The sequence below is a fragment of the Melitaea cinxia genome, chromosome 22, assembly GCF_905220565.1.
Source record: "Melitaea cinxia chromosome 22, ilMelCinx1.1, whole genome shotgun sequence".
Lineage (NCBI taxonomy): Eukaryota > Metazoa > Arthropoda > Insecta > Lepidoptera > Nymphalidae > Melitaea > Melitaea cinxia.
In genome coordinates, this window is record NC_059415.1 from 10,031,561 (window position 1) to 10,103,649 (window position 72,089).

The following is a 72,089-nucleotide window of genomic DNA, read 5'->3' on the forward strand; positions in this document are numbered from 1 at the left end:
TAAAAAAACGTTATCAAACGTTTCCGTAGCGCAATTTCCACGCGGTTTAGTTTTGTAGTGCAGCGAACTAACTCCACTCCAAAACTTGCACGGCCCACAAAGTTACTCTGAACCTAGGGTTGTCAATAGTTACATAGTCTTAATTTTTGGAGTTAACTCACTAAGAGACGATATGACGCCCGTGGTATGAAAAAATATGAGTTATGTCAAACGTAAAAAAAACGTAATGCCACTACATTACGTTTAACAGTAACGCTGACCTGCTCTGCGAGTGAAGTTTTACAGCGTGATGTTTCTTGCGAGAAAGAGAAAAAGTATATTTTTAAATATCAGTCTGTAATAGTTTTCATATTTCTAACTTTATCCCCGCTCAATAAATTCCTTAAGGAGCTAATTCAAATCACGTGTCGCAGCTGAAACAGACACTTTTTGGGACACGTAGGTAATAAGAGATACACCAAAAGCTACCATATCGCCTAGTAATAAAGATGGAACTATGATTATTGATGCTTAAAGTATGTAGGGTTGCCATCAATCACACAATCTAAACTTTCATCAATCATCATCGTTTATCAGAAATCACGATAGAGATATAACACGATACATAATGCAAAATGATGAAGTTGGTGATGATTTCATTAAAAAAAAAACATATCACAATAAATATTTTGTCATGGATTGCCACAATGACTGTCTGAGCTTATAGCGTTTATTGTAAATCACCATAATTATAGTTAATACCATCAGCCGTACTGCCCAATGATGTGATGTTATAATGATAGAATATTATCATGATAGAATGTTATAAGTATCTAGGATTCTAGTTGAACTTCAAAAAGAGTTTATTAGAATTTCCTATAGGTATTAAAACCTACCACCATATTGCCCAATGCTGGTGAAGATGATAAAGTGGTACTAAATGTATCATACAAATACTCATGACTATATGGTAAATGATTTAAAGTACTGTAATGTTTCCAAAAGAAATGGTTTCCAAAAGAAATTTATGTGCAAAAGCCTTTTCATTAGCTTCCAAGGATTTAGCTTCAATTCATTGTATCAGTGCTTCTATGAAATAAAGATAAAAACAAAATGAATAACTTAAAAAAATTAAATCTAACCATTGTAACCGACGTATAAACCAACAATTTTCATTAGAGTTTCGCGTGTTTAAACACATATTACATACTGTATATTCGATATTAATACATTCGACAAACTCATCTCAACTGACTCCACAAACTTTTTAAAGAAAAAAAAAAGAAAAGCCAACCAAAAAATATATTAAAATTTGAAATTCATGTAGGCTTTAAAACTCTTCTGAATCATCATCGTGTACTTAATGATTGCTTTAAAGTAACTAATGCTCAAGAATTCATTCATATTTAATTTTGAGAAACGAACAAATTTATTGATTACTTGTGTGTTTGATTTAAAATAAATGTACCTATTTCATTCAAGTGTATCTTGTTATCACTTTTCTCTTTGAATCGGCAACCCTATTACCTAACTTAGTAATCCATATAAAGTTAATTTCAACTTTATCCCCTCTCAATAAAGTTTAATTTTATTTGCGGATGGAGCTTTCCAGTGCACTTTTATTTTTCAATCTGAAAGACCGTCGTGTTTCGTTCTCAAGATAAAGTTCCGAAGCAGAGCCGCAGTGTTCGGAATTTATTAACATGAGGGTCGCTTGTAATTATTATTTTTTTCTGAATTTTTCTTTTTTCCTTTAACTACAGTTTGCATAAAATTATCCGATACGAGAATAAACTTTTTCTATTCTTTTCTTGATAAATGCTTTATTTTTCTTTTGCTTTCGGAATACTGATGAGTAATTTAGTATTCTGATGATAACGGATCGCAATTTTGAATATTTTTTAGACACGGATATTTTCTGATTTTGTTTGGCCAAAACTAGAACTACCGAACTTAGCCCAATTTTCGTATCCACGATTGTTATGTTAGTTTAGTGACGGTGAAACTTTAAAAATATAATATGTATATATAAATACGCTAAGGTAGATATTTGCCTCCCTTTTTAGAAAAAAATCTCAAAATTACTCCACATAAATTATGCATTATTTTTTAGGTAATTGCTTGCTCTACCGGCATCCAAAACTAAAAAAATTTTATTTGTTTTTGTTAATTAATTTATTATTAAAATTATATATATATATATATATATATATATATATATATATATATATATATATATATATATATATATATATAGGCTTTGATTTTGAAACATCGTCAAAATGATTTACAATCGGTACTTTTTTATACATATTTAGTGCAAATTATTCGAAAGGGTATTGCTAGTTATTATGTTATATTTTTACTTCAATACAACTACAATATATAATAATATAAACACCATGTTTCAAGTTAATTAGAAATATTTACGATGTAAAGATTCCCTTTTACTTCAAAAGCTATTTGTACTGTGGGTACACGTCCGACTTTCTTGTTGCTTGGAACTTACTTGTAGGGATTGAAAAATAATTATGATTGATTAGATTTATTTCCAGTCGAAATAATACGAAGAAATATAATAAATGAAGCCTTGAAATACCTAGTAGCAAAGAGGTTTTTACAGACAGTTTATGTACATGTTATGTAGTTAATTATGTCACATTATAGGTTCGATCCTAGCTCATGGTAATTTTGTATCTGAGTAGCTGGTACAGTTTTCTCTAAAATTTTGCAGCATGTTAAGTGTAGTGTATTTATTTATTAGGTTTTTGAAAAATTACACTACTAGAAAGACTAAATTATTACATAAAGTTAGCAAAAAATATTCTATTTATTGTATTCTTATGAAAATTGCAAAATATATGTAATTAAAATTAAAAAAAATTCAATTTTAGGATTATGGGGAGAATTGTAAATAACACATAATACAATAGAAAGTGAACAATCAAACACAGTCAAGTATTAGCTCAGTTTCTACAGCTAAACGCAAATAAATTGATTTGCATGAATAATCGTATAATGTTACCTATCACAAGCTGTTTAATAATTCAATTAACATAAGCTAAATATATGAAATTAAAATATTTTTTAATTTATTGTTACAGGTAGTAAAACCTTTCATCAAATTATGCACAAGCCCAAGATCACAAGGTAAGTTTTTTAATTAGAAATATATTATGTAAAGAACGATAAATAATTTGATGTTCAATTTAGTCATATTATTACACAAAATTAATTCCTAAATTCCAAAAATAAAAATTCTACAAGTAATATAAATATGTAGATGTCTGGAATTAATATGTGTAGTTCACTTTATGTGATTTTATTTACTTTTTTATTTAAACCGTTAGTAAAAGTTATTAACCAACCAATAAGAAAATTTCACTTAGAATTTGATATAAAAGTCAGAATTTCTTTGTAAAATCTTTTAATTCAAAAGAGATTTATAGTAAATTGATAAATGAAAGAATGTTAATGTGCTAAAAATAAGTAAAATACGAAATACGTTTTTAATTATTTATTAAAACAAACATCGCATATATTATGTTCTTGACCAAGTGAGCGGTTTTCTTTTTCTAGTACATTCTAGTATTCCCTTTCGATACATAGATAAACAGTTATGACATTTTTTGTTTTGAATATAGACCAGCCCGACTCGAAAACTATCACACAAAATAACCGATACCGAGTAATATTGTGTTCCTGAGCTAACAGCTCGGGTATTGTCTGAAATCTACTTGTGATGCTACGGTAATTGGCAACACTTGATAACCGTTGACCGAATGTTAGACCGTTCACTTGTTTGTCATTATAGAGGCATAAAAACAACGAAACCATTCAGCTTATATTTAACAGTAACGCGTTTCCTTTAGTCCTCTTTGTTTATTTTTTGAACCCTAAAAAAATATATATAAATTTCATACTGGTAGACTTTAATAAAGTTATTATTATTCTACAATGTTGTGCATTGAATCGTTGTTGTATGTAAATTCGTGAGACTTGAGTTAGACCGAATTTTGAAATTAAATTTGGACAACAGCCAAAATGGAAACTATATTTCAAGCTGTTGCTAGAACGGAATAATGTACTACATCGGTTAAGTCATATCGTCCATCCGTTCCAAAAACGTTACATGTGTACATAATAAAACTGAACTTGTATAAAAAAATAAGGTAGTAAAAAGAATCAATAATAATAGGGTGAAGAAAAAATTTTGTTTTCCAACTTGATTTCCGATTGAAGACATTCAGACAATAATTGTGAATATTGCTTCAAGAGACGAAATTTCGGATAAACAAGGAGAAAAGTTTTTCATCTGTCATATGCAGTATAACAACCAACACAAAATTAGTGAGTTTATGTGATCCTCAAAAAACAGTGGGCAGACCCACAAAGCCATAAACTCAGACCAGAAACGACGAGACCATGTGTTTACAATAATTACGCCAAGAATAGTGATGGAAATCAAATCCACGAACATGGAGTGTAAAGCCTGGAATGTAAAGGTTTACAACGGCGTCAACCTGCATTGCTTTAGCCCCTGAACCTTCCTTATCAACGAAACTCTCAAGAATCTTTGAAGAAACCCTTCATCATTATAATAAAAAAGGAGTATTAATTAATAACGTTGTATAATATACTACAATAAAGGTAGTAGCGTATAATAAAATCAAGCCTAGTTAGTTGAAAAAGTGACATGTTTGAGTTTTGTGTACATTTTCAGCGCTTCTAGCAAAATGTATGAAAATTAAAATTTAGAAGTTTGTTTAATATTTGACGTTAACATTGAACGCTGCTACATCTTACATATAACGAGTACTGTTTCATGTTTGCGTTGTTCCTTTTTCTCTATTTTGTCAAAAGATTCTGTGCTACGAACCTCTTTTTGGAGTTCTGAAACATGTGTGAATTGTGTTCATTAGGAATACTAGTCTCATATTGTGTCTCATGGTTACCGCAGTAAGAACATAGCCACCCCCTCTCTTCCCGTGGGTATCGTAAGAGGCGATTAAGGGATAATACAGTTCCACTACCACCTTGGAACCTAAAAAGCCGACCGATGGCGGGATAACAATCCAACTTCTGGCTTTGAAATACACAGGCCGAAGACGAGCAGCAGCATCTTCGGTGCGACAAAGCCAGCCCTGCGGTCACCAATCTGCCTGCCCAGCGTGGTGATTATGGGCAAAACACATGCGTTCATGCCATTTATGGCGCGAACTTTTGGATGCCTGTGTCCAGCAGTAATACAGTCCTATTAGGCTGAAGTGATGATGATGATGATAATTCTCATATTAGTAAAAATCTTTATCATTTCTAGAATCAGAACCAAATTCTTTTGTTTTATGACGTTTAGAAAACTTTTGTTCCTCATATTATCGGTTCAAAATCTGTTTTCAATGGTTTTGGGTATAAATAGATAAGTTTAGTCAAATACTTATTAACAAATTAGTACTTAATATATTGCGTCAATTGTTAATTTTTTGGTATCTTCTACAAAAACTTGATTAGTTAAAATAAATGGCAACAAAGAAATTAAAAATAATTAAGTAAATGTAGTTAAGCATTTTTAAACGTTAAATAATGTTAAAACTTTTGTAAATCACTCTTCAATTATTTCAAAATTTCCAAGAAAAGGTAGGAAGGCTGTTAGTAATTACGCTATTCATAAAAGGTAAGACTACACAAAATCATCCAGGATTCTGCGAGAAAATGACAAGTTGTGACGTAATTATATCCCTTTTTTAACTTGCCTGTGTTGATTACTAATTTTTTACTTGCTTAGTACTTATGCTAATTCAAAATGGGAGACAAAAGAATTAGAAGCTTAAATTAAGTTCACATTTATAGAGAAAATTAAGAAAATAGTGTTTGTGTGTGTGTTGGTTTTCTTGTGTGTGCTCGTATGTGCGTGTGTGTGTATGTGTGTGTGTGTGTGTGCACTTTATACACGGCAGAAGTGAAACTTCTGAAAAGTCGTAGGAAGGTAGAAAGTTGGGATTTATCTATCGACGATGATCACGGTCACGTGAAAATGGTCGTAAGCGCCATGCAAAATGCGTCGCTTACGCGTTATAAGCAGTGATGTGTTCTATCTCATTCTCATAATGGCTCTTGCGATAAAACCTTTAAATTTGATTTAAAAAAAAACATGACATGTTTTTAAACCTAAAACAGGTTCAAACGAACCTGAACCTGAACCTTAATTTAATATGAACAAAAGTGTAAGCACTTCAAATAATACTATAATCTTTCCTTACTAGGTAGTAAGTATAGTTTTGGTTAGCAATGGAAAGTATTTTAACATATTCATAAACGGAATATTTACCATGTTTTGCAGACGACACTCATCGAACGGTGAGTGTCATCTGTAAAACACGGGATCGAATGTCGAGCGTAAAACAAATGACAATAGTAGTTGTGAAAGTAACAATGGTAGTTAGTGGTGACCAGGGTTTACGAAGCAAACGTGTGAGAAAGGAGGTAGTCCGGTATGGACACTGCTAAAGCCGTCAAAATCTACCCTCAAATTTCAGTCTCGTGAACAAGACATTCGCTGTTAATTTCGAAATATCGAGCTACGTAAAATGAAAATAAAAAACATGGTAAATGAGTTTTAGTAATAGAAGTAACCGTGTTAATCTAAAATTTTGTATTTGAATATACATATCATCATCACGGAGGACATCCACTGGTTTTTAATTACTGTGGCTTTTTCATTTTTAAATGAATTGAACCAAAGCTTTGTTATACGAGTATACTGACGATAAATATCCATAGTTTTATAGTACAAGCCATAAAACTCAGATTACATCTCCAATCTAATTACACTCGAGTAAACAGAGCCGTAGTTACCGGTTAACTGTGCATAAATTAAACTGAGATTAATGAAATTACCAGGCAGTGGTTGTACGTGGTTATGCATTAATGTATGTTCAATTTGAATTTACGGCATATGCGGGAGCTACGCCATTGTGGCTTTGATATATGTATAGTTATTTGTAATCTATAATTATATTGATGGATACGATATTAGTTGTGTTTAGTTCGTTGTCATATTGAAAATTTTGTTAGACATTTAATTATGAGCGTTAATTTTACCTAGATACATATATCACTCATCACCATCGTCGTCACTTCAGCCTATGGCAGTCCACTGCTGGACATAGGCTTCCCCAAGTTCGCGCCAGACACCCCGGTTTCCCGCAATCCTCATCCAGCCTACACCGGCGATCTTACGTAGATCGTCGGTCCAACGGGCCGGAAGACGTCCCACACTACGTTTGCCAAGACGCGGTCTCCACTCCAGGACCCGTCTACTTCAACGGCCATCGGTCCTGCGACACAGATGACCAGTCCACTGCCACTTCAACTTGCTAATTCTGTGGGCTATGTCGGTTACTTTCGTTCTCTCGCGGATAGTTTTATTTCTAATCCTATCTTTGAGAGAAACCCCAAGCATAGCCCGTTCCATTGTACGTTGCGCGACTTTAAATTTGTTGAGATAAATATAAATATCATAATATATTTTTTTATTTTTTAAAAGATATAAAACATAGATAGATAAATATAATATAAGATAAAAGATAGAGATTATAGATAAAGATTATATTACAAGAATACAAGATAATAGATAAAGACTTAAAAGATATTTATAAAAAATTGTAACCTACTTTGATTCTGTATCGTCAGCGACTTCCATACCAAGTTTTAATCGCTATTGATTCAATTCCTAGTTAGTTATCCGTCTATCCATTCATACCTACTAACTAACTAAATTATTTTGTTAAAATTTTTAGCGTGTCCTATTTCATCTGATGAAATGATGCCTGTACTTGCCTAAAACACCGATGGATTGCAGGTTCAGCTGGCATTGGAAGGATATTTATAAATGTACAGATGTGTGACTAGGCCGTTAGCGCAGTTTGTAGTGGCCCTGCTTTCTGTTCCGCAGGTTAAGGGTTCGATTTTCGCCTGAGTCTGAGCGTAATATTTGTTTTTATATATTTATATATGGAACTATTTCTATGTATATTTTTGAAAAAAATATATTTATTTGTATCAGTCGGCTGTTACCTATAACACAAGCATTAAGTCGTTTACTTTAGGAACAGGCGATCGAGTGTGTATAAGATATTTATTTATTATTAATTTATTATTATATTTCTTTCCAGTTTTGATGTCGGTCCCGGTTGTTATAATAAATACCTGATAGCGTACCATGTTAGGGAACATAGCCACCAACTCGCAGTGGAGGAGCATAGTGGATTAGGCTTTAATCCGTCTTCTACATGGAGAAAGAGGCCCATGACCAGCAGCGGGATGTTACAGGCTGAATCGCCATATTATCGCAATAGCTAATGATCCTGTAATATCAATGTTTATGGCAATGAATAAATAAGGAAACAAAAAAAAAATCGCATTTGAACGTCGTAGGATTTTGATAAATTATTAGTAACAAGAAATATTTTGACTCAATGTGTCACCTAATAAAACGAAAGCCTGTGTCGGGATCTGCAGTACACACAAAAAAAAACCTTCAGATGACAACAAATGGTAATATGGCCTATAGAAATATTTTTTTGAGTGGAGTTCGACTCATTACGCCTACACTTCTTAAAAATCGTTATTTTAAGTATTATTCAAAATAACATTTGTAGTTCATACACCAAATTTTCCTTAATAATCTTTTATGCTACAATCTATACTAATATTATAAAGGTCCTAGTTTGTCTAAACGCGCTAATCTATATTAAAAAATTATTTTTGTGTTGGATAGCCTAGTTACCGGGAAAGGCTATTTTTTAATCAAATTAACGCGTGCGAAATCGCAGGGCATAGCTAGTTAATATATATGTATCTTGTTTAAATTTCGTTCTAACAGAATGCTAGCAAGCTAAAGTAGCGTTCCTGTTGTTGAGTAAGGTGACCCAGAGCTCTTGGGGGAGTTAGAGATAGGGTCGACAACGGTTCTGGTGTTGCAGACGTCTATAGGCTACGGTAATCGCTTACTACCAGGGTAAGCCGTAAGTTTGTTTGCCGACCTAGTTATATGAGAAAAAAGTCAGTCGTAGCACATGCATCACTGCTACGAAAATAACTATGTGGCTACGATAAACGTGACATGTTTCGTGCTACGAACGTTTATGTTTGGAAATAATTAATGATTATAATAATTTGAAATGTTCATTTATAATGTACTTCATTATTACAAGCCACGAAAATAATTATGTAGCAATAATAGTTACTGTAAATAAATGCGGCTTAGAGTATTATAATTATTCTGACGTTATTAATATTTTAGGTATCTAGATACCCATCCAGTTTCATACGGCATATTTAATGCAATACAGTGATGAGTAAAATCAGACGTGATAATAACATAACGAAATATTGATCGTTTAAATTTTTTATTAATACGGCTTTCATTGATAAATTCATATCACGCGTGAAAATGTCCGACGTAATAGATTTTTACTATCTCACATATACGCTTCAGCCTGTAATATCCCACTACTGGGCATAGGCCCCTTTCCCCATGTAGGAGAAGGATCAGAGCTTAATCCACCACGCTGCTTCAAATGCGGGTTGGCGGATATATTCCCTACTATGATAACGTTCGCTATCAGGTGTACATGATAACAACCGGGACCGACGGCTTAACGTGCTCTCCGAGGCACGGTGGAGAGACCCACAAGGACTGCAAAACACCCAGACCACGGCAAACACCTGTATGCCCAATACAAATGTTTGTCATGTGCAGGGATTGAACCCGCAACCGCCAGTGCACTAGGTACAATCCATGGCTGTGACCGTTGCGCTAACGCGGCGTCACAGCCATCTACATATATTAAATCTATCTTACATATAGTGAATCTTTCATACGAGTGGAAATATGCAAACCTTATCTTAACATTAATTAACACAAAAAAGGATGGAATCCGTTTCAATGGTTAATTTTTATTAATATAGATGAGCAGAAAACGAATCTTCGATCTTTTTTTTTTTTTTTTTTTTTATATAACAATATATATCCACGGGCTCATAATGCCCGTGCTTTTATTATTCCAATATTAGTTTGTTAGTTTCTATAACTTGGTACTTACACATGCAACTTAGAGGACTAATTAAACTAGACTTAGTATCTCTAATCCTACGTGAGTCCACCGACCAAAAATTTAAAGTTATACTAAATTTACTTCTATATATATTAATTACTATATATTATATATTTTTTGTATTCCTACTGTCAGTTTTATTATCTAAGTTTATATTTACACTTATATACTAGTTACCGTATATGTACACTTATGTCCTAGTTACCTTATATATACACTTATGGCCTGCTGGCCTACTTACAATATACACTTAGCCTAGGTTACTGTTAGTAAGATTTTTTTTTTTTTTTTTTTTGTAGTCAATATTATATAATTTATCCTAATTAATTTGGTACACATGTAAAATTATTTTGCACACGTTTTGTAATATGTAATTAATACTATTTAATTTAACACTAACTTTATATGTTTATGTACACCCTATTTCTTTACTGAAACTAATTTCTTCACACGCCAAAAGTTTTCAACATATCGAGCACACTCTCAGTGACGGCTGCGTCTCTGTGATGAATCGCCATCTTGAGACTGTGCTCGAGTATTTCCTTGTCCGTGGTCTCCACTGCCCTCGCCACAAAGCGACCAATTGCGTCGTCCCTGTCGTCGGTGTAATAGACACAGGTGTTGGTGTGTCTAGTCACCGCGACTACAGCGTGCGAAACGCTGTCGTGGATCCTGAGCCTCCTCGTCTTCGTCTGGAGGACTATGACGTCCTCGTAGGTCTGGCCCTGCGCCTCGTGGATGGTTAAGACGCGCGATCCCTCCCCGGATCCGTATCCCTGGTCAGTCAGCAACCTCTTCTCCTCTTGCGTAAAGACCAGGTATAAGGTCCGGTCTCTTCCTGCAGGAATACGCGCGCCCGTGAGGCTCTCCACTCGCAAAGATCGGATCTTTGAGCTTGAGCTGTACACGTCCTTATAAACTTCGCTGATGGCAAGGGCGACGTCTTTGGGATTACGATGCGTGCATGACAACTCGCACGAGATGGTTGTTATCTGGGTTGGTCTGCAGTACCGCATTTCGAACAGGTTGTCCCTGTCGATGTACGGCAGCTGGTTTATGTCTCCGATGAGGACCACCTTCTGTGCTCCCGATAGTCGGGCGGCCATTACTATGGCTCCGAAGTGGTTCATGAGGGCCTCGTCCACCGTTAGGCGGTTGATTTTTGAGCCCTCTTTGAAACCATTAACTAGTACGGAGGCCATAGTACGCACCTTTTGCTTGGCTTTGTTGCCGTAGCGGTGCGCCAGTTTTTCTTTCAAGTCTTTGGCCGCCTCGACTGTGGTCGTAATCACGACCTCCGTGTCCTCATCGAAGTCCCCGACTATGCGAGTTGTCTTGCCGCATCCCGGTACCCCGTTTATCCACTCCAGTGATGGTAGTTCCCAGGGCACGGTCAGTAAGCCGTCCCGGTCGCCTGAGATGGTTTTCGCCATCCGTAGCATCCGGTCTCCCAGCATTACCTTCGTGCATCTGGCCACTACCACCACTGGGTCCCCTTCAGGTGTTTCGAAGGTTTGTGGCTCCTCGTCATTCCCCTCCGACTCGACTGCGCTCACGAAGCCTGCAGTGCTGTTATACGCTGCCATATACCTACCCGACATCTTGCCCTTGAGTGTTTGTCGGGTTTCACTGTTATATATGGCCGCTTCGGCTTCCTCGAGTTCCACCTCCAGTAATCTTTGGTGATCATACTGGTAGGCCTGCATGATCTTTTTGCAGGTGGCAAGGCTTACCTCGCGGTTTGCCTTTATTATCGCCAGGAACTCGATTAGGGCGTTCTCCGCATGTTGTAGCGGTGTGGTCGCAGGTCGAAGTCTCGGCGGTGTTACATGTCCCATGTCGGCCTTAGTACGAGCGGCCGGTGACGCCTCTGGGTGCCTCGGACTACTGTCTCTGGTGAACCTGCTCAGCGCCGCCGATTGCCGCTCAGCCTGTCCAGTCTTTTTGGGAGAGAGGTGATGCGGGAGCTTGCCTGGTTTTGGGGAGATGGTTGCGTGGATAAAGGTCGCCAGTGGCATCGAGCTCAGTTCAGGTGTAGCCTTTGCCTTAATTCGCTCTGCCTTCTGGGTCTCGATCCGTTGCTGTAGGCGCTCCGAGCCGCTGAGCGTGGACTCGTCGACAGCCGGAGATGCAGGAGGTGTCGGTGTTATGGATTTCGGTCTTAGATATCCGAGATCCTCCCCCCTGTCTTCGTAGACTATGACCTCACTGTACTTGGAGGCCATTAGGCAACCGTACCTATCAGATACGTCACCTCTATCATATCCGACCCTCATCGAATCCACGCTAATTCTTTTGGGGACTCCACCGGGGGTCTCGCTCAACCGGCGTAGCCACACACTAGACTGCGCGAAGGGGGACGTCTCTCCCCACTCGAACAACGCGATGCATTTGTTGTTCAAACGCACCAGACGGTAGGTCGAGTCGCCCTCCCGTTCTTGCGATAGCGCTGTGATTTTAGTGCGCTTTATACTTGTCTTTTGCGTGCTACCCTTTAACAGTAAAGCGAGCCCCGGCGAAATCGCCAGCCGATCGCGTCCTTCGGAACGACAGAAACTTATTCCCATCCTCTCTACTTCGCTGTCCATGAACAGAGCCACGCATTTGGTTTTAATTCCCACTTCTTCGCTTCCGTTCCCTTCGCTAAGCGAGGATTGTGTCATCCCGCTGTGGGTCGGTTGCGGAGGTGCGTTTTGGTCGGCTCTATTCCTGAACAGCTTCTGCAGCGAGGAGGGCATGGCCTTTGTTATTTGACCCAGAAGGGTGCGGCCAGGAGTCATCCGCGGACCCGTTGAGCTGTTACTCTGGGTGGCTTGTTGGACACAGTTTTGTTGTGTTTGTGGTTGTGCGTTGTGTGTTTGGGCGTGTGTTGCGTGTGTGTGTGTTGCGTGGACGACGGTGTTAGCGCTCTGCGTAGGTATTACAGCAGGTGGTGGAGCGGTCGTGCTGTTCCTTTTTGTGGCTATATTGACGGCCTTTCTCGCGAATGTGAGGAAGACAGTTCTGTTTGTTTCGCTCTCCAGGATGGTATGGAGCGAGGTCTGCTCAAGTTTGGTCTGGAGTTTGAGTTCCAGATCCAGCCTATCCTTACTGAATCTCGGACAGTCCAGTATAACATGCAGAACTGTCTCCTCACAATTCGGATCGCAGATACACGAAGGACTGTCAGTGAGGTGGAATCTGTGGAGATACGCCGCAAATCCTCCGTGGCCGGTCAGAATTTTTGTGTCGACAGCTGTTGGTGCCGATTTCCTTACCAGCCTGCAAGCGGTCTTTACATCCGGTAGGAATATTTTCGTGACCGAGCCCGTCTCCGAAGAATTGTATCTTTCCTGCCACATCCTGACAGTCTCTTCCCTGATCTGCCTTCTGACATACGAGACGGGTACTCTGTCGTAGTCAGGTGCCGTCTTTTTTGTCAAGGCCGCTTTTTTGGCCAACCCGTCCGCTCTCTCATTGCCCGGTGTTCCAACATGGGCCCTCAACCAAAAGAACCGCACTGTCTTATTCTCCTCCCGGAGCTGTCTGATTCGACTCTTCATTTCCAGGGCCAGAGGGTGAGTCACTGAGGGGCTCCTCAGCAGATCTAAAGATGACCTCGAGTCGCTCAGGATGTTAATGGAGCGTGACTTTGAGGTTTTTGCCATGTCCACGGCTCTGAAGAGTGCGTACATCTCCGATTGAAAGACAGTGTTGTGCGGCTCTAACCGGAAAGTAGAGTATCTTACTTCCCTGCCTTGGTCCCAGCATGTGAGGGCAGCTCCTACTTTACCCTCTATTTTACTACCGTCGGTAAAGATGAGGGGCCCGACGATGTTGTGTTCTTCAAGGACTTCGGGGTTCAGATTCTCTAAGCGCTCGTACTCTGTTGTCATGAGTAGGGAAGGGTGGGGATTTTGCATTGGTCCCACCCTGCGCTCTAGCTCTCTTCCCGGTGGAAGAAGATCCGTGCTGTGGCCTTTTTTGGTTTTGAATAGTATGGCCGCCTCTCGAACGCGAAGGTCTAACGGGAGCAGGCCGGTGAGGACTAGTGCCGATGTCAGAGACACCGTTCTGTACGCCCTGCACATTTTTTGTGCAAATCCTCTCTGCAGTGAGTCTAGCTGCTTCCTTATCGATAGCTTCTCTGCTGCAGGGGACCATACGCTCGCTGCGTACAGAACGATGGGCTCTATCACCGCCACATATATGGTCCGTACGATCTCCCCATTCAGACCCCAACTCACTCTCGCCGCGCGCGCAAGCTGTTTATAAATGTCCGCCGCTTTTTTACATACGGCGGATACGTGCGCGTTGAAAGTGAGCTTTGAGTCCAAAATGAGCCCCAGCAGTTTTATTTTATCTACAAGCCTCAGTCGAGTGCCGGACATATGGATTATGGGGGTGTCGTATTTGAGTTTTTTAGTGAGCACCATCGCATTGGTTTTGTGCGCGGCGAAGCTCAGCTTATTACGTATACCCCACTCTTGTACGGCCGCTAAGGTGGTTTCGGCTGAGGTCTGTAGGTTGCTGGTTTTTTGGCTGGAGAAAACGAGGACAACGTCGTCCGCAAAGGCCTGACAGTAAACTCCCATCGCGCTGATCTCTCTCAGAAGCGAATCCAGTATGAGGTTCCAGAAGGTCGGCCCGCCAATGGATCCTTGGACACAACCCTTCGTGGTCTCCTTTTCACTGGTCGCTCTGGCGTAATTTACGATGACCTTTCGGTCCTGGAGGTATGAGGCGACCATAGCGTATAGATTTCTCGGGCAATGCTTGTCCACTAGCTGTTTTTTGAGAGCCGGCCACCATGCATTGTCGAAAGCGCCCTCTATGTCAAGCGATACCAGAAGTACTATCTTCTTGGACTTAATTTCTTGCCTGATATGCTCGACGAGATCGTAGAGGGCGTCTTCCGTTCCCCTCTGTGGCATGAATCCGTACTGGCTTCGGTGCAGCGTGGGGAAGAGTCTCCACTGAAGTCTACCTATAAGCATTTTCTCAACTGTCTTTCCTAGGATTGACAGGAGTCCTATAGGTCTATAGGACTTCGGGTGGGTGTAGTCCTCTTTGGCTGGTTTGCGGAGGATGCGTACGTGGGCGACTTTCCACTGCTTGGGGAAGTGGGACAGCGATAGGCATTTGTTCGCCAGCGCTAGGAATAACTCCCTGTTGCAGTTTATTGCCGCCGCGCATATATCCGACGTTAACCCGTCTGGGCCTGGAGCTTTTTTGGGATTTTGGCTCAAAAGAACCTGTTCCAGCTCTGCGGCCGTAAACGGCGGGTCGTCGTCGGACAGATCTTCTAACTCCGCGGGAGTTCTGCCTTCTACGGCCTCTCGGATCTGTTTGTGATGGGCGGTTTCGGTCTCTACAGAGTCGTCAGGGTAGAACGTTTTTGCTAGGAGTTTAGCCGACTGTTCTGGTGACAGTGTTTCGCCTGATTCGTTCCTTAGCAATGCGTCCTCGTGTCTACGAGAGGTCTTCCTGATGACTCTGTAGATGCCGTCCCACACGCTTTCACGGTCCTGTGCCGTGCAGAAGTCTTTCCAGCTCTGAGTGGCTGCTTCGTCTGCCGCCTGTTTATATTTTTCCTTGGCCCGTACGTATTCTTCGATGACGCCAGCCCTTCTGCAGGGTGCAGCATTTCTGATGCGACGTTTGGCTCTTAGTTGCTCCCTTTTCAGGGAATCTAGCTCTACCGACCACCAGGGCGGTCGGGGGTCGCCTTTCCAAGGTTTTATCTTCGGGATGGTACTCTCGCACGTGCGGTGAATGATCGCGACGTATTTTGCGATTATTCCATCGAGATCGTCCTTGTTCGAGACATTTAGGACGGCTTCCAGAGTGACGCTTTCTTCCGCGAGGCCGGTTGTTAGGGTAGCGGAGAAATCTGTCCATCGCGCCTTTTTGGTGTTGTATCTGCGCGTCGAGATTGGGTCCAATGGTTTCAAAGGCCCCTCAGTGCGCAGACTAAACGTAATGGCGTTGTGATCAGATGTGATCAGATTTCGTTCTACTCGCCAGGTTTCCAGTCTCGCGAGAAGGGATTGACTGGTTAGAGTCAGGTCTACGCAACTCGAGTATAGCCTGTCTCCTCTGTAAGTCTCGAACGTAGGAACTTCCCCGCTGTTATGGATATGGAGGTCCATCTCGGTGATAAATCTATGGAGTTGTGCTCCTCGATGGTCTTCGGAGCTGCTGCCCCACCAGTGGCTCCAGGCATTGACGTCACCGGCCACTATGTGATGGTGTGTGGGGAACTTCGCGGTAGCCGTTCTCACTTGTTTAAGGTATGGTTCCATGTCTTGGTCCCTTGGTTCGAAGTAGACGGACAGTATGCCAAGCTCGAGTCGGCCGGCCTTTACTAAGACGGCGGCCACGTTCTCGGTGACAATTTGGGGGTCATGAATGACTTCCACGTTGTCACCGAACACGATAATCGCCGCCTTTACTGGTTTCTGGCGGCCCAGGGTGCACTGGATGATCTTCGTGCCAGGGTATTGCCTCATTTCGCCCGTTCTACCGGTGTACGGTTCCTGTACTAGGGCGAGAGAGATCCTCTTCTCCCGGGCCACCTGAAGCAGTTCGTCCGTTGCCAACTTTGAGCGCTGCAGGTTTGCTTGTATGAAGCGCAAAGCGCATCCTGCCCCGACCGTCTCTCCGTAAGGGACCACAACTTTGGCCTCCGGGTCGCCCTTAGCAGTATTGTACCCTTGATCGAGCTATGTTGTCCCATTTTATTCGTTCCTGGCATTCTGCGCTATACGCTGTGTGTGCCAGGTCGGGACCAGATCTTTTTGCTCTGAAGCAGTTTATGCACTTGGGTGGTTCGCTCTTCGCCCTCGAGGGACAGTTTCCCCTCGTGTGTTCGCCGGCACAATAGTTGCAGGCGTCATTTTCCTGTTTGCAGAGGGCCTTGGTGTGTCCGAATCCAAGGCACCTCATGCACTGGACAAGCGGAGACTGGTCCTCGACGGCGCATCTTCCGAACCCTACGTAAATCTTTCCCCTGTCCACAAACCTTCTCCAGAGCGCCGGGGAGAGCTCGATTACCGGGTGGCACTCGTGGGGGTTTCGGGCGCGTTTTCTAAACCGCACCTTCATCCTAAGCGCTGCCCTGTCGACTCCTTCGAGAATGTAGCCGTTTTGTGCCTTTATGAGGTCTACAATTTCCTCGTTGGAGTAACTTGACAGCACTCCCCTCACGCAAATCAGGGGGTCTTGGTTTGTGGGCTCCCGCACCGTCAGTCCTGAATTTTTCTGAACCTGACCCTTGATCTTAGCCATGTCTTCTTTTGAGGCGCACCTCACCACGATCTTCTGGTCGCGCGCCTTCCGGACCCTTTCCATCCTCGCCCCAGACTTCTTTAGATCCAGCGAGTCTTTGATCTTTGCGAGTACTTGCTCGCTGGTCTCCTGCTTGTTTTGGGACGAGATTATGAGAGTGTGGTTGGGTCTTTGTTCCACACTCTCTGGTTTAGGTCGGGCTGCGACCTGGGCGTAGCTGGTTGACGCCATAGGAGCCAATTTCGTGACCCCTTCTTTGATCGTGTTTAGGGTCTCCTTGACCTCCTGTACCGCCATCTCTGTTTCCAGTGTCGGTTTTTTTGGCGATGCGATGGTCCTGCTAGAGTCCCTCAGGGCTCGCAGCTCCGAGGACATAATTTCGACTTTTTCGTTCAAGTCTTGGAATAGAAGGGTCAGATCCATTTGTGGGTGTAGTTGTGTACTGGATGGTTGAGTGTTTGTTACTTTTATGAATTGTTTTAACTCATCCAGGTGTGTTTTTAGTGTTGTGTCGATGTTTGTGTTTGCTTGCGGGTGACTTTCGCCATCCAAGACCAGCGGGATGTCGTCGATTTTGGCAGTGAGGAGGGTCCTGGTCTGTATAATTTCATCCTTAAGTTTTTCTAGGCCTCCTAAGAGCGAGCTTATCGTGCTCCCCACTGCCTTAAGCGACCCCTGGACATCGCTCGTCTGCGAAGTCGCTTCGCCGCTGGTCCTAGCCAACGAAAGCACCCTCTGCAGCTCACTGAGTTTTTCGTCCTGGTTCGCCTGAACTTCCTTGATGTCACGGATCCGCCGGAAAGGTTCCACCGTCTCGTACTCTAGCCAGGAGCGTACGGCTCTAGCCTCCCTCAGCGTCTCCACGACATCAGTCTGTGTTTTTTGCATCCCCGAGAGGAGCGTCTTCTTGAGGTCTGCGAGCTCTTTGGCGTGAGCTCTTTCGACCCGCACGAGTTCTTGGGCGTGACGGGTGCGCTCCTTCTCAAGGTTGCACTTGTGCCGGCTGCGCGAGTCCGAGAGTGACAGGATCGTCTCATATAGACCCTGCAAACACTCATAAGCGGTGGTTTTCGCCTCGCGTTTCATGTTGCCGACGCTTTCCAGAGCTTCTTTGCCACGTTGCAATAGTTGATTGGCCACCACACTAGTTGATTGGAATCTTCGATCTTGGGAACAACTATTATGTACAAATATAATGCTGAATCAGTAAACGTTACAGATTTAAGCCAAATATAATATAAACCGAATATAGGAATTCCAAGAAAAAGGAATCGTTTGATTGATAAGAAGCTTTCGTTATCTGACAATCTGAGGATAAAAAGGAATATTTCTTTATGAGATGGCAGGGTATCATAATAATTAGGCTTTATTACAGATTAAAAATAATGAAATAGTAAAACTAAACATATTTCTAAAATGTATATGATAAATTTACTGTTAATTTTTTTGTTTGATCTAATAATAATTGTGTTTGCTCGCAAACGAAAAAAAACCGACTTCAATTACATAAACAAATAATACAATGTAAGTAGACGAAAAAATGTAGAAACGCACTAGTCGTCATTACGATTTTCGAGGGTTCCCCTCGATTTCTCTAGGATTCCATTATCAGATCCTGGTTTCCTTATCATGGTACCCTTAGGATATATCCTTTCCAACAAAAAAATTATTATCAAAATCATTAATATATATAATTATATATACGGTCAAATCGAGTAACCTTCTCCTTTTTTGAAGTCGGTTAAAAATGTAGAGCTTATTTAAATAATCTGAAATTGATTAAGTGCGAGAGTCCGATTTGCGATCAGAATCCATAGATTCTATAGTGTTCAATCGTAGGATTTCTAACTATATTACTTGATTTTAGAATATATTACTGATGTTGGTTAGTGTGTTAGTTGTTTAGTGACGATGTTTTATGTAAAATATAAATAAAATGTGTAATAATTGACAGGTTGTTATGATTGCGATTTTGTCACTAGAATCTCCATTCCGAATCAGTAGCTTCTTTAACTCTAAATAATTACTTATTAAAAAGAAAAGAAAAAAATACTCATGGTATGAAAATGTCCACCTATGGAGCTACGTAGTAGATTAAGATTCAACCCCGTTTTTAAATAAAGAAGCCTTTATCCAATCAAAGGATATTTGTCGCTCATTCAGTTCAACTAGAAATAAATAAAAATTAGACTTGAAAATTCAAAACAGAACATGAAAAGGTGTTTATACACTATAATTGAGTAAGTTAATTAATGAACATTTATCGAAAAAATGAAAAAAAAAAAGCATTATCCCTATAGTAAGTCTATAGGTACATATAATAAAATGCTAGAAAAGTCAAAACTGTACATTGAATATTTTTTTAAAAGAATACTTGAAGTGTGATATACTATCGATACCGAAGCCAAAAATATAGTTTTTAGAATTTTTGTCTGTTTGTCTGTATGTATGTCCGGGATAAACTCAAAAAGTAGAAGTCGGGTCAACATATAGGCTACATATTATCACGCTATCACCTACGGGGAACGAGTAGTGAACCTTTATCTCTTTAACGCATTCTGTAACAACGTGTAATCTAACGACGCATATTTGAATGTTGTTATTATGTTAATAACCATGGTATAAGCTAGCTTCACACTATTGATAAAGACATTCTGTCGTATTTAGTATCATCATTGCACCCGTGCGAAGCCGGGGCGAGTCGATAGTATATTATAAAGTAATTATAAAAGGCAGTTGTTTGAAATTTACTAAGTAGAACAAGCTGACGTACTCAGCAATTCATTAAGCTCACATATATATAATCTCTATGGTATAGAAGTCTCTATAACGTTATATAATACCATTCAAGTCAACTAACTTTTTATCACTTACGTATAATTAAATACTCGCTCTTGCATGTGTGGAAGATATTAAAATAGTTTTATTTTACTTTCATAGTCTATTACACGCGTAGTTGTACCCGCATTGAAGTTGATGGTTGATGAGCATAAGCTCTGACTTGACTAGTTGATGGTTGGTGGTTTGACTTGACTACTCTAAGACTTCTACTCACGTGGGTGGCACGAAGTAGAAAACTGACTTCGGGATGAGATTTTGTGTATATGTAATAGTTGTTTAAGATGTTTTTAATGCTTTTGAAATTTTTACACATATTTATAATATAAATTTTATGCGATGAAGGTAATGGTGTTCTAGGTTGATTATTGAAGAAGTTAATTTATTGTTTAACTTATTTATTAATTAAATTACAAGCTAGCCTTAACAAAAAACGCGGTAAAGTAAAAACAAATCAACGAATGTTAATTAAAACAATTTGGTTTATTTTGATTCAAATCAATATTTTATTATAAATACATTTATGAAAATGACGAAATTAAATGAAAATAGGTAAATTAAATTTCTCTTAATTAGCTATTCCTGCTAGAACTACGATTTAAGTTTTAAGGATTTATATTTATACGCGCTATGTACATATATACCTAATCTGTACATGCAAGAGCTATTTGTCGTCTTTGTGCTTCTTTAAATAATTTTAAATCACAAAATGAGGTCACGCCATTTTCCGCGTGAACTTGTAGAGGCTTATGTCCAGCAATGGACTGAGATAGGCTGAAGTAATGATGAAATCACAATTACGATAATAATTGACTAACTGTTACATATATTTTTATTTTATAATATAATCGTGCCCAATCCTCTGTCAGTTTATTATTTCTTATAGAATACTTTTTGATTTTCTTGTTCTATAGATGATATTTTTTTAAGTGAATATTTTTTTTCAAATATTACAGATCAAAGGAACATAAGAAGAATAGAAGAAAAAGCGATGAAACCTCTTTTGAACCTGTAAGCTTCGGTAAGGATTCTTTTACTTATAAAACCCTCATTCATATAGGTAATTTCACTTTATTTGAATAAGTAATTCATAATTTATGTATTCTATGTCTATATAATAACTATTTGTAATATTTATAACGGATCGCTGTCGGTACATAAAATATATATATAAAAAAAAAAATATTATCGGGACCTTTATCAAAGCAAATAGCACCCAAAGCAATGATTGTTAGAATTTTTGTCTGTTTGTCTGCGCGTTTGTGCATGTAAATCTCAGAAACGGCTTATTCGATTTCGATGAGGCTTACAATAATATATTGTGGTAAGCTTCATTTAACATTTAGTGTGTGTTTCATGTCAATCGGATCATAAATAAAAAAGTTATGCCAATTTAAATAATCACGTTGAACATGTAAATACCCAAAACTCGGAAAAAGTCGCAGGAATAGCCAGTAAAAACTATTTGTAATACATTTTTTTAAATAAATACATAAGTAATTTAATACCTCTATTACAAAATATTCAAATTATTTTATAGTAAAGAGTTTTGATGTATCGGCTTTGTCATGGCGATAATTATAGCCAGTGATCCGTAGTTTTATAGCCTATCCATTGCAGGCGTTTTTAAGTAGCTTACTTATCTCCATTTGCTTATCGGCATAAATAACAATACAAATAACTGTATAATATTTGTATAAAATATTTTATTATAATAATAATTAGATAAATTACATTAAACTAAAAAAAACCTTAAGTATATATATATATATATATATATATATATATATATATATATATATATATATATATATATATATATATATATTTATACATAATATAATAACTAAAAAATATTATTAAAGGCAAGGTTCCGAAGATACTGGCAGCGTTCCCCCTTTGAATAGCTAAAATAGCTACTGTATAATTGACATTATAGAGTAGGTATAGTTAAGGAACAACAAATAAATATAGAATTCTTTCTTCGTAATTATTTTATTGGATTTTCAAGAAGTCTTACATTGAAGAACATATTTTTCATTCTAGTTCTCCGATACAAAAGAAATATTGGATCGGGAAATATTTTAATAACTCAACATTTCAACGAGAAAATCATCTCGCCGGGTGAAGATGTAAGTTCTAATTTAATATTTATAGTAATAAAGGTTAGTAAAAAGAAAGTACAATTCAATTTGCTCAGGATATTTCGAGTTACCATGGATTGTTGTAATAATACATACAGAAAATGTAAAGTAACAACTGTGTTATATTTCGACATCTCTTATTAATATGTTTATCTCCAGGTACAACAAATTACTATTATAAGTTAAGATATTTTCTCTGTGGTGTGTGGTGGTGTGGGTGTCGTAAGAGGCGACTAAGGGATAACACAGTTCCACTACCACCTTGGAACTTAAAAAGCCGACCGATGGCGGGATAACCATCCAACTGCTGGCTTTGAAATACACAGGCCGAAGACGGGCAGCAGCGTCTTCGGTGCGACAAAGCCAGTACTGCGGTCACCGACCCGCCTGCCCAGCGTGGTGACTATGGGCAAAAGACATGAGTTCACGTTATTTTTGGCGTAAACTTGTGGAGGCCTATGTCCAGCAGTGGGACTGTATAGGCTGTAATGATTTTCTCTTTAAAAAAAAATGAGTCATAAATGTCGTAACATTATATTCATAGATTATAAGTGTAACAAATCTTATTAAAACAAGATGACATCGTTGAGTAACGCAGTTGTCACTAGATGGCGCTGACCTCAGTTAAATCACGCTATCAAAGTTATACGGAGGAATGAATATGCTTACTGGCTAGCAATTGTCAATATAATGCAGCCGCAGTCTATAGTACCCGGCCCTCTCACCGGTGACGTTGTAAAGGCCAGTAGGGCCAACAGTAACAAACGTTTCGAATCAGAAATTGTCAATATGGGGAAATGCACTACTGGTGGTACTAGTTTCTATGGCTTAGATCGTGCACGCTATTAATTGAGCGTCCTTACAGTGCCTATTGACGATAAACGCGATATAAACGGATATGCAGTCCCTCTTTACTTCCTCCTCCCTATCCATTCGTCGTCTCTTCGGGTCGTCGTGCCGTATTTGCGTTAAATTAGTTATATTAATAATTATTAGTTATGTTATTATTTATTAGTTATGTTATTATTTATTACTTATTATTAGTTAGTTTTACAATAAAGCATAATGTAATGAGTATGTATTTATTTGTGTATTTATTTATATATTATTGTATTATTAGATTGTAGGATCCACTATTTAATTTTTGTTTTGCCTTTTTTGATGACCCCTACTCTGTTTTGTTTTAAAATCTCCTCTACCCCAAGGTTGTCTGGAGGAAATCGCTTACCTAGCTATAAGACCGCCTTTGTGCATACTTTATTTTATTTTTTTATTTTACTTTATTTTGGAAACAAACGGTATTACATAAATATACAGGAAAACACAACACAATAGTATCACTTAACCAAAAATAGTTTCCGATATTAAAAAAGAACATATGACAAAGTTCAGAAGAGATGCTTCACAACAATAGTTCAATATCAAAAAACTTAATAATAATACTAAAAACATTACTATAAATTGATTAACAATCATTGAGAGAAAAAAAAGTAATCAATAAAGAAATTCAAAAATCATTACGGGCATTATGAAACAAAATAAATTAAAAAAAAAAAAAACAGTTTAAAAAATCACAAATCAAATAATTAAGGATCAAGCTACAATTAAAATCATAATTAAATTAAAATCAAAAAATAAAATCAAATTAAGAAGAACATCACGAATATCACAACATCCGTCAAAGATACATTAAATCAAAGCATTCATCACATGCAATTTAAATTGATTGAGAGAGAGATGAAAAATGTCAATATTTATAAACAAATTATTGTACTGGGCACAACTTCTGTTAATAAACGCGTTTTTATAAAATTTTGTTCTTGTAGCTGGGATGTCAAATGTAATTTTATGTCTAGAATTTAAACGTGGACACTTAAAATTTAATTTTGAAACCAAATATGACGAGTCAATTACTTGGTTCACAATATTATACAACAGAACTTGATCCCGCTGAACACGCCGGTCACCGGCCGACATAGGTTTTATCATAACATTCAAATTTTCCGAAGAGATTGCTGTTATAGTCTTTAGGTACCTGTCGTGTATACGGTCGATTTTATAAATATGACACCCGTACTGAGGACTCCAAACAGTAGAAGCATACTCTAGAATAGGTCTAACAAATGCATTATACAAAAGTGTGTGGGTGGAAGCATGCTTGAACTCCTTGGATATCCTGAGCACAAATCCCAACATACGATAGGCTTTGCTAGCTACATAATCGACGTGCTCATCAAAGAGCAATTTGGAGTCAATAATAACTCCAAGATCTCTTACCACATCAACCCTCGATATCACTTCGCCATTCAGTTTATAGCAATAATTTATACAAAAACGCTTCCTACTAAACGTTATTACATTGCATTTTTTCAAATTTATAAACAAAGAGTTCACTGAACAATAATTACTAAACCGAACTAGGTCATTCTGAAGGTCTATACAGTCATTGTTGTCTTTAATAATTTTGAAAATTTTATTGTCATCCGCGTATAATAAGAAATTGGAGCACTTAAAAGCTGAAGTAATGTCATTTATATATATGTTGAATAATAAAGGCCCAAGATGGGATCCTTGAGGTACCCCGGATGGCACTGGAATAAAAGATGAAGTAAATCCTTTTATAGTAACTGCTTGACTGCGGTTAGCAAGGTACGACTCAATCCAACGCAGAAGGTCACCGTGCACACCGATGTATTTCAATTTATCAAGAAGAATCGAATGAGATATTTTATCGAAAGCCTTAGAAAAATCTGTGTACACGGCGTCAACCTGAAAACCTTTGTCCATTGCACATGAAATAAAATCAACGTATTCCAAAAGATTTGTCTCCGTTGATTTTCTATTAATAAATCCATGCTGCTGGGTAATGATCGTAGGTCTTATTATAGGTAGTATAATGTCGTATATAATCTTTTCAAACATCTTCGGAATGCAGCTTAACTTTGAAATAGGGCGGTAATTTTTTATGTTATGTTTATCACCGCTTTTAAGGATTGGTATGACATAAGATCTTTTCCATTGAGAAGGCATTACAGATGCTCGCAAAGATTTAGAAAAAAGACAATATATGGGAAACCTTAAGCTGTCAGAACAGCTCTTCAAAAATATAGCAGGTATCCCATCAGGGCCACTGCCTTTATTTAGACTTAAAGATTTTAAATATTTGTCCACCATCGACAAAGAAATATCAACAGAAAACAGGTTTAAACTGTTGTTGCAAGTATGAATATCGTAGTCGTTACTATTAGACGAAGAAATACCGGAATTTGACTCAAAGGATGAATAAAAATAGCTGTTAAAGAGATTAGTAATCTCTTGTCCATCACTTGTAAAAAAAATTATCCAGATAAAACATATCAGGCAATTCAGTATTTTGGCGTTTAGATTTTACAAATGTCCAAAAATATTTAGAATTTTTAGCAATGGTATTCTCAGCATGATCTATGTATTTCTTATAGCAATCGTTTTCAACCGTTTTTTGTCTCTTACGCAGCATCCTAAACGTACAATAGTCCCTATAGTTACCGTAAATTTTCCATTTTTTATGAAACCTTAAATATAATACTACAATACTACCATACTACCATACCAATACTACCATACAATACTACCATTTTGTAAGTTTTATTTTTAAAGATACCTATGTATGTTAGCTTCTTCTTAGTTGAATAATTTATAATTAGTTACTTAGTTACTATTAGTAGTTTCTAAAACTTGCAAATGATATTTTTTAATTTGATGTAGTGTGGGCCTACAACATGTCAAATTGGTAGTCCGTAAAGCTGTGAGATTCCAATACTAATATCTCCTTCTCAGAATCACAATACACTTCTTATTTTTAATCAGTAGCATTCAACACGATGGCTCTCATACTAAGTGACCGAACTAATAGGGTGTTCTACTCCTAACTACGTTCGTTAAAATAGGTGGTATTGTAGGTATTATGGATCTTAAAAAATCATAATTACTTAGCTATTTATATAAAAACAATTATGTTCGGTATATCCATTTTCTTGTCTAAATATGTCTTAAATAGCAATTATAACGTTAGTGTGAAATAAACTTATATTATAAGAAGGAATAGAAACAAGGAAGAGAATTATATTATAAGAACCTGAACATGCATTACTTACCACAAATACTTTTAAACTTTGATATTAAAACAATGCACACTAAAATAAATAATTGTTTATGAAACTATACAATTTAGAACATAACAAATGACGTCACTTTAACGTAATAACTTCCCTACCGCAAATAACGAGAAAAGTTTCTATGATTAAATTTAATAAAACTTTCCCAGGTAAGCCTACAGTGTACGGCGACGTCGGACAGACCGCCGCGATTCATTTGGGAACGAGACGGTGTTGTCATCTCGTCAAACACAGACTCCAGGTACCGCATTTCAGTAACAGACTTTACTGGAAATATTGTTTGTTTTTACGAACGTATATATTTTTTTCTGGTTTACGGTTGCTGTTTACTTTATATGTTAAATTTAATTCAATGATACAGATTTCTATATACTGGGGGCCGGTTTAACTGGCTTGGATAAATTTTATCCGGCACATAAGTTACAAATAGACCTTAACAGCAGGAGGTAGAATAAGTCATTAACACCTTTTACTCCTCAATTCATAAAACCTTAAGATTCGTATTTGCAAATAGAAATATCTCAAATATAATATAATGGAATTTGATGTTAAAAAATAATAATAAATCATAATCCTTTTTATTTAATAATCAGCACTTTGCCACACTATATTTGATGATAATCAGTGTAAACTAAGTTTTGTACGTAAGTTAGAAAGCCTTAGTTTGGCTTTAGCTAAAGTTTCATCATATCTTTCTCATTCTTAGTTCCCTTATACTATCTTTCTCTACCCATTATCAATATTACTTACAGACATATCCTGGGACAGATGATGTCTTCGACTGGTGTTGGTGTGATATCTCACTTGAACATATCAAGGGCAAGGGTTGAAGATGGGGGCTTTTATTCGTGTGTGGCTTATGAGGGTGACTCCAGTACCAGACATACCGCTAGGATTGATGTTTATGGTAAGTTTTGTTGCACGTTTTGCGTTCGCGGTCACTCAACACTCTTGAGACCCGATGGTCCCCAGATGACGCTTATTTTAATAAAATAAGTAACGCCTTACACTCAACGGTCCCCATTACGATTTTCTTCTGTGTCAGGTGGTCCACACACAATACACATATAAAGGTTCAGACAGCAGTAAACATCTCTATGACCATTATAAATTTATAGAGTGTGCTGGGATCGAACCTGCAATAAGCCAGTTCTATGACAGTTGCGCTAACAAGTCAATAGTAATGCTGAGTCAGGAGAATTATTGTATATCCACACTATGTCCAGTAGTGGATGACATTAAACGGTTGCTTAGTTAGTAATTGCTTATTTCTATTAGTTGTCGACTGATAATAACAAAAAACTAAAAAAATATATACATTTCAATACGTTGACAAGGGAATTTGATGATAAGTGAATAAATAATTTTGCCTAAAACCAAAGGACTCGTAAAGCTGAAGAGCCTTAGATTATTTTAAATAATTCTATTGTTAATAATTGAACAAACGAGATTATTGACAAAATCCTGGGATAAACAAAACACGTCCGTTATAAATGGACTCGTAATTTGTGTTTCTAATGAATAGAATTCGGTTCAACCAAAATTTGATTTTGATTAATTCAAATAGTACTTCACCATAAATATTACTTTTGTTGTGTTATAACTACCTAAACAATAGAATTTTTGAGGTATTATGAATATCAATTAATTTCATTTTGCCGACACTTGATGGATCGATTGTAAAAGGAATGAAACCATGCCGCAGTAAAAACAGTAGTCTTAATTCAATTGTAAATATATTTTATGCCTAATCTACAGATTGTGTTTGACTATTTTATGTACAGACATACAAATGGTATGTAGTATATATTGTTAATTTCCACTGTATTATACATATAATGAATGTAATATAAAGAGAAAATATGGCAAAAGTTACAACATAATAAAAATAATTGTGTTTGCTCGCAAACGAAATAAAAACCGACTTCAATTACATCGACAAGTAATACAACGTTGGTAGACGAAAGAAATAGTCAATTACGTGCTATTAAAGATTAAAAAAAAAGTTTAAAAAGTAGATTACTCATTAGATCTTTATTAAATTCAATGGGGATTACACGCACCATCTTACAATGGAAAAAAATCTTTAAAATCGGTCCACCCAAGTTCTGAGGTAAAATACATAAAAAATACAGTCGAATTGAGAACCTCCTCCTTTTTTAAATTAAATCAGTTAAAAAGTCAACGATGTCAATAACTGAATGAGAGTAACACTAATAATAAAATATGAACCGCTATATCATTATTAAACGTATTTCAAACCAAATATAAATAACGAGAATAGTCGAGTCATTGTTATATCAGTCATATCTGTAATTGAAATCACGTAATTAATTACAATAACGTGTTGTGGTAACGGGTATTCTGAATCTAAATAGTTCATTAAAATTGAAATAATGCGTACTATTATTGAGACTGCCATTAACTATTAATATATTTTTATTAGTCTTTTTTCTTATTTTTTACCGACTGAAAAAAGATAAGGTTCTCGATTCGTTTTTCTCTCTTATTTTAGGATGTGCTAAATTAAATTATTCTTAATTTGTACGATTTTATTTTTGTGTTACCCACACATTAGGAAAACATTATCTAAACATTCGCTTAAGCAAAGGTCGCTTAGACTGAATATAAAATCATCATTTCAAAAATTTCGATCTAGCGGGTACGGTCACGCTCAGTCGGAGATGCAGGTTTGATCCCCGTTGGAACGGTCGATTTTTGATATGATATTAAAAAAATGTTTACGCTTCAGCCTGTAATATCCCACTACTGGGCATAGGCCTCTTTCCCCGTGTAGGAAAGGATCAGAGCTTAATCCACCACGCTGCTCCAATGCGGGTTGGCGGATATATTCCCTACTATGAGTAACGATCGATATCAGGTGTACGCGATAACAACCGGCACCGACGGCTTAACGTTCTCTCCGTGGCACGGCGGGGAGACCCACAAGGACTGCACAAACACCCAGACCACGGCAAATACCTGTATGGCCAATACAAATGTTTGTCATGTGCGGGAATCGAACCCGCAACCGCCAGCGCAACAGGCACAATCCATAGCTGTGACCGTTGCGCCAACGCAGCAAAAATGTTTAAATTATTCTTTTGATTTTAGAAAGCTGGTGCTTTATTTATAGTCAAATTGAAATTTAAACAATATCCGACGATTATTGTTGATTTATCTCTCCTAAAGTGTATTTAATGGACTTTGAAAATATTGATTATGTTTTCATTTTCTTGCTTGTCGATTTAAATTGTGGTCGTTTTTTGTTTGAGAATGAACACAAGTATATAATTATCGATACTTAAATGCGTGTTACCGAGTAACTAATGTTGCACTTATTTTATTTTATTTATTAAGATTAGTTTTTATTATTTGACATGAATCGATTAATATGAGTTATGTCGTAACATCGAGCATAATAGTGAATCTAGATAAGAGCTACGAGTCTGAAGGAACGACTTTTTAACTGAGGTAGGGCACAGGAGGAAATTTCCTGCTTAAAATGTTGAGCAGCCCGACTGAGAAAGTACATTGACCCTCAGAAGAACAGAGTTAGATAATACTGTTTTCAAGCAGTGTTATGTTCCTGTGGTGAGTAAGGTGACCAGAGCTTCTCTGGGCGATAGGGTCGCCAACGCGTTTGCGATGCAGACGTCTATAAGCTACGGTAATCGCTTAACATCAGGTGAATCGTCGCAGTAGAATAGCGTCTAGTACCTTTCAATGCTTTCTTCTTAGTAAAAAATTGAAGTAGAAGCCTTTCCACAATGCGACTATGTTTGTGCAAATTCAATAGACTGGAACGGCATGGTTCAGCCTATACATGTGTCCTAAGTGTTATCAAGCGTTCTGAACAGAGCTAATGATGCATTGAATTGATGCTGAGTCGAACCAGTATATCACAAATTGATGTCATTGTTAGACATTTCAGAAGTAGAAGAGCTACGTTTAACCACGCGGTACCATATATTAATATCAAAATTGTTGGGAACAGATGAACAGATCTTCATTTAATTTCTAGAAGCCTCTTAAGTTATCCTTTCATAAATATTTAAGAAGAATTAGAAATTTTGTAGCTCTTGCTAATGCGTGACGACAGCGTCACGAAAGGTGTGATCGGGTGAGACGAACGGAGCAAGAGAGGGGTTCTCTTTCTCTCTTTATTTCATAGCCAGTTATGTTTCGTATATCTAAGACACAGTGCAGGCCTATTGCTAAAAAAGTTTTACTTCAGTCGTGTGGTCTAAAGCACACTCATTTTTTATTCTAAATGAAGTCTACTGGTAAAAATTAAAGCACTCATAGACTATTGTGACCGCTTACCATCAGGTGGACTAACATAAATTATTTGCCCTGTGTGTAGTAGTAATTACACTGTCGGGAGAGCTGCTTATAAAACAATCTAAATTCAACAATTTTTATCATTAAATAGTCAAAATGAAAGATGTCTTTAGCTAAAATATTATTCCAGATAAATCTTGAAGCAATTGAGAAGTTTAAGGCATGGAAAGACTGTGTAAAAGGGCTTGAAATATCGTATGGAATTTAATTGAAATAATTATTTCGTTTATAAATATAAGTCTTCGCGCTCTAATTGGCTGTATTAAATCGGCTTTTAACATAGTTGAATAATATCAATTGAATAAATCAAGATAATTTATAAAATAATACTATATAATAAAATTCTCGTGTCGCGATATTTGTTGCCAAACTCCTTCCTCCAAAACGGCTGGACCAATTTTTATGAAATTTCGTGGGCATATCGGGTAGGTCTGAGAATCAGTCAACAAAAACAGTATTATTTAGCTGTGAACTTCTGTGATCTTCTGTAAGGTTGACGTGTTTCCCCAGTCGGTCTCGCCTCCAGATTTTCAGCACAATATTAATTGCCTCACCTCGATAGCATCATACTTTTGTCATGTTTTCTTTCAAATTTTTGTAGAATATGTGGTTTCCTAATTTTCAGGCCCTCCGTACATCAGAACTCTTCCTCCAATTAAAGTTCAAAGCGGTGAATCTTTAAAATTAAGATGTCCATATTACGGTTTTCCTATCAGGTAAGATAATTTAAAGTGTTTTAAAGTTCCTATAACAAAGTACATTTTAATTTCGAGTCCAAGTCTCATCGTTGGAAACCTACCATTTTTGCATACTTGAGAGCTTTAAATTTAGAACGGAACCTCGTACCTCTTTAAAATCTAAAGAGGTAGACGTGACTTTGCATAATTCTACTAAACTTAGTAACCGAGGAGAACTTACAGTAACACAAACGTGGGGTTATGGTTATAAAACGTTGCAAAAACGTATTTTTTCAATATCTGCAATATAAAATACCCCAAAATCTTTCGAATGCTTAAAATATTAGAATGAAAAAAATTTAAACTTACTGGTTTTATCTACTTTTAATATCGAACTTTTATTAAAGATGTAGTGTGTACAGTATATGTGAGTGAGAGATGACGTGTAAGGGAAGGATCGCAAAGACAATTGCATTGTTGATTTTACTGTGTGTGATACAAAATTAATCGGAATATTCTGACAACATTATAAAAAAACATCTTTATTTATAAAATTTATAAATAAAGATTTTAATATAAATATGTTTTCTTAAAGAGTTTATAATTAAAATTTCAGTAAGCTCGAATGGGAGCACAAAGGCAAGAAAATCGTAAGTTCAATGTTACCACAACACACTAGATACAAACGGACAGATATTGGCAATAAAAATCGTAAAAATGCAAGAAAAAGACGCAGGAAAAGACAACTGCTGCAAACTAGTGAGGATGGTGTTCTTAATATAGAAAGAGTTGTTAAAGAAGAGAATGGAGAAATGTACACCTGTATAGTATACAGTCCATCTGGGGAAATGGCTAGAAGGTATGGTATTTGAACTAAATAATATATAGAAGACCCCTAATTCTAAATTAAATGATATTTATCTCTGAAATTAATGATTAAAAGCAAATAGTGAAATATGAATGTAAAATATTATCTAAAAAGAGCTAGCTGTTTCTTCATCGCTTTTCATCGTCTTGTAAGATCAGTTTCGTAAAAACTGATACAATACAGCACTTATTGCGTGTATTTGTAGCTAATAGTATAAAATAATTTATCATTTCATCATTTCAGCCTAATACAGTCCACTGCTGGACATAGGCTTACACAAGTACGCGCCAAAAATGACGTGAACTCATGTGTGTTGCCCACAGTCACCACGCTGGGCAGGCGGGTTGGTGACCGCAGGGCTGGCTTTATCGCACCAACGACGAATTAAAATAATTAGATATTATTAATTTAATGTAATTTGTAGTTGTTTATAATTTTAGGTCATTTGAAATCCAAGTGGTTGAAGCACCAGAATTAGATGAGCTCCGTGTTGGATCGGGATTGAAGGAAGGTCAAATAGTACAAATAACTTGTAACATTATTAGCGGAGATCCACCGATTTTCTTCTCTTGGCTCAAAGACGGAACAAAGATTCCTGCTAATTTAAAGGTAACCTATTTTTTAAAGCTTTTTGTAAGGAGATTGTCCAATTTTCAATTGTTTAGTTTGTCTATCGTCGGTGCTACTGCAATCTCGTGTAACTAAAACCGCGTAACTGCAAAAAAATCAAAATTGAGATTTAGTAAGCAAAGGCTTTTTATGATAATTGGCATCGTCCCATGAGGTCAGCATAGTGCTTCGTCTACTAAAAATGCTTCAAGCGACGAAAACTCAAAACCAATAGAAAGAATAAAAATAATACCACCATAAAAAGTACGGTCGTCTTGTTCATTGTTCGTGAATAGAAAGGAATAAATTGGACTTAAAAATAAATGAATATTAATAATTGAATTTCCTTTATGATAGTTAAGCACTCAAAATGCAAATAAACTTAAAATCATAATACTTATATTAAGTTAACAACTTGATATTTTGTGATACAAATTATGACTGTACAGCAAACGTCGATCAGAACGCGAAAGGAACTTCGTTTCGATCGGGATGGGGGGGGGGGGGGCTCCATCACGCCTTTTTTTAATCCACAAATTAATGAATACATGGTTTAATGACTAATGAATTATAAGATGAGGTAAAATACCTAAATTTGTAGCCATGTTGCTACAAATGTAGAAATACAGAAAATATTCAAGATGTTTCCCACTTTAAAATTCGACCTTCTTGTCACTGTTGGTTATGCGGTATTGCACTATCAAATATAAGCATATAAATATGAGCTTTAGAGTAAAATTTAAAGACCTAATGAGGCGCTACTAACTTCGTTTGCTGTTTTATTAACTAGCGTCAGAAAATATTTAATCGAAATAGTGTGTTTTGGATCTATTTTAAGTTGATTTTGATGAACTTTTGTCACTATTTCACGAAAATTCCCATTGAGTAGTATTTTTAATATGATCGTAAAAGTAAAATTTATATTTAAAAAAGAAAACTGACGTATCTGCAAAAATTAAAAACTTCTAAGAAAATGTTTTTGTTAGTATTAATGATTATTTCAATCCTCACAAAAACATGATCCGACGTCTTTCTCATTGCTTTCCTCGTGTTATACAAATATATTTTCTTATATACGTACAAAAAGATTTTACCTTTTTATTTTCAGATAACCGAAAGAAGTTCAGAACTGTTCAGCGTTTTGATAATAAAGCGAGTCTCTCTCGAACATTGCGGGACATACACTTGCGTCGCGACCAATCATGTTGGCAAAGTCAATCAGACTACTGATTTGTATATTAATGGTTCGTTTGTGATAACTAAACTGTTGCCGCGTTGGCGCAACGGTCACAGTCAGCTCACACTGTTGCAGTCCACTGCTGGACATAGGCCTCCCCAAGTTCGCGCCAGACATTCCGGTTTTCCTCAATCCTCATCCAGCCTACACCGGCAATCTTACGTAGATCGTTGGTCCAACGGGTCAGAGGACGTCCCACACTACGTTTACCAAGACGCGGTCTCCACTCCAGGACCCGTCTACTCCAACGGCCATCGGTTCTGCGTGGATTGTACCCGTTGTACCTCAAACCAATGCTGTGACCGTTGACCAACGCGGCGTCTGTCGCTCATCACACACTCATTATTTTTCCCTAACGGCGTATTAAAAGAAATATAACTTCAAAAACACGAGTAGTAAATGATGAAACTTAAAATATGTTTCAACTGAATACAAGAAAAAAAGTTCATAGACTAGACCGGTTATCATCATCATCATCATCAATACAGCCTATACAGTCCACTGCTGGACATAGGCCTCCACAAGTTTACGCCAAAAATAACGTGAACTCACGTGTATTAGACCAGTTATAATAACTGTTTAATAGTAACGAAAACTTTTAAATATATATTTTATTTTTTATCCCACATATCTTACATATAAATAAATATACTTATTAATAAATATTTTACCAACATTACAGTTGCTCCTAAGTGGGTAGAGGAACCTAAAAACACATCACTTCTCTTAGGACAACGCGGCATTGTGGATTGCAATGCTAATGGATATCCCACGCCGCAGATACATTGGATGAAAAGAGATGGTAAGTTACAGAGTTATTATTATCAAGCTTCACCATTAATTTGTCCTTTTGGCGAGTAAGTAACTAATGACTATTTATTTAAAATTTTAACTTTTCTTGATCAAGAAGTTATTCGATGTAATATAAAGTTACTTTTTTATAACTAAGTCGGCAAACAAGCACACGGCTCACATGACGGTAAGCAATTACCGTAGCCTATAGGCGCCTGCAAGACTAAAAGCATCGCAAACGTGTTGCCGACCCTACCCCCAATTTCCCCCAGGAGCTCTGGTAACCTTACTCGCCAAAAAGAACACAACATTGGCTTAAAACAGTATTATTTAGCTGTAATCTTCTGTAAAGTCGAGGTACTACCCCAGTCGGGCTGCTCCAGATTTGAGCAGGAAATTTCTTGCTACCCCTCTCTCCTTATACTCTACCTCAATTCTTGAGATTATCACAAACACATGCATACATGATCTTGATTTCAACTCTCCTCGTCTGCCTATTATTTTTAAAAGCCCTTTTTCTATTACTATTGTATAGTGTTTAGAGATAAAAAGTATCTAAAAATATTTAATGGTAACAACTTCTTAGTTGATAACAAAGCTAAATAGTTTAAATATTCTTAGGAATATTGTATCTCTCTTGGTAACTAATAGTGAAACAGGCTATAAATCATCACATTATAACACACAAAAGCATGATAGTATCACATCTAATAAAGAACGTAACTTTCCAGCTGCTCTAGGTATCTGGCGTCCAATTCTAGACCTAGCAGGTGGAGGAGTCTCGAGCTATCCAAATGGCTCCTTATCTCTGGAAGTAGTTTCATTAGCAGACGAGGGGGAATACGCTTGTCATGTGGATAACGGTGTTGGTGATCCGTTGCATAAAAATTTGTGGATCAGCGTTAATAGTAAGTTTTTGGATTTTTATTCTGATGATCTTCTTGAATGTTTTCATTTTTAACTTTTTGGAAGATATTTTTTCTTTATTTCTCGTTTATTTGAGATTCAAATACAAGTATTAGTTATTATAAAGAATACAATACATAGTACTTGTAAATCGGATTTTTTCTTGAAACCCATAAAATTTATGTATTTAAATTATAGTATCTTTTTTTTGAACTCGCCAGATAATTAATTCATACTGCATATCCGGTTTTTATTTTTCGAACACAAGATGTTCGAAATTCAAATTTTCGTGAGCGTTGTGAGCGTTATTATTAGAAATTTGATTGGCTTAAGTGCTATTTCGTCATCATTTCTCATTTTCCGGGTTGATTATCCTGTTTGTCTTTCAAATATAAATAAAATAAAAACGTATCTTTGTCTAAATATGGGGACCAAGCTTGTTGATAATGTTCTTGAAGTTATTAATTAGAATCTCCAAACATACACTTTATCAAGAAAATCTTGATATTGTCCTTCTAACCAGTTCGAAATGAATCTTAAGGTCAAAAGAACTTAAAATATCAGTATGACCAAAAAGAAAATTAAACCAGCAACCCTCTGTAAGCGACTCACAAATTTTATTCATTGTTCAATCTCTTACGCAATTAGAATGTTCATAAAAGTGATACAAATTAATCAATTAACAGTATTTAAGTCAAGACTCAGGCTAATAACATCAAGTTATTTCTAGAGCCGGTGCATTTCGAGTCCATGGGAATGAACCTAACTACAAAAATGGGGCTACCACTGACGTTAACTTGTCAACCATTAGGTGACAGCCCGATAAGAATTAAATGGAGTTTAGATGGGAATCCTGTCGAGTTTACTTCTTCAAGGTATTTTCATATTGTTCTTATTATTAACAATTTTTCTTCATACAAATAAACATACATATGGTACTGTTACTGCTGTGGTATTTATTATTAAATTTTAGTATAAATTCAAAATATAAGGAAAATATAATGTTTAGTAATGTTGTACTTCATACGTAAAACAGGAAAATACTAAATCTGATTACATATGACCAAATGACCAAACTAAAAACTTTTTTCGTACTTATATTATTATTGTAGTTTTTTAAATCAATATATTTTTATGTTATGTATAGCAAATGCGTTACAAAAAAAAAACAATTTAACTAGACACTTAGTAGGTATTTGGAAAAAAAATCTACACTAGTAGCGACATCTATTAGTACCACAACATAACCTTTAGACGTGTCATCTACTATGCAGTTCACCCTTTCATAACCGTTCAACCGTTATACAATTCAAAGCACAACCCATAGATGGCATTACAAGCAATTTTTATGAAATCGGTATTTCAGTATTGTAACATTTATAATTATTGTTCAGTAAATATAAGTAATGCTTCATATTAGTGTCGTGTTCTTCTAATCTGATTAATAATTCACTGATATAGGCGTGCCTCCCTTCACTACTGGTAGCATTTCCTAACATTATATAGTTATAGTATACGCTCGGTCAAGACGATAGTCAACAGCGATATGTACATAATTATGTATAAACAAAATTTACATAAGCCCAACTCTAACACTTCTACTTACTACAAAAACAAAAACCGCACTAACCAATTAGTCCTACGTTTATATGAATAAAAGTGTATTATTATATACCTACTATAGTATAAGATTCTTGTTCGCTTCAGCCTGTAATATCCCTCTACTGGGCATAGGCCTCTTTCCCCGTGTAGAAGGATCAGAGTATAATCCACCACGGTGCTCCAATGGGGGTTGGCGGATATATTCCCTGCTATGAGTAACGATCGCTATCCGGTGTACATGATAACAACCGTTTCTCGTTCATGTCATGAACGAGAGTCATGAGTTTCAGTCATGTGCGAATAAATGCTTTATTATTAAAGTGCGTATGTCACACAACCCGTTTAATATACAGGATAACGATATCAGAGAGTGCGACAACTAATGGCATGAAGAGCTCGATCAATATAAACTACGTCGAAAGTAGAGATGGGGGAAGTTATGAGTGTAGAGCGAGCAACCCATACGGTGTTGCTGCTTTTAATATTCATCTGAATATACTTGGTGAGTAAGATTTTACTGTTGACTATATTGAAATAGACATTTAATGTTGTATCAAAATCAGTAGGTTAAGGAAAGTGATAACCGAGACAAAGTTTTCCAGTAGTGTATTAGTAGTGTGGTTAATATTAACCTTTTTTGCTGCTGTAGTATCAAGGGTTCAATTCTCAACCCGAGTCTGTTGATTTACTAGTAAATATATCAGTCATATTATCTAAGTCGCAGGCATTAAGTTGACTAATTTAGTATGTGTGTATGTAAAATACTTACTTAAATATTTATATGTATGTATGTATGTGTATATCATATATATCAGTCGCTTGTCACTTGAAACAAAGGTAGCTGCAAACCTTACAAAGAGCCGTCCCTGTATATGAGACGTAAAATAAAACAACACCAAAATGTAAAAATAATCGTGCATATTATTAATACGCATATAATTAATCATAATTAATAATCCAATTCATTACAGTTAATAAACATTTATGGTCAGATTTAGATGTTAAATCTTTATGTATGCAGAACCTCCCACCCCTCCAATGGACCTTCAAGTGGATTCAATCACGAGTAACTCAGTGAAGCTATCTTGGCGAGATACTATCGTGATACACGTTCAGTATTACAGCCTACAATATTCCTCTAACCACTACACTTTATGGGATACCGCTAAAACTATCAACATTACGAGGTAGGTTTATGTGTATGATTGTTAGTGATCTTCTAAAAAATATTCGTGCGTATGCCTTTGATGGAAATGGTGATATGATGACAAATACTGGATGGTGTTATATAGTTGAATAGTGGTCAATTCGTGTTTATTTCTTATGTGTTTGTATGTATTGTTCTTTCTTCTGTTTGCTTGGTTCACCTTTTACATTATCGTTTCTGATCTTCAATTGATAACCAACTTCCAATGAGGATGTTGTCAATTTGATTTTTTTATGTTGTTATACCAGAATTTTTGACTTTTTGGTGGCGATAGCGATAACTTTTGTTTTAGTTTAAGTTTAAATTTGATTAAGATGTGACCACTACTTTTTGAGTAATCTTTGATAACGCGTATTTATGTGACGATTCTTACGCGTCGTAGTCGCGACGCCATCTATCGGAATTCAGGAAAATTTAAACTTACTTGATTCGTCTAATATTCGTCTACTTATGTTGTATTACTTGTCGATATAATTGAAGTCAGTTTTTTTCGTTTGTGCGCAAACACAATTATTTTACACTTCGATTGTATATTTTCAGTTTTCGTAGAGTTGTAATTAAATTCTTAGTAATCCTTAACATATCTCATTTGAGTAACCAATAAAAGTCACAAGCCAAACAAAATTTCATGCAGTATAATTTATATACATTTTTATTTTCTATTGTTTTCTAATTGTACAATAGCAATAAAATTAGTGCGTGTTTTTATTTTATCACCATTTTAATAACAAATTTTCAGACGAGACAATGATATTCGGCAAAGCATAGAGCTACGTGATTTACAGCCGGCCGTAGACTATAGAGTTCGTATCGCCTCTGGAAATCAAGTTGACTTGAGCCCTTATACACAACCGGTTCATTTCACAACACTACAGGAAGGTTTGTAAACAAAAATAACTCACAACTTTTTATTGGGAGTACCGATTTCGATGATTTTTTTTAAAGTTGAAAGCTAAGGCGTGTCGCATAGTCTAATTTATATTTAGTTGAGATCTGATGAATACCAACTTCTTGATTTATCTCTAATAATGCGTGTTCACTTGACTATTTTTGGAGATAACTCCTTAAGAATCGATTTTTATATAAGGCCCACGGTATCAAAAAATAATCATTGAACAAATGACCTCGTTACGTTTCTCGTAACGCCATCTTTCGGAACACAATAGAGTAGGGTAAACGACGAAGTTTTCTAATGACGCCATCATATATATACGCCAATAGATGGCGTTATTTGATTCGTTTAATTACTATTCGATATGGTATTAATTTTTTTTTATACTAGTGAGTTAGATATTGGCAAATTCTTCAGGGAACCAAAGTAAAAGTAAAAGAAGACTAGTAAGCCTTTTTATGCCTATTTAGACAGTTGATCTGAAGGAGTAAGCTCCAGTCGTGCGTCAGGCTTTTTTTTCGTGTAGCTACGTTGTATGGTAAAACGCAAGCAAACATAACTAATCACATACTTTTCAGCACCATCATCAAGTCCTCTTGGTGTACAAGTACAACAAACAGATAATCCTGGAGAGTTATTTGTATCTTGGATACCTCCAGCAAGAGAGACGCACAATGGGGCTTTACAAGGATATAATGTCAAGGCAGTACCTAGGATTGATGGTGAATCAGGTAATATTTTCATTAAATTTTTGGACTGATAATTTTTATTACTACCGCTACCCGTTGAAATTTGCACCGCCCCTTTTTTGTAAATATATCTGTTTTTTTTGTGAACATTGTTCTGAAAATTACAATCATAAAAATATATTCGATTTGGTGTTGCCGTTTGAAAGCTATACATGAACGTAAATTTCATCGATTTCTTTTTTTTTATATAAGATTGGGCAGAAACCTTTTTTGCTAAGGGGATAATTGGTACTATTGATTCATTTTTCTAAATATAATCCATGACATTTGTATATTGTTAAGTGTTAGGGTTCGAAGGATTTGGAGAGAAAGAGACCTGCTGACTCTTTTGGAGACTTTATTTACTAGTACTAGGTCCAACACAAAGCACTAGGTTCAACCACTAAACACCTAACGATGTCCTAAGTCGTAGCCAATGTCGTAGGTTTCGCTGGTACCACTCTTGATCACTAGTTTTCACTTTGAAGTCGCCTCGAAGATCGCTAAAAGTCAATTGAACTCGCTCGCCTCCCTGCGGCTATTTATATCGGCCGAGACGAGGCCCAGACCATTCTGGAAAGTTCGCGCATGTACCTGGTTTTCGAGACTATTCTTCTATAGAGTTCCACCGTAGTTCTACTAACGCCCTCTAGTATTGAGTAGAGGGTTTCATGCTGTCTCTGTTTTTGTATAGTTTCAATGGTTGCCGCTAGATTACGCTACTTTCTTTGTGTGTTCGTAACAATATTATTAAAGAATGAGATTTGATTTATAGACTTCAGAAAGGCGTATAGTAAGTTAATTCACATTGCTACGTCTATTCATTTTATTTTAATGTCATTACAGGGACAAACGATTCTCAGACTAAAATGGTGAAAGTGATTTCTCGCAAAGGCAAACAAGAAACTGTCTTGAGCGGTCTCTTGAAAAATACCAGGTATGTTAATATATTGGAGATTCACTAGGTACTATTTTGAGGCCATTTTTAAATAATTTGCATAATTATGATAGTATAATGGAAATTTTTAATTATGTTAAAATCTATACGACTATTGCGTCTACTTATATTTCTGCGTTCTGCCGTAGTCCTATGAGTTATATCATTCTATTTTATAATCTAAGCTACTTTTAGCAAAAGCTTTATTTATTTATTTCTTTATTCTTAATGTACAATACAGATACATGTTAAGAAAGATACAATACAAGATGTACAAAGCGACCTTATCGCTAAAAAGCGATTTTTTCCAGATAACCTTTGGGCCCAGGACATTATACAGTAGGAGCGGTTTATTTAACATACTTCTGTCATAAATATTTAATTTAACCTATTGTGAGAAGAACTGGACTTTTTTTGAATAAAAACATAAATACTTCATTATTATTATTACCTTTGGAAATTTTTAATTTACATAAATTAAGGTTTACCTTTTTTTGTTTTTTCAGGTATGCAGTATCTGTAAGTGCGTTTAACTCAGCTGGAAGCGGGCCGTATTCTTTACCAGTATATCAAACTACTAGAGAAGGAGGTGACTAGTTTAATACACACTTAACAGTAGAAAAAAGCTAGCAATTTTTACAATTTTCATTAACTAATTTGTAGATAGCATGCAGAAAAAAAGGATACATTTGGACATGTTCATTGCCAGAGGAGCCATCTACTTTTCTGTATTTACCTATAAGTTACATTTATCATAATTTTAGGTATCATTATCATAAGTAACATTAAAACGCCTCACACTCAATCTACTAAGATATACTCCTTTGTTGTGGTCTGGAAACGCACGAACTTCCAGACCATAGCAAACATGCCATTTGGGTTCAGACCCAGTTATAAGCTAGAGCTGTAACTGTGATAACGTGTCGTCTATAAAACTATAGTACATATACTGTGTTCTGCTGTGTATGTACGTAAGTAAGCACAGTATAGCCATTCTCTCTCTTCCCGTGGGTGTCGTAAGACTAAGGTATAACACAGTTCCACTACCACCTTGGAATTTAAGAAGTCGATCGATAACGGGATAATCGTCCAACTGTTGGCTTTCGAATACCCAGACTGAAGACGGGCAGCAGCGTCTTCGGTGCGGCAAAGCCAGCCCTGCGGTCACCAATCCGCCTGCCCAGCGTGGTGACTATGGGCAACACACGAGTTCACGCCATTTATGTCGCGAACTTGTGGAGGCTTGTGTCCAGCAGTGGACTGAAATGATGATGATGATGATGATGATGTTTATGATGATGATGATGTTGTTTATGATGATGATGATGATGATGTTGATGATGTTGATAATGATGCGTACAACCCGAGCAGCGCCCGAGGAGCCCCCGGCGGGCGTGGAGTGCGTGGGCGCGTCGTCGACGGGCGTGCGCGCCGCGTGGCGGCCGCCGGCGCGCGCCGCGCTGCTGCGGTACGCGCTGCTGTACTGCGCCGACGGTACGTACTGTTAGGGTGCGACCCTGGAGTGCGTGGAGTGCGTGGAGTGCGTGGAGTGCGTGGAGTGCGTGGAGTGCGTGGGCGCGTCGTCGATACGTGAATATAGACTATTCTCGGAGCGAGCACACATTTTCTTTCTCTCTTTCTCTCATAGCCAGCTACGTTTCGTATAATTAAGACAAAGACCTATTGTGCAGAAGTTTTACTTCAGTCCTATGGTCTAAAGAACGCTCGTTCATTTTTCATAACAATGATTTATTATTTGATTTAACATTTATATTTTTGTTATTTATACGAATGTTTTGAAATTGTCGATGTATAGAAATATTTACTAGGACATATTTTAAGTTTAAAATTTCCACACCCAGTTACTAGCTATTTTATTTAAATCGTTAAGAAATAAGTGGTACTGTAGACGCCAAGTACATGCTAAGAAAATTTTATGTTTTCTTTATTTATTAAGTAAAAAATTCGAAATTAATAAGTGCACGTTATATATATTATAACCACTTACTACAAATTAACGTGCTTGAACGAAATATTAATTTAATTTTCAGATGGCCCTTGGCTTAACGTAACAACACCACATACAGAGTTATATCTTCAAGGTCTTATGAAATATACAAATTACACGATAAAAGTTGCAGGGCTTTCTAACTACGGTCTTGGACCATTCTCTTACCCTGTCGTCTGCACAACATTACAAGACGGTAATTATTTGTACTATATGTTAAAAAATGTTTATTTTATTATTTAGTACGAACTTGTTATTTATTCTCATAATTGGATTCACATTTGCTAAAATATATTTGTCTTACATATTGTTGATATTTTTTTATTAAGGTTAAATTGAAGATGATATTCTCAATTTTCAGTTCCTGGACCACCATCAGCTATAAAGGCTCTAGTATCATCGTCCACGTCTGTTCTCGTGAGTTGGAAGAAACCTGATCAACCAAATGGAGAAATAACTCATTATACTATTTACGTAAAACCAGTAACTAGGTACTTAAACATCAGAAGACTCGATTTCTGGTTTTGTCTAATCTTTTACTCTTCTCACCTTTTAATCATTGGGTTTAAAATACGAATGATCATGTTTCAACTGAAATAACTTTTTCTCTTCCAGCACTAATGCCCCACAAAGCTACAGAGTGGAAACTAACCGGGAGTCAAACCTTTCTCGCCAGCTAACCTTCCCTCTATCAGGCCTAACAACTGGAATGCAATATGAAGTATTCGTTAGAGCACACACGTCTGCGGGAGAAGGAGCCCCTAGTCCTAGAGTTCACGTAGAAGTCAGTGCTAGAGGTAAAAATGGCTATGCTCATACTTTTGTATTTCATCATGTGTTATTTGAAGTTGATGTTTTGATATAAAATGAAAAAATTAACTATAGTAAAGAGGTTCTCTTAAAAAGAGCAGTTGGAGATTTATCCAAAACAGACCTTAACCTGGCAGTGGAATGTTTATAAATATAATTTTATCTATCTTATAAAAAATGTCCCGCAAAGAGACTCGAGCTCCAAGATCATAAACGCCATTGATAGCCCTTTTTGCAAAACAAATGAAATAACAATATCTGTAGTATGATTTTACGAAGTATCAGCGCCTATATCGCAGTCTATAACTGGACACAAGTCTCCTCAAGTTTGCGCTAAAAATCTCAGCTCTCCGAAATTCTCATCCACGCAACCAACGCATATACTCACATTTTATATTTAATTAACAAACAAATGAGTTCACGCCATTTTTTGGCTCGAACTTGTGGAGGCCTATGTCCAGTAGTGGACTGCGAAAGGCTGATGTGATGATGAAACCCACCAGTTGTGGCTGGCGTGGCATCACTCGGAGGTCCGATATCAGCGGGCGAAGGAAGTTCCTTGTTGCTGGTGTGTCAGTGCGTGGGCGCGCCGCCGCCGCGCACGGTGTGGTACCACAAGCACAACATCATCACGCACCACCCGCGCTTCACGAGGAACCACGACGACAGCTTGCTGATCAACAGTAAGTATAAATGTCGCTAGCACGATACTGGTGGGAGTGGGCTCATCCCTGTTGCTGGTGTGTCAGTGCGTGGGCGCGCCGCCGCCGCGCACGGTGTGGTACCACAAGCACAACATCATCACGCACCACCCGCGCTTCACGAGGAACCACGACGACAGCTTGCTGATCAACAGTAAGTATAAATGTCGCTAGCACGATACTGGTGGGAGTGGGCTCATCCCTGTTGCTGGTGTGTCAGTGCGTGGGCGCGCCGCCGCCGCGCACGGTGTGGTACCACAAGCACAACATCATCACGCACCACCCGCGCTTCACGAGGAACCACGACGACAGCTTGCTGATCAACAGTAAGTATAAATGTCGCTAGCACGATACTGGTGGGAGTGGGCTCATCCCTGTTGCTGGTGTGTCAGTGCGTGGGCGCGCCGCCGCCGCGCACGGTGTGGTACCACAAGCACAACATCATCACGCACCACCCGCGCTTCACGAGGAACCACGACGACAGCTTGCTGATCAACAGTAAGTATAAATGTCGCTAGCACGATACTGGTGGGAGTGGGCTCATCCCTGTTGCTGGTGTGTCAGTGCGTGGGCGCGCCGCCGCCGCGCACGGTGTGGTACCACAAGCACAACATCATCACGCACCACCCGCGCTTCACGAGGAACCACGACGACAGCTTGCTGATCAACAGTAAGTATAAATGTCGCTAGCACGATACTGGTGGGAGTGGGCTCATCCCTGTTGCTGGTGTGTCAGTGCGTGGGCGCGCCGCCGCCGCGCACGGTGTGGTACCACAAGCACAACATCATCACGCACCACCCGCGCTTCACGAGGAACCACGACGACAGCTTGCTGATCAACAGTAAGTATAAATGTCGCTAGCACGATACTGGTGGGAGTGGGCTCATCCCTGTTGCTGGTGTGTCAGTGCGTGGGCGCGCCGCCGCCGCGCACGGTGTGGTACCACAAGCACAACATCATCACGCACCACCCGCGCTTCACGAGGAACCACGACGACAGCTTGCTGATCAACAGTAAGTATAAATGTCGCTAGCACGATACTGGTGGGAGTGGGCTCATCCCTGTTGCTGGTGTGTCAGTGCGTGGGCGCGCCGCCGCCGCGCACGGTGTGGTACCACAAGCACAACATCATCACGCACCACCCGCGCTTCACGAGGAACCACGACGACAGCTTGCTGATCAACAGTAAGTATAAATGTCGCTAGCACGATACTGGTGGGAGTGGGCTCATCCCTGTTGCTGGTGTGTCAGTGCGTGGGCGCGCCGCCGCCGCGCACGGTGTGGTACCACAAGCACAACATCATCACGCACCACCCGCGCTTCACGAGGAACCACGACGACAGCTTGCTGATCAACAGTAAGTATAAATGTCGCTAGCACGATACTGGTGGGAGTGGGCTCATCCCTGTTGCTGGTGTGTCAGTGCGTGGGCGCGCCGCCGCCGCGCACGGTGTGGTACCACAAGCACAACATCATCACGCACCACCCGCGCTTCACGAGGAACCACGACGACAGCTTGCTGATCAACAGTAAGTATAAATGTCGCTAGCACGATACTGGTGGGAGTGGGCTCATCCCTGTTGCTGGTGTGTCAGTGCGTGGGCGCGCCGCCGCCGCGCACGGTGTGGTACCACAAGCACAACATCATCACGCACCACCCGCGCTTCACGAGGAACCACGACGACAGCTTGCTGATCAACAGTAAGTATAAATGTCGCTAGCACGATACTGGTGGGAGTGGGCTCATCCCTGTTGCTGGTGTGTCAGTGCGTGGGCGCGCCGCCGCCGCGCACGGTGTGGTACCACAAGCACAACATCATCACGCACCACCCGCGCTTCACGAGGAACCACGACGACAGCTTGCTGATCAACAGTAAGTATAAATGTCGCTAGCACGATACTGGTGGGAGTGGGCTCATCCCTGTTGCTGGTGTGTCAGTGCGTGGGCGCGCCGCCGCCGCGCACGGTGTGGTACCACAAGCACAACATCATCACGCACCACCCGCGCTTCACGAGGAACCACGACGACAGCTTGCTGATCAACAGTAAGTATAAATGTCGCTAGCACGATACTGGTGGGAGTGGGGTCATCCCTGTTGCTGGTGTGTCAGTGCGTGGGCGCGCCGCCGCCGTGAACGGTTGCGTTATCAGTAAATATCAATTACTATGTAGTTGTAAATTTGTCGCCTGATTATTCCTTCTTTTTGCTGTCTCGATTTAAATTGCTTGAAAATATCTAAATATGAGAAAAAAGTTTCATCATATACCGAACTACCTCAGAATTTAGTAGCAAGTTGTAATACAGTAAGTGCATACAATTATTTGAATCTGATTGAATGTTAACTAAGGTAGGGCAAAGCAGGTAGTATCCTGCTTAAAATCTGGAGCAGCCTGTCTGAGGAAGTACCTCGACCTTGCAGAAAATTACAGCTAAATAATACTGTTTTCAAATAGTATTTTTCCTGTGGTGTGTAAGGTGACCAGAGCTGCCGGGGGATTGAGGATGTGGTCGGCACACTTGCATGCATGCAATGGTGTTGCAAACGTCTATAAGCTATGGTAATCACTTACCATCAGGTAAGTCGTACGCTCGTTAGCCGGTCTGGTAGTGTAAAAAAAATATTTGATCTCAATCTATTACAATTACCTACGATGAATTATATCTTTTCAGATATAGATCAGTCGCTTAGTGGCAACTACACTTGCCTTGCCAAAAACTTATATGGATCAGATTCAGTGTCTTATGAAGTGTCAGTTCTGCCAACACCCGAACCACCCACACTAAGAGTCACTTCACATAAAAACGCCTTACATTTACAATGGGACCAACCGAGGAAGATAGCAGGCAAGAATCAAAGGATAGGTAAGGAAAACGTTGAATTCTTTCTAAGTTAAAAACAACAAGCAATTTATTCAAGGTAGAATTTAAAAAAAAATGAAACAAAATCATTGATGGACTTTAATGATGTTACAGAGTAAAAATTTTACTGTATATTATTGTTCTAGCATTAGAAAGTTCGATTTCGTATTCATTCTTATTATCGATTCCATTGCAGTTTATGAATTAACTTGGAAAGAAGCGAATGGTCCATGGCAAGATACATGGGCGGACAAGGGGACTACGATACAGGGAGTTCAGGAATATATGTTAGAGGGCTTAAAGTGCGGTACAAAATATTCCCTGAGGATGACAGCAGCCAACAGCGTTGGAGCATCGCAGCCAGCTTATGTTGACGCAATGACCTTAGGAGGAGGTAAGTGTTATTTTGGAGCTACAATTTGTGAGTTAAATATTGTTCTCTTGGATTTCAAAAGTCCGACTTAGTATATCAATGTGAAATGATGTGATATTTTCTGAACATCATAATTATTTTGGTAAAATACCAAACCTGGATAAAATGAGCCCTAATGCTTTCTTTTCCAAACAGCAAGTTTTAGAATTACAGTTAGTGAGTAGAAATATCTGATCCACTACAGTGAACTGTTCAGACTTCAGTTACAAATACGTGCTAAATCCTTTACTTCAACTTCTAGTGCCAATAGCACCAACAACAACGGAATGGTTCTGGAGCAACGCCAGTCATATCTACATTCAGCTCAGTGGATGGGACGACAACGGCTGCGAAATCACAAGATGGGAGGTGGACTATAAGGAATACGGGAGTAAAGTGTGGAAAAGAGCGGAGAATAGATTGGTATGCTTTTAATTAGTATTTTTGATTTAGTAGCCTCTGAAGTATATGTTTCGTATCCTTAGATATTATCGATGAATATCTACATTATTATAAATATTTACTTAGTAACTAGACACTCGTCGAGTGGACTACGTACATGCTCATCAGAGTCGAGTTAAGTATTTCCGCGTTGCTCCGACCTCAGTCCTCACATTTTTTTGTACCTTCCTAAATAGTGTAAGTAGTATAAAACTTAAAGCACTCACGATTATAAGCTTAATTCATAATGATTTATGGTCATTTCGTCGACCACTCGTCGAATGTTTAGTTACAACGTAACTGTGAACGTAGTTTAGTTCATCATCATTACAGCCTATACAGTCCACTGCTGGACATAGGCCTCCACAAGTTTACGTCAAAAATAACGTGAACTCATGTGTTTTGCCCATAGTCACCACGCTGGGCAGGCGGGTTGGTGACCGCAGTACTGGCTTTGTCGCACCAAAGACGCTGCTGCCCGTCTTCAGCCTGTGTATTTCAAAGCCAGCAGTTGGATGGTTATCCCGCCATCGGTCGGCTTCTTAAGTTCCAAGATGGTTGTGGAACCTTGTTATCCCTTAGTCGCCTCTTACGACACCCACGGGAAGAGAGGGGGTGGCTAAATTCTTAAGTGCCGTAGCCACACAGCACAGCACAGTAGTTTAGTTATTTATAACATATTTTGGTTATACTATCCCCTGAGTTATTAACCTTGTCTTAAAACTCAAACACAGTCCTATTTTGAGACATCGATTAAATTGGTCTTCTCTTAAATTAAGATCTTATACAATCTTATACCAAAGTCATCTACAGTCTTGTTATTTTCTTTGAACCTAATGTCTATAACTAAATGGCATATTACCCGTGTATGACCGCAGCCAGCGCCCACGCCGTGGTCGTTCCCGCCGGCGCGCGGCTCGTTCGCCGCGGGGTCGCTGACCGCGGCGCGCTGGTACCGCTGGCGCGTGACCGCCGAGAACAGCGCCGGCGCGACCACCGCGCTCTATGACTACGCGACCACCACCGAGCTGGGAGGTGATGTCAATATGTCAATGTGTCAACATGTCAATATGTCAACATGACACGTCGACATGTCAATACGTCGACATGTCAATATGTCAACACATCAATATACTAGTACTGGTGGTGCGTGTAAAAGATAGTAATTATTTCGACTAGCCCGTTGGCGCAGTTTGTAGTGCTTTCTGCTCCGAGGGTTGTAGGTTCGATTCCCACCCCGAGTCTGGGTGTAATATAAATATTTATTTATATATTTATATATGTATTATTTATAAGTATGTTTATCGAAAAAAAAATATATATATGTAGTTATATACCAGTCGGCTGTTACCTATAACACAAGCATTAAGTTGCTTACTTTAGGAACAGACGACCGTGTGTGTATTGTGTAAATATTTAAAAAAAAAAAAAAAAATTATATCCTACCCTATATTCTAATTGGATCAATTGGAATATTATCGCCTAAGCTTATTATTTATCAAATGGCATCTCAAATCGAAATACATACTGCTGTTTTGTATTCTCTTTATGTTGTACATATTTCCTTTATATGTCAATAATATACAAAACTTCTTTTCAGAATCGATCGGACCACCAACAGATTACTTCGACATTAACTTGCTGGTGATAGTGTGCAGTTCCATCTTACTGTTGGTGTGTTTAGTGACTTGCATCTACATTCTTGTAAAACGACACAAGTAAGTGAAGTAGCGGTAAAAACACTTATAAACTTAATTCGACCTTTATGCAGGCATCCAATCACTTTCATTCATAAACAAAGGTTAAGAGAAATCCAGATAAATATGTCTCTAATAAATATCACTAAAAAAGTTGTAGCCATATGTCATATATGTAGGCCTTGTCAAAATTGAAAAAAAATTTTTTTCAGCCACCAGAGACTAACGGAATACAGAAACTCACTAACTGGTGAATGTAAATCAGAACGCAGTAACGCAACAGTGAACACACCACAAAGCATTCCAACCGAAGTCAACAACAGAGTTTACAGCACTCCTGTACATTTGGCAGCAGATAATAAACACGGTAAGACAAAGTAAAACTAAAAAGATGGAAATAGAACTAAATAGATTTAAAAACTATATAATTAATAAACTTGTAACTTGAATGGATGTAAAATGAATTTATAATTACTGATTGGATTTATGTGTGAGCACGCACGATATGGACGATGGTTCGATGTGAAGCAATATAATATTGCTAAATAGCTATTTCCTAAAAAATGTCCAGTTGTACAGTACAACAACAACATAATTTGCTATTTGCTGTTAGTCATTTTTTTATTTACGGAGGGGAAATCTTAAAAAAGATGCCCGGCTGTTGGGGTAGAAACGGGTAATGTGGGATTCTTAACCACTTACGTAACACTTGCTCCTAATTCTAGTTTATATTGTTTGAAATAATTTAGGATTTTGTGTTGGTGTTAATTTTAGTATTGATAGTAAGTTAATTTTCCAGAATTATATGAAATCAGTCCATATGCACAGTTCGCGATTGGGTTCCGGACATTCGGTCACGTTGATAACCAAGAAGCACCGCGACGAGGGAAGAGATATGACAGTGGTATGAATCATTAAAATGACAACAAACCATTGATTTAAGTCTTTAAGCTTTCCACGGTCAGCTTTCCACTTACAATGCTTATATATGCCACTTTTGTGTATTAGTAGTAAAAGTGTTAATTGACCAATGAATATCTTGGCATATTGTCCTTACGTCATCCCTCAGGGTTTAATTCAAAGTTGAATCGAATGATGACTGAATTTTCTTATTGTTAGTTTTAACATACAGTGCCTCCCAAATGTCGTTTGATACAAAATAATATAAATCCAGAAACCATGTAATTCCATCAACCATTCAATTGCAATTAATAGCAGAATTGTTCATATTATATATATTAATAGTTCCTGATGATGTATTATGAAAAATTCTGACACATTGTATCTAATGGAAAGCTTCTGCTTAAGTGGGTAATATTAAACTATCAAACGTCTCACTTGTCTTCACTTCTATTCTTATTCGCTCTTGTAGCTTCAAAAATTATTCTACTGAGGATGTCCGTACTTTGAAATTTTGAAATTAATTTTGTATTCGATCATTTATAGAAACGAGTTTTCAAATGCGATCAGAATCAGAAGAGAGCGATTGTGTTTCACGCACAACTACATTGAAAAGCGCACCAAGAAGTAAGTATCATTAGCAAGGCAGCATATAATTATATTTCGTATTTTTTCATGTTTACGTTCAAAGTCAGAAATAATACTGACATTAGCATAAAATTAAATATATATATATATTGATTGAAATGATCCCTATCTTATACACCATTGTTCATCTAATTAAAAACTGAATTTCTGATACTTAAATTGATTCTGAACTTCACCTTGTTTTCATCAATAATATTTTTATTTATATCTAAATAATTTTCTCCATAATGTATTTATAACAGTTACTGTAACAACATTCAAAAGCTCCACAGCTAGACATTGGCTTTTTTGCCTTGAAGCTTGGCTATTTATAAATAATGATAGCTAGCAGACTTATGAAAAAGAGAATTTAATCCTGATATTAATAAAGATTTTATGTTAATATGTACGATTTTATTTTTGTGTTACCCACACAATTCTAAACATTTTGAATATCATATCAAAAATTGACCGCTCCAGCGGGATTCGAACCCGCGTCTCCGACTGACCGTGTCGGCGCTCTAGCCAATTAAGCTATGGAACGATGTGTGATGGAAAATTTCGATCTAGCGGGTACATTAAGATTTAATGTTGATATGACCGCTTTTTTTCTTTTACTCACTTCATCCTTATCTCCTACTTAATAATGAAGGAAAATATAATCAAGAATTTAGAAAGAAATCTCAAGTTACGTAATCATCAATCCACAGTAGAACAGCCAAAGTAGATTAGCCTTTAATTGTGTTGTATAAAAATCGATGTCATTATTCAGAATTAGTATCTTGGATTTTTTTTTCACTAGGTCAGCAAACAAGCGTATGGCTCACCTGATGGCAAGCGATTACCCTAGCCTATAGACGCCTGCAACACCAGAAGATCGCAAGCGCGTTGCCGACTCAACCCCCCCACCCAGGAGCTCTGGTCACCTTACTCACCAACAGGAACACAATGTTTCATGAAAACAGTATTATTTAGCTGTGATCTTCTGTAAGGTCAAGGTACTACCCCAGTCGGGCTGCTCCATATTTTTAGCAGGAAATTCCTGCTGTGCCCTACCTCAGTTAAAACCTTAATTTACAGACCTTACACTTTAAATTATGATTGATTGATTGATTTAGTTTGTACCTACTGCTGGGTCTACTTACTGCTGTAGTCTTTTTCTCAAAATTTTAATATTACGTTTTAAAAGCATTTTTAGGGATGAGATTTCATTCCTAATTTTTATACCATATTTTAATCAATTTCAGAAACCTGCAGAGTACCCCATCACAGGTAGCCATCGAATTGAAAATCGCGCTACAAATTACGGATTGTTCTTGAAATAGTTGGGCTAATTTATAAACTTATAATTTGTGATTATGTAGGTTACCATTGAGGTTAATTGATGCAAAAAAACGTTAGCTGACTATATTTGGAAAAAGATCAATTCATACAGAATAAAGTTAACTAATCGTAATTGGAGAAATCAGCACTTGTGTATGAATCGTTATATCTATATGAATTTTATGATCGTTCTAAGTTTAGTCAATGATAAGGGTGATGATGGAGACGTCACTTATCGTTTTTTATTTTTGTGATATAATACTAATTTTAATTTTAACGATATGTTTTAATTTAATAATGATTGATCAAATAATATATTTTGTATAAAAATTTTATTTATAACATGTATGAAAGTAATGGAACATATTTAATTCGTTTCATTTGCTAGTCAAAAAATGCTTCCTACACTGCCATATTAATCTACATTTTGGAATAAATATAATTTGCGGAATACCTGCGAAATATTGCGGATCTTTTTACCACCACAAAAAAAAAAAAAACAGAAAAAACGGAAAAATAAGAAAAATCCGAATCATCCGAACGCTTATGGTGACACCAATTTTATAAAAATTAAAAAAAATGCAAAAATTATATATTTATTATATAAATATTGCTAATATTGATTGCTCACTTTCTAAATATTTTTATATATTTTGAAATGTGAACTCTATCACATAACTAGCGCCGGACATTCTTGCAAAACTCAACAAAGCTTACGATTTTAATACGTGTACAAATATTTACGTTAATCATTCAACGTTTATTGAATCAACCATTTGCGCATTATCAAAAAATTACACAAATGCGTGGCGCCGGTCTTAAAATTATAAAATAATTTTTCTATTCTAACAAATAATAATATATTTAAACGAGCATTTTCATCTCGAAAGATAGATTATAAGATAATATAAATCTTTTGTAATATAATTATAGAAGCGATAGAATATCTTTTAGATGTAATTTTGCTTCTAGATAATGTTGTAGTGAAATTAAAATTTATCTTCAAAAAAGACTGATTGTTTAATGTTTATTTATTAATGATTCAAACTTGTAAATCTCCGATTTACTAGAAATAAAATTTCGAAAATATAAATGTTAGAACATTATACGTGAGTTTTATTTATTCATCTAAAGTTCAACGTATCTCTAAGCGTATTTTTTTTAAATGAATCAGTTAATGAAAAGTTAAATCTTTTTTTAAAATATATATATATATATATATGTATATATATATATATATATATATATATATATATATATATATATATATATATATATAAACTTTTCGTAACAATAACGAATAAAAAAAGAGTTAAATATTTCAGTGCTGTCGGAAGTTATACACGTACTATACATTTCGCTGATTCATTTTAATTTACATAGTCTGAAAACGGTTGTAAAAGTTAACCAAATACAGAATACATTTGAATTCCATATACATTTTAGGATGATTTCTGAATATAACTTTTTCTCAAATAATAAAAAAAATTATCTATCGTTGTGTCCATTTGTTATAAGTATTCTTTGACGGTTCGCAGGAAAGTGGACAAAAGGTGCCAAAATTTTGGTACCATTTGGCAAAATTGGCACCTTATGTCCACTTTCCTGCGAACCGTCAAAGAATACTTATAAAAAAAATGTTTCATAAAAGAAGTGAATAAAGTGAATAAAAAATAGTAAATATTTCAAAACAGTTACATCGTAACACTAATTTTATACAGTAATGAAAAATTGGGGAAAAAAGAGTCAAATTTAAAGATTTCACCAAAATTTATTGAAAAGACATAAAACAATGTGTATTACACGTACAAACGAAAAACACGAAAATTAATGAAAAAGTTCTCGGTCGGTGAAAATAATGAAACACACGAATAACCAAATATCTGTGTCATATCGAAAAGCAAAAATGTTTTTATTTATGGGAAATGAAGGTTTTATTTACTTAACTAACTTAAAATACAAACGCGTTTCTATACGCGTTAATTGGAAGAAAAAAATAGCCTATAGCCTTCCTTGTTAAATGGGTTGTATAACTCGAAAGGATTTTTAAATTTTAACCAGTAGTTCAAATTAAAAATCAAAATATTTTTTTTTAATAATATGCTTTATAAGCACCTTGAATCGTCATTTTACAAATTCAAATTATTAACTATTTTCAAAAGTGAAGTTCACGCTCACTCACTTCAGCTTATCGCATTCCACTGCTGGATAAGGCCTCTACAAGTTCACGCCAAAAATGGCGTGAACTCATATGTGTTGCCCAGTCACTACGCTGTGTAGGCGGTTTTGTGATCACAGGGTCGGCTTTGTCACACCGAAGAATCTGCTGCCCGTCTTCGGCCTGTGTATTTCAAAGCAAGCAGTAGGATGGCTATCCCGCCATTGGTCGGCTTTATATAAGTGTCAAGGTGGTAGTGTGTTATCTCTTTTACGAGATCCACGGGAAGAGAGAGGGTGGCTATATTTTTTACTACCGTAGCCACACAGTACAGCAGAAGTGAAGTTACCACCAAGAAACTTCGCAGTTATTCTTTTCAAAAAAAGTTCCTGATATTAGCGCTATTAGAGAAACAAACAAATATTTTCTTTTAGTTTTATAATATTAGTATAGATTATATCTTTTAAATACACACTCGGTCATCTGTTTCTAAGATAGGCAACTTAATGGCTGCGTTTTGGGTAATAAGCACTATGTCACTTCATTCTATCGCTGTCCACTGCTGGACAGAGACCTCTCCAAGTTCAAGCGATTTATATAGCTATATTTTTTGATAAATTTAAATATAAATAGTTTCTATGTAAATAAAAACAATAAATGTATAATGTTACACCGACAATCAGATCGGTAATCAAACGCACTACTTCTGTAGGAGAAAGCAGGGTCACCGAAAATTGCTATAACAGGCTAATCAAAAACTCATTAGAATAATTTTTATTTTATAAAAATAAATTTAATAGAATTTACCCCTATGAAATAGATATAAATATGAAATAGATATGAAAATGGAATAGTAAAAACTATGTTTAACGCGTTTTAAGCTGTAGTGCTTCCAAATTTCACCCTCCACGCTCTTTTATACTTACTTATATACCTCCCTCACCCCTTATACCTTAAGGAAGCACCGCATTTGTGTCTATTAACTTCAGGTGCACCAACCCGTGTATAAAAAAGGGTCAAACTTACAAATTTATAATCCATAAATTATGTCTTATATATATATGAATATAATTTAGGTGATATATATATATATATATATACATATATATATATATATATATATCACCTAAATTATATTCTTAATAAATACATGTATATTTATTTAATTTTATAACCAACTAAATATATAAAGATTATTTCTACCGTTTAAAAATATTTAAAATAGTATTTCATTAAAATGTACAAAAAAAAATCTATCTAGATTGCAAAATACCACTTCTTACTTTCGTAAGAGGTTGTTAACGTTCAGCATCACTGTGGCTGATGCACAGCAAAAATAAAAGACTGACGCAGATGACATGTATGAAGTGTAAAAAGACCGCCGCGTGTGGTGAGCATAATTTCCTTTAATAATGTAAAATTGAACTGAAGTTAAAAAAAAACTAAATTACTATTTTTAAATTTGTGAGAAAATCGTAATTAAAAGTTGTGCGCCTCTTAGGCGTATCTTTACCTTTTGTTGTACTAAAAAATAACGTTTTCTTTCAAGGGTTAATTTGAAAAATACTTTATACTATAGATACTAAAAGAAAAAAAGGGAGAAAGAAAAGAAGACTTTTTTATTAGCCTTTTTATTTACAATTCATAAAAATTAATTAATATATATTATAATACAAAAAATATATATTTTTATTAACTACAAGAAAGAGGATAATGTGACAACCATTGATTATAACGATATTATGTCTACAATATTAAAGTGATACTCATTTAATTTTAAGAAGTAAAAAAACAACTTCAATTTAAATTTTCTAGTAATAAAATGAGAATAACAACAATGTCAAAAACAATTTTTTCAACGTCAGTTAAAACAATTGTTTACTATGACAAATGCATGTTATTAGGTTAACTCTACTCGTCAGATTTCGAATTTCAAATACAAATGGGACCACATGACGAGCTACAGATTTCGAATACAAAAATAATCGTTATTATTCGTAAACCTAGTCAAAAATTGTAAGGTAACAAACATAAAATTAAATTATAATGAAACAACTGTTTCGGGTATTATCGCGGTTTATGAAGTTTCTGAAATGTCCGACGTTTTGAATATTTTACAGCAACCATGGTCACGGGAGGACATCCGTAATACTCCGTATACTCACGTATGCTGAATGAAATTCGCGTAAACATTAGAAAACAATAAAAAAGAATCAAAATTTTACAAAAAGTGTGCTAACACTCATAGCCTTTACATTCCTACGTAAAATATTATCACTGTAATGTAACTATAACCATAAATCTGTAGACCTTAATTTTGTAAAAAAAAAATACTCACCAGGTAATGTGACTCCACAATTCCCTAAAATGTAACTCCGACCCCTTAAAGTTTATCGTTCACTCCTCGCCAGAAAAACTTTTCGTATAAAATCAGTTTCAAACTACCGTTTTGTTCGTAGTGTGCATTCAACCGAGAAATTGGCTTGAAACTCGCCGTAAGATGTGCAGATAATAAAAGTAGTTCTTATATGGAAGATTTCCGATATTCTGTAATCTCTTGATATCTGCGGTTATAGGATGGCCTTCTTGAATAGCATGGAAAAATTTATATGATACCATCATCTTCTAAACCTTTTATTAAATATACCGTATGTACTAAAAAAAAAACAGTCAAATTTTAATGCTTCTAAAACAATTTTTTAACCGACTTCAAAAAAGGAGGAGGTTACTCAATTCGACATATATATATGTTCGGGGATAACTTCGTTGTTTATGAACCGATTTTGATAATAATCTTTTTTGTTGGAAAGGAGATATTCCAAGTGTGGTACCATGATAAGGAAACCAGGATCTGATGATGGAATCCCAGAGAATTCGAGGGAAACCCTCGAAAATCGTAGTGACGAGTAGTACATTTTTTTTTCATTTATTGATTTTAGGGACTTTTGTCCTACAAGGACATGCCAGTCCCATTATAACTTTTACAAAATAATCGGAACACGCACAAAAAACTTAAACAAAAATACCTCAATTACTAAAATCTAGTTACATAAATCAAACAAAGGATAATTTATAAAAATCAAAAATCATTCTAGCAGATTCTGATAAGGGATCCGCTAGAATACTTTGCACTGCCCCAACATCGGACGAACAAAGTTTTAAGTTCCTAAACAATACTTGTCTCTGAGTCTGCAATTTGATACATTCCATCAACAAGTGATATAACTCTTCTTTAGTTCCACATGTATCACAATGAGGAGAGCCAATTTTTTTCATAAGGAATCCAAAACTTTTTGATGGAATATGTCCCGACCTAAGACGATGAGGTATATAATATATAATCTATTTATTTTGTAATGGTTAAACCAGGGCACGGGAGGAGGCTGACTTTGAATCGTGCGATACCAAATTCCTTTAATTTTGGATATTTCATCGAAATGTTCTTTCCAAATACCATAAATATCTTTTTTGTATTTAACTAGAACTTCTGAATAATCTGGTTGTATATTAATTTCTTTTCCTGACTTTATCCCTTTCTTAGCTAATCGGTCAGCCTCCTCATTTCCACTGATGCCGATATGGGAGGGCACCCATTGTAAAATTACATTGACATTAGTATATTGAAATTGGTACAATTTGCTTATTATATTATAGGCTATAGGTAAACCTCTTTTCGCTAAACTACACCCTTTAAGATGTTGCAATGCACTTCTACTGTCTGTCAATATAACAACATTTTGTAAGCCCAAGTTCTGAACATAAGTTAGAGCTTCTGAAATAGCAATCAGTTCTATTGAGTAGGGCATTTGTAAATTTTTTTCGTCTATACTTACGTTGTATTACCTGTCAATGTAATTGAAGTCGGTTTTTTTTTTTTTTTTTTTTTTTTTTTTTCGTTTTTGTCATAATAAACTAAGGTAGAGAGAGATCTGCTGGAGGCGTACCTCTCCGATCGCAAAGTAGGCCTCGAAAATCGGTCGGGGTCCGTGGAGTGGCGGCGGGTCGGCTGCGGTGTCCCACAGGGATCGGTGCTGGGCCCGATCCTGTGGGACATCGGATACGACTGGGTCCTGCGAGGCCGTCTCCTCCCCGGGATGGGTGTCATTTGCTACGCGGATGACACTCTCGTTTACTCCCGGGGACGAGACTATAAGGAGGCGGCGCGGCTGGCTGAGGTCGGACTCGACCTCGTGATCAGCCGCATAAAGAGTTTGGGGCTTCGTGTCAGAATTGAAAAGACCGAAGCCCTCCTCTTTCGCGGGACCGGACGCAAGGGACCCCCACCGGGGGCTACCTTGCAGATCGGAGAGGGGAGGGTCCGGATGAGCTCCCAAATGAAATATTTGGGGCTCATCCTTGACGGAGGGTGGACCTTCGGTCCACACTTCGCTATGGTGGGACCGAAGGTCGTGAAGGTGGCGAGTGCACTGGGCAGACTCCTCCCGAACCTCGGAGGACCCAGCGCCGCCTGCAGGCAGCTATATTCCGGAGTCTGCCGGAGTATGGCGACGTACGGTGCCCCGGTTTGGGCGGATCGCCTCACTGCGAAGAATAAGGCCGCACTGCGGTCGGCGCAGAAGATCATCGCGGTGAGGGTGATTCGGGGGTATCGTACGGTATCGTGGGCTGCAGCTACTGCTCTAGCTGGCGACCCCCCGTGGGAGCTCGTGGCGGAGGTCCTTGCCGAGACCTACTCATACGTCTCGGGTAGGAGGGCTCTCGGTGAGAACCTCACGTTCGACGGGATCCTACGGGTGCGCCGGATGGGGCAAGAAGCATTAATGCGGAGGTGGGGGGAGGACCTGGTGGAGCAGCCGTATGGCACACGCGTAACGGCTGCCTTGCGCCCGGTCCTTGAGCGGTGGATGCGCCGTAAGCGCAAACCCCTCACCTTCCGTCTGACGCAGGTTCTCACCGGGCACGGCTGCTTTGGTGAATACTTGTGTCGGACGGCCCAAAGGGAGCCGACGACTGAATGTCACGATTGTGGCGCGGCGGTGGACTCTGCCCAGCACACCCTCGAGGTGTGCCCGAGATGGGCGGCGCTACGTCGCGATCTGACGACAGTCCTCGGAGGGGACTTGTCACTGCCGAGCGTTATCACCGCGATGCTCGGTGACGACGAGTCCTGGAAGGCGATGGTCTCCTTCTGCGAGACAGTAATGTCCCAGAAGGAGAACGACGAGCGGATGAGAGAGGGGGCCGCCGACGAGGCCTCCGTCCGCAGGCGACGAACGGGGGTGCGTAGGAGGCGCTACTTAATGCGTCTCCAGTAACGCCCCTGTGCCCATGTTGGGCCGGGATGGGAACCCGGTCCTGCTAGACATGGCGTCGTCGGGATTGTTCAGAGGTGAGCCGGACAGTCCCATGGAGGAGAAGTCTGGTCTTTTCGCCGAGGCCAGCCTGTCGCTGGAGGGATCCTGTTGCCTGCAGTTCCGGGACCCTCCAATTAAAGCGGCTGAAGGCTCCCGCAGGGGTTTTGGTCGGTAGTGCACCCCCAAGTGCTAAGCCGACATACGGTCTAGGAATGCCTACCCGGGCATCCTGGATATCACCCGTAAATGGGTTACCCTGCGATATCAAAAAAAAAAAAAAAAAAAAAAAGGTAGAGAGAGATGTGTGAGTAAATAATACAATTTTTAAATTTTGTATGTCTTGTGTCTATCTGTCACTATGTTTATTTGTATCCCCACATTTAAATAAAAAAAAACGGTATTTTTTTATTTTTTAAACTTAACGTCCAGTTTTTAATTTGCCATTATTTTTTTTTTTTTTTTTTTTGATGACACCTAGAACGATAACTTCACGAAGTTAGAAATGTTTAATTATAGTAAATCGTTCATACATTGTTTTCTTTATATTTATCAAAGCAATAGTTTTTGCTTTAAAAAAAACATTACATTAAAAAAAAATTTACATTAAAAAAAATGATAATAATGATATAGTATGTATTTAGTTAGCCTTTGTCCTAATGACCAATGCAGATTGTCGAACTAATCTCGTAACCTGGTACCCTAAAATTTCATGCTTTAAAAAAAATCTTTCATTTATATTTTTTACGTAGCACTCATTTGTCCAAGAACATAAGTACGTCTAGCTTTCTTGGAATATCGCCAAGAGCTATTTCATTTGCATTTAAATGTAAGTATATCTTAAATAAAGCCTATCTAGTATTTTTTTTTGTCAAACTAAACCAAACTAAATAGTCTGTTTCTATTATTCTTTTTTAATTTCAATGATATTTGAGGGAGGGGAGTGTAGGTCGGCATCGCGTTTCTGATACTTCTAATGATGCAGGCGTCTAATTTAAAGCTATGATAATAAGCGGTGTGGCTACGGCAGTAAAGAATAGAGTCACCCCTCTCTTCCCGTGGGTATCGTAAGAGGCGACTAAGAGATAATACAGTTACGCTACCATCTTGGGACTTATAAAGCCGACCGATGGCAGGATAACCATCCATCTGCTGAGTTTGAAAAATACAGGCCGAAGACAGGCAGCTCGCATCTTCGATGCGACAAAGCCAGCGCTGCGGTCACCAACCCACCTGCCCAGCGTGGTTACTATGGGCAACACAAATGGGTTTTCGCCATTTTTGGGCCGAAATTGTGGAGTCCTATGTCCAGCAGTAGACTGCGATAGGCTGAAGTGATGATGATGATGAGGCGTCTATAAGCTACGGTAATTGCTTACTATCAGGTGAACCGTACGCGTGTTTGCCGACCTAGTTTTGTAAAAAATAAGAAAGAAATATTTGTACATATACAAATATTTACCACGAACCTACTTTTTACAGCGAAGATGACACATTGGACTACTAAGCTAAAACGGTCGTCAACTTTAGTCCGCATTATTATAAAATTCACAAGTGTAATCCAGCGTTAATACAAGGTTGTGCACATGTTATAAAATTTAATTAGCAACTCGAACCCGTGGTGGCGATTACGGAAATGACGTCATTAGCTAAACTTCTAGTCATGTTTTGTTTGGAACGACTTTGTAACGGCGCACCATTAAATACTGAAATTTTAATTTATATATATTAATGTCATTATAAAAATATGAAATAAGTTTTTAAGCACGTTAAATATTCCTACGAAAATTCTGCCTAATTGTATAACTTTTCTCTTTACCATAATTTCATCATATTTGAGATTTTTATTATATTTACTATATTTATTTATTGCATCTGAATGAAATGGTGCCTGTTGATGTGATACATTTAAATTATCCAGTCCTTTATTGTGAATAATTATTGTTTGAGGTATTATTGGGGTTATTGTTTATTGTTGAGGTCTAGCGGTATCTTAGAAGCATTTGCAGAACGAGTATAGAGATATTAACATGTAAAATTCCCTTTCTTGCTTTTTTTTAAATTATATATTACGCTAATTCTGTAGGTGAATTATTAGGTAAAGATAAACGACAGTATTATATTTATTTACTGCGAATTAATCGCAGGGGTATAGCTAGTATAGTATATTATACTAATTCTAAATGAACTTTAAAATATTATTTACATAATGAAGACATATTATTAAGAGAAGAAGAGTGAAAAGTGTGATTAACAAAAACCCACGTAAAACTGCAATTTTAATAATGGCGCAAGTCGTTGCAGGCGTAACTATAGTAATATATTTTGTGGTTAAGCTGTGTGTGACGCAGCGCTTCAGTTATATATTTAAAAAATAACCTCATCTTTATTACAAGCAACGGACCACGAGTGATAATGAACAACAATTATTAGTAACATTTTATCTTCTAATCTATACTAATATTTAAAGCTGAAGAGTTTGTTTCTTTGTTTCTTTTTTGTTTGCTTGTTTAAACACACTAATCTCAGGAACTACTGGTTCGAGTTGAAAAATTATTTTTATGTTGAAATAGTCCATTTACCAAGGAAGGCTATAAGAAATTTACGAAGACGAAAAAAAAATCTCTTTTGAAATTTTCCGTTGCGTACGCTGCGTTAACGATTAAACCTGCCTAAAATACTATGTATGATGGAATTGATCACCATTAAAATATCCTTAAAAAAGCCTCGACGGCAAATTCCCATCTCTTAGGGTTAACTCATTATAACCTTTTTTTATGGTAATCAGGTATTCTTCCACACTATTTGCGAAGGTGATTTAATAAACATGATATAAGTCCTTATATTTAATATATAAAATTTTCGTGTCTTGGTGTTTGTAGTTAAACTCCTCCGAAACGGCTGTACCGATTTTTATAAAATTTTGTGTGCATATCGGGTAGGTCTGAAAATCGTACAACATCTATTTTTCATCCCCCTAAGTCATAAAGGGGGGGAGGGGGGTAATAATTTATATGACAAAACAACGTGTGCCGAGTCAGCTAATATCCTTATATAACGTTATTTACCACAAGTATTTATTTTTGAATAAAATTGTTGTCATCATTTGATTTCAATGAATATTTTAGAAGATGTTAGCTTTAAAATAACTCTGTAATGAATTAATGATCACAAAAATGAAAAAGTGATTATATTGCAATATTAGCCAGGCATATGAATCTTTACGAATGAAAATTTTTTCATTAATAAGGCAATTATATGAAGATCAACTTTGTTTTTTGTAGCGCTAATTTGAACGCATAATTTAGGAGATAGTGTAAAATCAAATGAAACGTCACTACGTCGCGCCGTGCGTGTCAGTCGCGCGATTGGTTTAAAAAAAATTCGTAAGATTTTTCCATAAATTAACGCGGTAGCCACGCGAGGCACAGCTAATCTGTATATATATAATAAAGTTTGTAACTGGCTTGTATGTATATTGTGATATTAAGTAAAATGAATATTGGGAATTTTGGATAGTAAGATTGGAATGGGGATTGATGAAAGCAATTGGAACAAAGTTTTTTTTATTTTAATTTTTATGTAATTATTCTATGGATTTATCTGTAACATACCTACCAGATATTTCTTGTCTATTTGATCATAATCTGGTAACATTGAAAACAACTTTAGCAATTGTGATTCTGGGTAAAATGTACAAACTGGAATGTCTCGAATAAGAGTTATTACTTGATAATAAATAAATTGTAACGAAGATGTTTTTTATACACATTATATAAAAGGGTTAACGAAATAGACATTAGCAAGTAAATCGCAATAATATTGTTAATTTAATATTTAAATATATAAAATATTAGCTGTACCCTGCGCGCGTTGCTACGCTTCTTTTTTTTTTGGTCGTACCAACTCGGAAAACTGTGGGCTCATGCAAAACACTTCCCTGAAGATAACGATTCCTGAAAATACGATTCTATAAAGGCCATAGACACAAACATTAATTTTTAAATATGTAATATATATATGTAAAAGGCAACGAAGATGATGTCAAGGGCATCAACTACTTTTAATGTAAATCTATACATATAATAAAATGGTAGGAAAGTCAAAACTGTACATTGAATATTTTTTTAAAATAATACTTGGCGTATGATCTACAATCGATACCGAAGCCAAAAATATAGTTTTTAGAATTTTTGTCTGTTTGTCTGTATGTATTTCCGGGATAAACTCAAAAAGTACTGCATGGATTTACTTCAAATTTGGCACGAATATTATTAAGAAGTAGGATCAACATATAGGCTACTTATCACGCTATCACCTACGGGGAACGAGCAGTGAACCTTTATTTCTTCAACGCATTCTGTAAAAACTTGCAATTTAACGACGTATATTTGAATGTTGTTATTATGTTAATAACCATGCTATAAGCTAGCTTCATACTATAAATAAAGACATTTTGTAGTATATTTAGTATCAGCATTGCACCCCTGCGAAGCCGGGCCGGGTCACTAGTATGTAAATATATAAACAAATACTAACTACAAATAACTAATCAACCCAAAACAAAACACGCACTGACTAACTCGCAAAACTACGAGTTAGTTTGAAGTAGTTACATTCACAATCGATTCAACATTCATCGTAACTCTATCGAATTGAAACAATTTGCGACCCTTTCGTATATTTGTATAATTTATATACGTCCATTATGTTTTAGTTGGATGTGGGCATAAGTTTTAAGTGGAAGGAAGAATAATTGGAAATGTTTCTAGAAAATGTAAATATTATAGTAACATATACTAGACAAGCAATCTATACTAATATATGTACTATTGTCTGTAATATTATTTTTAAGTTTTTAAGACCTAATGTGTGGAACCACGTACAGATTTTGAAAATTCTTTTATCTGTTAGAAGCCTAAAATTTACATTTATAAAACCAATTAGAAGATAAAGCACTACGGTACTAGGTACCACTTAATCTTTTTATCATTTCAGCCTATCGCAGTCCACTGCTGGACATAGGCCTTCCCAAGTTCGCGCTAGACATTATGGCGCGAACTCATGTGTTTTGTCCATAGTCACCATGCTGGGCAGGCGGGTTGATGACCGCAGGGCTGGCTTTATCGCACCGAAGACGCTGTTGACCATCATCGACCTGTGTATTTCAAAGCCAGCAGTTGGATGGTTATTCCGCCATCGGTCGGCAATATAAGTTCTAAGGGCTTGTAGGACTTTGTTATCCCTTAGTCACCTCTAACGACACCCACGGGAAGAGAAGTGGTGGCTATATTCTTTACTGTCGCAACCACACAGTAGTAAAAAAAATTGAACAACGAGGGAGGCTTTATACAAACCATAATTACATTGTATGACTTGATTTCTACTGCTGTGAATTTTTCAATAGTTTAATCATTTCGTAAACCCTCCTAGGCGCTAGCTAGCTATCAGAAAAAATCACAATGATAATATATCTACATATTATATATCTATATGTAAAGGTAAAAAGTCATCTTGCATGTGATGTTCATTGTTTTATGAAACAAAGAGTTTGTGCGTGATGTAGACGTGAAATGCTTTTGGTATGTTCATTTTCTGTGGAATTAAACCTCGCCGAACATTATATGGTGTAGTGAATAGAACGAGTGAATTGAAATCATTTTAGTATGGACTAACGCCACCTTGCTTTCGGCGCTATATTTATCTTTAATATTTATATCGTGTAATGGGAAAAAATCTTATAGAAACCTATAAATCAATAGAAATTCTAAAATATGTTTGTAAGTTTGTATGCATGTCTTGTAGGTGTATTTTAAAACTATAGTATTTTTTTTTATAGAGAGGATTTATTGTAGTAGTTAAACATTTACAAGACTTAGAATAAAAAAATCGAGAGTGCTTTAGATCACACGATTAAAGCAAAACTTACGAAACCTAACTTTCTCTCTCTCTTTCTATTTTCACTAACTTCTTAATCGGAAGACTTCTGAATTTAATTCAGATCTAACATGTACTTTTCGACTTATATCTAGCAATGCTTTGCTTGACTATTTTTTTGTCGAAATACGTTATATTATACCGCATAACTTTTAACTGGGTATACCAATTTTGATTATTCTTAAGGTTTTGGTTTTAATCGAAAGCGGGCTTGTTTTGTAGCATTTAAATTTAATCGAGATATGATGATTACTTTTTAAGTAATCTTTGATGACGTGTATTTATGTGAAGGTTCTTACGCGTCGTAGTCGCGACGCCATCTATCGGAATTCAGTAAAACTACCTTGGTTAGACTATCGATCATATTATGTTACACGGCCAGGTCTACTATAACGTAGTGAGCTATGTTATCTACTAGAGGGCAGTACCTGTTTATTATGTATAAATAATTTTATGATTCTTATTTTAATCGTAAGCTAATGCTTGTCTTGTGACTTAATTTTGATCGAAATCTGATAACTAATTTTTGATTAATCTCTGATAATGCGGATTTAATTGATCATTTTGCGACTACTTACGTTGCGTTACGGTATATTTTATAACTGTTGTGGCGTTACATTATATTACTCATGTTATTATAGTTAGCAACTTTTCCGAGGTTTTTGGCACCGGCACTTTTACTGTATACTGTAATAGTAAAAGATCTATTGTTATACAAAAGGTATCTTCAATTAATGACAACATCGGAGTTTATTGCCACCTTAGTTCTAAACGCGAAGTGAATTTTTAAGCAGACACTAAAAATTAGAGTGCTAAACCTGATTTGTTTTTTTTTTTTTTTTTGTATAATGAAACTACTTTTTGGATTTTATCGCGGTTTATTAAGTTTTCTAGATGCCTTACGCTTGGGATACTTTACAGCAACCATGGTCTCGGGAGGATATTTTATTTTTTTCAAAAAGCCATCTGTCTGCTAAGCTACATTTGAATGTAGCAACTATACTAACGAGAATGTCAACTATGATATCATGTTTATAGCAAAATTGAAATTAATTTTTATTGAAATTATTGTTTTTTTTTTTTAAATACATTTTTATATATTGTATTTTATATATACGAGACGCCGGGTTGGCACAACGGTCACAGCCATTGATTGTGCCTGTTGCCCTGGGTAGTTATGGGTTCGAATTCCGCACATGAAAAACATTTGTATTGGCCATACAGGTGTTTGCCGTCGTCTGAGTGCTTATGCAGTCCTTGTGGGTCTCCCCATCGTGCCTCGGAGAGCACGTTAAGCTGTCGGTCCCGGTTGTTATCATGTACACCTGATAGCGATCTTTACTCATATAGTAGGGAATATATCCGCCAACCAGCATTGGAGCAGCGTGGTGGATTAAGCTCTGATCCTTCTCCTACACGGGGAAAGAGGCCTATGCCCAGTAGTGGGATATTACAGGCTGAAGGCTGAAGTGATATTTTTTTTATTTTATATTATAGACGTTGATTCAGAACAAAAAACGGAAGATTAGGGCGGCGTTCTGAGATACGCAGCAGTGTCGCGCGATTCGGAAGAGCAAATTGTGAAAATCATTAAAGCGAAGATTGACGATTTTAAGACGTACTTTCTATGCTCGATTATCTCACTATTCGACCTATGATGTCTGACGAAAGTTAGAACAAAGCTGTCTTCAACATATTTATAAATAGCTTCTGCCCACGACTTCGCGCGCGTGGATTAGTTACTTTGGGCTAGCTGGGGAAGCCCTCAAAAGGAATTTTTTTGAAACATTCGTCATTAATGCTCCGCTCCTATTGGTCTCAGCGTGATGATATATAGCCTTTCTCGATAAATGGGCTATCTAACACTGAAAGAATTCTGAAAATAGCACCATTGAACATATATGAGAGTGTTCCTGAGATTAGTGCGTTAAATCAAACAAACAAACAAACTGTTCAGCTTTATAATATTAGTATAGATTAATTTTTATTACATAATAATAATAATAATAAAATATTCTTTATTGTACACCAAAATATAAACAAACAATAGTAATTACAAAAAAAAAAAGATCTACAAAGGCGATCTTATCGCTGAAGAGCGATTTCTTCCAGATAACCTTTGGTCACAGGACATGATATAGTAGTGACGGATAGGAAGTGTACAACACATTATCACAGTTACATATTATCAGTATTGATTTTTAGATATTTATTCTGACATCAAAATTGTTATTTACACGATATTTAAAGTTATTCTCAACAAAAAAAAATCCTAAATTAGTACGATTGATCAATAATCAAGGATTGACACGGCTAGAAAAGTTAAGAAAGTATAATAAAGATAATTATATAAAATCATAGAGCCTTAATTCGCAAGTATGTCACACGTCTAACAGGATTACAATCACATACATCAAGTAAGTAACATTAATCCTCAACGTATCAAGAATGTTTCTCTTCGTAATTAGTGTTCAGCCAAACAGCAAACTCGGAATTAGTTCGGTCTCCAGTCTGGAAGCAATTATATCTTGTGATTATAGGTGTCAGTAACTTTATCTCGATATCAACCACGTACAAGATTATGATACGTGAAAATGTATAGGAAATGAGCATTCAATGAATTTTTATGTATAAGTAACCCTTGAAATTAGTTATATATATATATATATATATATATATATATATATATATATATATATATATATATATATATATATATATAAATTGCCATATCCAGATTGTTATCTTTATTGTGCATTTTTTTTCTTTTGTTATTTCGTTGAGTCACTATACAGATTTTTCAGATCAAGTCTTTCGGGGATCAAGTCTTTTCATATACATTAATTTCGGGACAAAAAGACAATATTTTAATATAGTATATAGCCAATATAAAAATTTAGAGTATGTTAGTTTAATTTATTTTATTTTAGGTTTTATTTTATTGAATTTGAATAATAAGTTAACCATTGAACAGATATGACGAGCCAGGTAGATGTACTAAAAAGCTCACAAAACTATTTGGCGATAATAGCTTTTCTGTAATTCATACAATTGAAATAATTCGTTGTGATTGAAAAATCAAACTCAAGTACGAAATACAAATTAAATAATAGTTCTTTAAAACTAAGGTGTTAAGGTAAATTTTACATAATTTCTATGATTACGTCGTAAGCAGTAATTTCGCGACATGCGGCGTCGGGAAATAAAATAATGCAACAAAAGTTGATTCTCAACCGATCATACCTATATTGAAGGAAAAACATGGGTATGTATATATATATATATACCCATGTATCTTATAGTAGATATACTAGTAGCTATATACGTCGCAGATATATAATATTTAATGTATATTTAATAATAATAATAAAGTTTTTATATATTTATTTATTAATGTATCAAGTTATAGTCACCCGATCTTAATATAATTTAAAATAAAATGTTTATTTTCTTTTTTTTTATACATACGCCTCTGCATTACCACTTACGCTACACTTTGTTTAATATCTAAATATTTCGTGGCCACGAGGGTGTAATTTTCATTAATTAAATTGCTTATATTATTTAACGTTATTAACGCTGGAAGGCAACATAGGCTTAATTGCTTTCGAGATCAATAAACCTTAGACTTTAATTGAGAGAAGGTCTTAATACACTACTAAAACATCGACTAAGCTTAACAGAATAATTATATCTCTAAATTTTTTTTATTCGTCTACAAAATAAATTGAATAGAATGATCGATTGTGACATAGGGCATTATGGGACTGACATTCTTAGCTTATCTGTAATAAGGCCTAAAAATTAAAATAGAAACAAAAGATAAATAAATAAACTTACGTTAGAAATAATTATCGTTTAATATATATTTTAGACATATAAAGTACAAATGTATAAATAGTGTGTATGTAGAATTCGTTCTTCTAGATGCGGACATACCATGCGTGACAAACAAAGCAAAACCCGTAACTTAACTATAGTGCAAAATCACAAGTAAGAAATATTAAAGTACTAAAACATATTCAAATGAAAAACGTAAAAAGTTAACATTTCGACACAAAAATGAGAAAAATTATTAAAATGGAAATTTTAAAAGTACAATAAAGCAAAGTATAATCTAAACACGGAGTATTTTTGCTGTGAAGAAACTAATTTTTAAATAGAACAGCTACTAGAAAATATTGTATTGAAGCAGTCATTGTTGGAATATATATTAAATAAAACTATTTATAACATATTTAAGCCGTGTTTACTTTTTATCCAACATACAACAAGTCTATTAGAAAAATCACAAAGTCAAATATATGTCATAGGAATGTGTTCTAATTACAAAATATATACATAAAACCTTCAGTCGTCAAAGCTATCAAGTATTACGATAAATCTTGGTAGTTCTAAATGACTAGAAAAAATGTATAAAGGCTATATAATATACTGCCATATTAAATATATCATATTTTTGTTATTTGGCAATTTTTGGACGAGTTTTTACGAACCTTTAAGATGATATTATCGTGATGAGGGCTTATTAGTATAAAGCGTTTTGAATTATATTAATTACTAAAAGTGTTGTAAGCTAAAATGTAGTGTCTAATGTGCAGATTATGTTTTTTCGTTACAGAAGTGTTGATGTGATACTGAAATGATGCCTTAATTATGTATTCATTCAGAAATGGGAAGAAACATAATTTTTTATGTTTTTGAAATATTTATATTAAATTTAAAGGCTAGCAAAGACGTTTTATTTTACTACAAACTAAAAATTTCTCAAAATAAAAGTGATGTGATTGCTTGAAATAGCCTCGTGTACCAATTTAAATTTTGCACCGCTAAAGGTGCTTAGTACTCAAGTGCTACATTTATTTTTAAATTCCATCTCTTATTTCGCAGTCAAAAAATAAAGTGAGAAATTTTCAAATTTCGAAAATGTTTTGGATTTTGCATGAGTATATCTGCCAAATTGAAGTAGAACAAGGAGACTTTTATAGTGAAAGAGCGTGATGCTAATTAAAGTTTACAGGCTGTTACAGATCAGTAATCAATAATCCTAATACGTACTGTAACGTTTAGTTATATTCCAGTAGTGCGTTGAGAGACCTCCATTCCAACAAATTAACTTAATAACTTGATCGGTTACCCAACTCATATCTGCAATCTTGGGTTTAAATGTTTGACACTTACTAACTACTTGATGTTTAGTATATATCATACATATGTACATACTCCTTATGTGCGAAAACTGTGGCTTTATATGTCTTTCATTATAAATTGAACAGAAAGCTTAATTTACTTTATACTTAAGAGATATAATGTCATGACTTACCTATCTGATATAAGGTCACATAATTTATTTATTTTTGAAAATTACACGCCTGAAAAATTAACAACTGAAAAAATGACAACGTAAGTTAGACATTAAATATGAATAAATTTCTACGGTTTTTTAAGTGTACATATAAAAATTTGAAACAAAAGAATTTATTATATCTATTATTTGTAACCTAAGTTATTAAAATATATTAACATCAAAAATAACTTTATGCAAATAGGGTTCAAAAGCGCTTTTTAATCGTCATTTTAAAACTAAAATGTGTTTATTAT

The 72,089-nt window shown here is 36.6% G+C and overlaps 1 protein-coding gene across 1 annotated transcript; it reads left to right on the top strand.

Moving 5' to 3' along the window:
- Nucleotides 1-20,913: 20,913 nt before the first annotated feature.
- On the top strand, nucleotides 20,914-53,034 carry LOC123664613 (Down syndrome cell adhesion molecule-like protein Dscam2). The gene is made up of 33 exons (XM_045599130.1): nucleotides 20,914-20,918; nucleotides 21,161-21,215; nucleotides 22,232-22,336; nucleotides 26,652-26,743; nucleotides 27,255-27,409; nucleotides 31,472-31,562; nucleotides 32,140-32,382; nucleotides 32,832-33,000; nucleotides 34,109-34,244; nucleotides 34,920-35,039; nucleotides 35,761-35,937; nucleotides 36,666-36,810; nucleotides 37,891-38,039; nucleotides 38,559-38,724; nucleotides 39,484-39,623; nucleotides 40,215-40,367; nucleotides 41,211-41,301; nucleotides 41,808-41,890; nucleotides 42,673-42,795; nucleotides 43,353-43,505; nucleotides 43,671-43,800; nucleotides 43,925-44,106; nucleotides 44,623-44,802; nucleotides 47,493-47,684; nucleotides 47,878-48,075; nucleotides 48,356-48,516; nucleotides 49,023-49,025; nucleotides 49,413-49,569; nucleotides 50,135-50,252; nucleotides 50,444-50,598; nucleotides 51,031-51,135; nucleotides 51,678-51,758; nucleotides 53,006-53,034. The coding sequence occupies exons 1-33, from the start codon at nucleotides 20,914-20,916 to the stop codon at nucleotides 53,032-53,034; spliced, it is 4,242 nt and encodes a 1,413-aa protein (XP_045455086.1).
- Nucleotides 53,035-72,089: the final 19,055 nt, after the last annotated feature.

What these genes read in the sequence shown, in the direction of transcription:
- LOC123664613 (XM_045599130.1), top strand. An exon ending in TCTGGGGAAATGGCTAGAAG is followed by an intron (nt 32,383 to 32,831) that starts GTATGGTATTTG and finishes TTATAATTTTAG; the next exon opens with GTCATTTGAAATCCAAGTGG. An exon ending in ATTCTTGTAAAACGACACAA is followed by an intron (nt 50,253 to 50,443) that starts GTAAGTGAAGTA and finishes AATTTTTTTCAG; the next exon opens with CCACCAGAGACTAACGGAAT.